General features: G+C 41.8%; 2 protein-coding genes across 2 annotated transcripts; both read right to left on the reverse strand.

The window, feature by feature from the left end:
- Positions 1 to 3,413: 3,413 nt before the first annotated feature.
- Positions 3,414 to 32,232, reverse strand: ptch2 (patched 2). The gene is made up of 23 exons (XM_029524677.1): positions 31,696 to 32,232; positions 29,852 to 30,044; positions 20,853 to 21,042; positions 20,695 to 20,764; positions 20,503 to 20,594; positions 18,415 to 18,523; positions 18,233 to 18,319; positions 17,992 to 18,113; positions 16,886 to 17,033; positions 15,768 to 15,899; positions 15,522 to 15,677; positions 15,315 to 15,407; positions 15,057 to 15,182; positions 13,804 to 14,191; positions 13,174 to 13,698; positions 12,465 to 12,607; positions 12,147 to 12,327; positions 11,771 to 12,051; positions 10,189 to 10,326; positions 9,650 to 9,792; positions 6,051 to 6,456; positions 5,376 to 5,949; positions 3,414 to 5,201 (listed from the first exon to the last, which is right to left on the reverse strand). Exons 1-23 carry the CDS (start codon positions 31,840 to 31,842, stop codon positions 5,167 to 5,169), a joined length of 4,479 nt encoding a protein of 1,492 aa, XP_029380537.1. The 5' UTR covers positions 31,843 to 32,232; the 3' UTR covers positions 3,414 to 5,166.
- Positions 32,233 to 40,810: 8,578 nt separating this feature from the next.
- On the reverse strand, positions 40,811 to 69,801 carry eif2b3 (eukaryotic translation initiation factor 2B, subunit 3 gamma). Its single transcript, XM_029524688.1, has 12 exons — positions 69,480 to 69,801; positions 66,807 to 66,972; positions 64,910 to 65,070; positions 57,780 to 57,939; positions 57,459 to 57,570; positions 51,694 to 51,783; positions 49,187 to 49,323; positions 48,731 to 48,921; positions 48,333 to 48,395; positions 48,006 to 48,154; positions 44,507 to 44,610; positions 40,811 to 41,025 (listed from the first exon to the last, which is right to left on the reverse strand). Exons 2-12 carry the CDS (start codon positions 66,952 to 66,954, stop codon positions 40,973 to 40,975), a joined length of 1,368 nt encoding a protein of 455 aa, XP_029380548.1. The 5' UTR covers positions 66,955 to 66,972; positions 69,480 to 69,801; the 3' UTR covers positions 40,811 to 40,972.
- Positions 69,802 to 72,089: the final 2,288 nt, after the last annotated feature.

Here is a 72,089-nt window from a genome sequence, read left to right on the forward strand (position 1 = left end):
TTTTGTTCTTTAATTTTGTTTTCTTTTCCTCCAGTGCTCTCACCTTCATGCACAGGTCAGGAATTGGCACTAGGAGGTGTGTTATCTGGACTATCAGCTGCTATCTGAGCCCACACACTGCACTCACACACACTTTCTTACCATTGCCTTATACTCTGCCTGTTGTGTATAATCCGTAGACTGTGACATTATCCCTCTTTCCATATTGTCCCATATATCCCTTTATTGATTCCTTCATAAATGCAGTCAATAAAATTTAAAACAGTAGAGTTAATTTTCTGTATAAAAAAAATCAACTAGCAAACCATGTTGCTAATTAGAAATAAATTATAAAGTAAATTTGCTTTGCAGTTGATGAAAGAAGGTATCATATTTTCATAAACATTCAAAACAATTTATTCATTCACGGCATTTTCGCAGCGACATGAAAACAGGTATAGTTGTAGTAGTTCAGTCTGTGTATTGCTTCTCTCTGACATCAGTTTACTGCTCATTAACAGCAAAAAAGTGATTCCACAGAGTCCTGCAATAATGCAAACTAAACCATTTCACACATAGTCAACTAACTGTGAGAAGGCAGATGGTGTATCACACACATCACACACTTTGCATCACAACATAACAGCACATGTGAGGAATCCTGTGATGACAGATAATGTTAGACAGCATCTGAACAGAGAAACAACAGCTCAGCGGCCTTCGTACAAAATTTGAAATACCACTCTATGTAATTTACAGCTTCTGCACACTTGACCTGACTCATCTGACTCGATTTTTTGTTTGACATATGGTGTGTCAGCCATTACCCCATCCATACCTGAAAATCAACCACAACAAATTTACAACCACACAAAATTATTAAGCTATCGTTATGTGCTTTTGGGAAACCCAGCAATCCCAAAATAACGTGTGTCTGTGTGTGTGTGTGTGTGTGTGTGTGTGTGTGTGTGTGGGTGGGTGGTAGGCTCAGTATATTGAAACCAGCCTGTGCTATCATATTTGAGCTTAATTTTTTCCTTTTTTTCTGGGACATTTAGAGGAAAATGAATGGGTGCTTCAGAAATTTCACATCCTCCCTCTTTAATTAGAATGCTTTTGTATTACAAAACCCATAAAATGCAAGAGGTTTTTTGTCTATAAAGATGAGGGAACAGCGGTGTGTTGATTAGGACACACTGAACACGGACTGAACGTTGCATTTTTTTTATTTAAAACATTCTCAGTTACTCATGACTGATTTCCCCTAAAAGCCTGCTAAGATAGGCTCCAGCCCTGCTATGGCCCATGACTGGGCAGCATCTGTTAATTTCCTTGTCATTAGACATACATGTGCTCCCAAGATGACATCACTAGAGGGGCAAATTGTTCTCTTTGACCTCCAACTTTAGAAAGACATCAATGTGGACAGCTCTGTATACCGACTTTGGGTATGTGTGTTAGAGAGTGTGACAGAGTGAAAAAGAGAAAGATAACATATTTAAATAAATTAGAATTAAAGTTAGGTTGTGCTGAATACATAACTATTGTGTTGTTCTGTCTCCTTATACGTGTGTGTGTGTGTGTGTGGCTTCATTTCGAGGTGGACAAGCATGACAGTAACTTCAAAAGAACGAGGTATCAGATTCAGACATGGGTTGCTTTGCTTGGGCTGAAGAACGAGGAGCTGTTGTGCGGGAAGTGAAGGAATTTACAGCATCTACCTTTCATCTACACAGGTGGGCCCGCATATGTGTGTGTGTGTGTCTGTGCACGCGTGTGTAAGGGTGTGGCTGTATGCATGTACATATTTGTTTTTTTGTGCATTTGGGATTTTAGGTTTGTGTAGGACATGCATGCATATTACGTTTGTGTGAGTATGTGTGTGTATGTGCACGTTCACTGTGTTAAACATTTAGACAGACAAGTCACAACAATGATCCAGGAAGCCAGTGATCCCAAACACTTTACAGGTGGTTCAATGCTCCAGTTCAGTGCTTCTCACTAAGTGGTCATTGTTTATGAAGTGGAGATGTTTGAAATGGTCCTGAAAATACATACCTCAAAATGTGTGCCAATATTAAGACATGTGCCAACAAAAAGCAAGTGAGTGGTATCACAATGGTATCACAATGAAATCCAAGTTTTTTTTGTCTCCATCATGTTCTGTCTGTATATACAATCAATGTCCTTTCAGCCATCCTTTGGTCTGTGAAACTAATGTTTAGTACAAGAAAACACAAAATCGGGTGATGCTATAACCACATATGTATAATATTCTACACAATAGAAAATGGACCGGGAAAATGAACAATTCAACTGTGAAAGTTATACCAATGTGAATGGCCTCATCTAATCTGCTTATTCAAATACCCAAAATGAAAACGTTTCAACTGTTGGTAACCATGAATTTGAACGTGTGTTATACGTTTTGGTAGCTTTACTCATCTTTGACAGAACTGGCCAAGAGCAAGTTGGCCGGGTGACACAAAATTCTTTTGGGATGCTCCTCTGGGGACCATGTAAGACTTTCACATTAGCAGTCACGTTTTATTCATCTGGAGAGAAGTTGTGGATGGATGGAGAAACTGATGCCACCATATTTTATGCAGACATGTTGAAACAGTTTGATTGTGAAATACCACATGAACCCTTGTTCACGATGTATAGTTTAATTTACGGCTGATGTGCAAACAATGAACCAAACGTTGCGCACTAACTTGTAGTAAGTTGCCTAGGATTCAAGTCCATGTTCTGTAACAGTTTTTCTTATTCTTTAAGTGAAACTATAGAAGAAATGGTACTTTAGTCTTTTAATAGTGCAATAGTAAAACAATGCACACTGAATATTAACATTTATTGTGTTATGATTTGTCTGATGTTTGTTGCTTAACCTGTAAAACACGTCAGTATTTTGAGCTTTCAGCTGATTCCTTGGGTTTAAAATATCAACACAGTGACACAAACCTTTTGTTTGACAACTCAATAATTCACACTGATAAGCAAGTCAGGCAATTAGAAGAGCATTTTTATCCAGCAAACAGTCGGCTTTAGCTCATCTGCAGTATATAAAAGTATACAACCTTTGTGACTGGGTAGACACACAAGCAAAGACTACAGAAACACTTTTTCATTCATTTTATTTTGTTAGTTAAATCTCTATAGCAGGTGAGGGAACGTAACAGTCACACGAGGGTTTTTTCTTGAGCATAGTTTTCAGAAGTCACAGTGTTTTAGACATGGACAAGAAAATAAAAAAAGACAATGAAGAGGGAAGGGCCAAGAGGAAACTCAAAAACAAAGTGTAACAGTGACACATTCCTACACACCTCCTTCATGGTCCTCCAATTGCCCCATTTGCTCCACAAAAAAAAAAAAAGGAAAAAAAAAGGCCTCTGCTCTAAAGTGTTGTCAACCCCTCCCTCCCATACCCCCATTCAAAAATGCAAACAAAATGAAACAACAAAACAAACTCAGCAACAAATAGATATATTTATATATAATATATATTTACTCTTTAAAAATAGAACTTCAGTCTAGATACTAACATCTGTACAAACTACAAAAATAAATTTTTAATATAAATAATTTATATGGCATGAAATTAACAATTCTTTTTGAAATAAACTTCAAACTAATGCAGGAGCTCCTCCCTCATCCCCCTTTCTGTAAGCTCCTCACCGCTGTCTGACAACACGTCCCGGCTCTCTACGGTCTGATCCAACTGTAAATGGTGCTTTGTCCTTTTTGCTTCAGTCTTCAATTGCACAGTAGCTACTTAACTCTTTCTTTCATATTTACAAAAGAAACCAAAGCTGCCACTTAAAAAAAATTACAACAAAACAAATAAGTTGGCAAATAATTTTTTTTCCCTGCAATTTAACTTGGCAGTGATGAGACCAATACTGAACAACGATAACAGAAACTTTGTAAAGCTAATAAAATGATAATCTTAAGAATGAAAAAAGAACGTGGCGTACATGAGGTTTGCGTTAACAAGAAGAACGAGACATTAGAAAGTGGAGAGGGCATTCAAAAAGACAGTCAGTTTACATAATGCAAAATTGCACAGGGTCACAACAGCATCTACGTACTCCAACCATAAAGCAGCCAACAAAGAAGAAAGGAGAAAATAATAATATCAAAATAAAATCACTCCCTTTGCATTGGATTTTTATCATTCCCTTTCAAAATAATACAAGGAGGGGAACAACAGCTTTATCACAAAGTGAACTTCCCTCACTGTAGAGCTTACAAAAACTGCAGATGAGAAAAAAAAAAATCTTATCACAGCCCCTTCAAGTAGTGTAAAACCGCAGAGGACATTGGGACACGTGGACAAAAAAGGGATCATGCAATCGAAATTCGACGTGACCCTGTCAGCGTGCTGTTAGACAGATGGTGACATCCATCTACTACTGCTTCTTGGCAAACATTCGGTGTCTGGGCGTGACAGAGTCAGTATTTAGACTAAAGCACGAAGACAATACTGAGCTCTGAACACTGCAATAACAAGAAAGGGGCAAAAACTGAAGGCACGGTGGTTACAACTGTCGAGAAAACAGTATCTGCTATGCACGTCTCTGCTTTTTACAGCGCACACTGTGACAGAGAATATCTACACTCAAAAACATACGAGAGTGTGTCAGACTTAAGCAAGAGGAGAAGGAGGTTACTGCATTTTAAGGCAAATCACTTAAAATTATTTTGAAGTGTAGCAGCAAAAAAAAAAAAAAAACAACAACAACAATAAAACAAAACAAACAAACAAAAAAAAAATAACAATACGAATAGAAATAAAACACTGACCATGTATGTTCAATAGCCTAATATCTTATTAACATCTCACTTTTATGTGGACACTTTTTACATATAGCACATTTCTTATTCTATACACTGTGGGGGAAAAAAAACAACTACCCCACAAAAAAATAATCTTTTACGTCTGAACTTTTACAGAAGAGTATACAGTACTCTTTTAAATAGCTTCCCTCTTTTTAGTATTAAAATATATACTCATAGATTTATATAATTCTTAAAACAAGTAATTTTTTCTTGTAATATGTCCTTGAAATAAATCCTCTCCTTTTTTGTGTGAGGTCTATGTACAGTTGAGAGTTCAAGACATGGTATGATGTGCTCTGAGAAGCAGCCAGAGACTTGAAGAGAGAAGGCACAATGTGTGAGAGTCTAGCAATCTTTGGCTGCTTGGATCCTCAACCCACCTGCAACACACACACATACACAGCAGAGAAAGGAATTAGACACTGATAAAACGCTGGCAAACATAATGAAGGCATGAAGAACTAGAAATCGTAAATTGTAAGATCTCAATATGCGGATTTAAAAGATTACAAGTCAGGTTGTCTAAGTCTAAGACTGCCAATCTGCTGACTCACCTTGTGTTTTGCCCATCTGATGCTCTGTCTGGAACTGTGTGGCTTCCAAGTCCTGGATCTCTAGAGCGTCTCTCTTACATGAAGAAAAGTTTGTTTTGTCAGCACAAGTCCTCTTATCAGCCTCAAAACAGTCCGACTCACTGTCCGTATCAAAACCTTCATGCATGTAGCCCTGGTATGCCACCCCTGGCAAGGTTGGATGCACAGCCACCGTCACAGAGGCTGTGGCGGTAACCATGGTAACAGGCCCCCCAGTTGAGCCTTGTTGTATTGGCAGGGTGGAGGTGCTATTGCTATAGCTTTGCCCCTTAGTCCTGTTTGGCTGAGGTCCTCTGCTGTTTTGCAGCCTGGGACCGCTTTGACAAGTCCTCCCAGGGAAGTGGGCTCTGTCGCTGGGTAAGTGTTGGCTGGACTCGGCCCGCAGCCTGTGAAGACCTTGCTGCTGCTCCCGCTTGTTTCCATCCCAGCATGTAACCTGGGAGCTGAGCGGTGACTGTGCATTGTGTGAAGAGTCATTTAACGGCTCTATCCTCCCACCAGCGCCTGCTGCATTCTCTTTGAAAGGCTTCACCACCTACAAAAAACACATGTTCACAATTTAGTTGGAGACAAACAAATGAATTCTTGAAGATCCTTCACAGAACGTCTTGGTATCTGTGTGGTCATGCAGCATACCGTGAGCTTGGGGAAGCTGGGGTTCTTGCTGGCTTCCAGCAGTATGTGAGACGCAGCAGGCGGGGCGCTTGTGTGCGATGTGATGTATGCGCTCCGGTCACAGTACTTGTAATCCTCTTCCCCTATCCCTGATGTGGTCGTCATCTCAGAGTAATACTCAGAGTCTGATGACTCCGAAAAAGCTTGCTGACGAGATGAGCGTAGGTTGTGGTGGCCTGTGTAATAGCCGTGGTGGGTCATGGGTGGGGGAAGGGGAGGCTCGGGGGAAGGTGTGGGCAGACGGCTGGCGTTGTCAACTGGTGTGACCTCAGCTGGAGGCCCCATCATGGAAAGGAGGACTGGCAGGAGAACTAGGCCATTAAGCATCCCCAACACAGTGAGGATGGCCAACACAGCAAAGAAATACCTGAAAGAGAGAAAGAAAGATGTGTTTTAACGGAAAATTTCAAAAAGTCACAATTAGCTAAGATTAAAAAAAAATCTAAGTAGTAGGACTCATCCTGTTGTCTTTTTTAACCTCACAGAAACAAGAAGTGAAGCTAAGATAAAGAATGACAAATAAGGGCACTTCCTGTCAGCTGCTAATTGTTCCCTCCGTTTAGTTGAGATCAGGCATCACAAAGTACCTCTGTGCTTACATGAGCATGTCAGCCAACCCTACTCTACCAGCCTACTGTCTGCATTGGCTGGATTGCGCAGACAAATGCATCAGAAAGTGCATAATGTGCACATACTCAGTCACACAGAGCCTCAAACCATTTAATCCTGTTTTCTTTTGAATCTTGAGTTTTGAGATTTGGTTAAGATTTAGGTGGATTCAGCAAAACTCCCAACGCTTTTAAACTAAGTGAGAAACATTTAATAGTTGACATTTTTTTGTTTGTTGTTATCTTATAATGTGACCCAAGAAACGGGGCAAGACCACAAACCACAGTGTCCTGATGTTTCGTATGGACAAGCGTGCGCACACACACACACATGCACACGCACGTTTCCAAACATGCATAGTTGGCACATGAGGAAGGGAAGTAGCTCAGGGGAAGAAGTCAGGGAAAGCCCAGTGTTTGTGTATCAAAGGCAGGGGGGTGTGGGGGGTGCAAATCTGATTCCCCGCTCAGTCCAACTAAAACATGCTTTGATGCCTCCACTGCTGCTGCTACAAGACTTTCTCTCGCTGTTTTTCACTCACACTGTGGGTATATGTGTGTGCAATGTTTTTTTTCTTCTTTTGTGTGTGTGTGTGTGTGTGTGTGCGTGCATCTCAGTGGAGCTTTGAGGAGGCCAGGGGTGGAGGCAGGCCACAAGAAAGAGCTCCCCAAGAAAATTAGAGAGGACTCCACTTAAATACTAACAGAAAGCAGAACGAGAGAGACAGTGAGATGCTAACCACCAGTCAGACTTAAAGAAGTATAAAGAAGAAGAAAAGAAGAAAAAAACGATTGTTGGAATGAGGAATAAGAAAAGCAAACAAGGACAGGGGCAATCGCTGTGGAGTCTTCAGGATGCATGCTTCTCTCCTCTGAATGGATGAATACTAAAGTTATTACCACTTTTTCACTTGACAAAGGTCACTCTTCAGCAAAAAGGGCTTGCGTGTGATTTTTCACAATCCCCCGTTTGCACCAATTTCAGCCCAATGCTCTTCCTAATATGTTGCCCCTTTTCCCTCTTTAACCACTGTCCTTGTTTTACTCCACCATCAGAGGCACAACACATGTCATCCTAACCAGCTTTGACAAAACACTTCAGGGGAGATCGTCTCAGTTTCGAGCTGTCTGCTCAAACCATGACTGTCTTTAAAACCACACACAGATACTGAATTGGCGTCCTTCATTGAATTAAAGCACCATAACATGCAGGCGGAGAAATCACCAGTAGGTCATCTTTGTTTTCATGGCAAAGCATCGGAGCCCAACTTTGAGTTCCCTTGCTTATTTGACCCAAAACTACACAGTGAAACAGAAAAAAAAAACCCAAGAGGAGAGGGAGAGAGAGTGAGAGAGAGAGAGAGAGAGAGAGAGGGACTTTGGTGGGACCTCCAACAGCGTCTCACTGTTAGGAATTCTGTTGTTTATATAAACTGTAATCTTTTCCATTCGTTGTCAGGGCCTGGGGAGTCGCGTGTGTATGTGTGTGTGAGTAACAGAGCATATGTGTTTACATGCCTGTACATATGTGTATTTTTGCTGTGTGTGTGTATGTGTGTGCATATGTGGCTCGCATGCATGTGTGTGTGCGCGTGATACATAAGTGTATGTGTGTGAGAGAAGGCTGAGCAGTGCTGAATTAGCTCTGCTGTTTATTCAATGCATTACAAGGCCAGGAGATGTTTACAACAGTATATTTATGCTACTCCCCAGCTAGCCAGCTCTGGCTTGCCCCATTCACCCGACCACAGCCACAGCTACAGACCTCCAACAGAGACATTCGACCCTTCTGTCTCTTTCTCACCCTGTTCTCTGAAAACTATCTTTCTCCCGAGCATGGGAGAAAAGAAGAAAAACAAGACGAAAACGCTCTGAGTTCATCACAACCCAACAACTTCTTAGGTCTCGGTTTTTCTCTAATCTTACATATTTACACCGTTTGTCTTTCCAATTCAACACTGTGGAGGATCCATTCATCGAATAATCATCCACCCACCCACCAGGAATTCATATCCTCGCATGGAAGCCACCCTCAGAGTTCTTCTCCTCCTCCTTCTCTCTGCCTCCTGTCTCAGTTTCTGCAGAAAAACTCTGCTTTTTATGTCATGGAGGCCTGTTGCAGTCTATGAGCTCAAGGTTGTGGTTTCGGGTTTGGGCCGAGACCACATTCGGCTGAAAAACATTGAGCTATTCGCCTTTTTTTCCACTCTGACCATGAAGCAGGGATAGCAAACGCGCACACAACTATACATATATACACAGTTTGCACTTGCATGTACATACGTGCGCTCATGCATGCACGCACCCACACACACATCCATTAACAGGGCAGTGATATCTGTTGGTGGGCTACACACCATCTGACTGGTTAAGCACTTCAAATTTAGCTCCACTTTTTATTACAGCGCCTAACATGGAGGGAGAGAATGCCAAACGGATGATAGGAATTTTTACAGATTTCCTCGTGTGTGTTTGTGTGAAAGAATCAGTGAGAACGAGTGAGTGAGAGACACCACCCAGTGGGTAGCAGAACACTTCCATGTTTACGAGCAGCTGCTACACACCCTTGATGTTTTCACCATTTGTTGTGCTCTGAGATTGGGGAGACGGATGTGTGTGTGTGCCCAGAGTGACAGAACCAGGTGCATATTTGTCACTTTGAGTGTGTGTGTGCATAAATAGGGGTATAACGTTTCCATCTGCATGCACCCCTGACCACCAACAAGGCTTCCTCCCTGTCCCTGGGTGAGACTAGACAACTGTCACACAGACACACACCAGTAGTGTAAAACCAACACTGCCTCTTCCTCAGGTGACATATGGGCTGTGGAGGGTGGAGACACCCGTGCTGGCAAAAGTTAGTACAGTCGCTCTCAAACACATGCAAAGTCAGCACAGCTTTTCAAATGCACACACAGAGAGCTGCACACACACACAAACAGACGTACTCACCTCATGATGAAGTCAAACTCTGACCCTGCCAACATGAGAACGCCCAGCAGCGTGGAGATTGCTCCGTCAACCACCGGGGCAAACATGTGCTCCAGAGCCACAGCCGAGCGCTTGTTTCTGTTGCCAATTGCTGTCAGGAAGCCCTGTGGCAGACAGGGAGGTGGGGAAGAGAAATGAGTTGGAAATCTCGCCGATCACACAAAAGTTGTGCTTGCGGCTGAGCTTGGCACGCTTCAGAATTCCTGTCTTTGGTTTTGTTGAGGATCGCTACGCTACACTACAAGACTGCCAGCATGAACCAGGAAGCCAAAGGTTCCCTTGTAAATCTTTAATCACACTTATTTTACCTTAATCACTTTCCATTTCAGGCATGAAGCCACAGGAGTGCTTTGCACTCTTAAGTGCTGCAAATATGAGCTAATGGCTGTAGCCTATTGCTTTCATAAAATGGACTACAAATCCCTGCAGCGAAAAATACACTCTCACGTAGTGACGTGCTAGTGTAAAGTAGACATTTCCATGTGTGCGATGACACTCACCAGTGCAATGTGAACAGTGAACTCCACTCCGATGCCCACAGAGGCGATCAGGATGACCACAGGGATGGCGCTCAGCTTGATGCCAATCAGACCCATGATGCCAAACAACTCCACCGTCATCATGGCCAAAATAAACACCTGAACAAAAAACATGGAAACCACTTTCAACTTCCAGTGCTTGAGAAGCAGTGGGATGATGAGGAAACAAGCAAGTAAACAGTGAAGCCCAAACAAGCCATCCTAACAAAGACGAAAGCATGTAAAAGCACATAGGCAATAAAAGTGAATGTGTCTTTCTTGTGTGACCGCGTTGAGCCCCCTTGCTGTTTCACCTCACACAATATTTGACCCTGTGCTCAGGCCTTCAACCACATGGCATCAAATTACCCACCCTGAGGCTACGCACCCCCCTCGCCTCCCTATCTTCCTCCTCTTCCTTCCCTTAGGCGGCTAAAATGATTGACAGCGTCTCAGACAACTGTGCAGGCACTCTGTCAGTCTGATCGCACAAAATGTATGTACATTTGTTTCTTTCTGCCAAGTCGCCATTTTCTCAGCATGACAGCAGCCTGCATGGCTTAATTTTATTTTGTGATGAAGTACATCAGTTTACTGATGTCTTAATAGCTGTGATCGGGTACAGCCAATAGAAATACTAACAACAAGTCTTACCAAACGAGGAGGAAAGACCATTCCTGGCCAGCAGGAGCTTTTGATCCCAGCAGCGGCCACAAGCAGGGCATGGTTAAATTGGAAATGATAAAAGCCATTTTACTGCCCCACCACATACCGGCTGGGTGAAAATGATGCTTGGAAACCATGCATGCATGTAGCTGAGCCTGTCTCTGTCTGAGGAGATCGGATTGTGGGATTGTGTTGTTGTCTCAATCAGTGCTGCTGGGGAAATACATTCCAACTGAAACTGGCACTGTTGTTGTGCTACACTTCAGCCCCCACCAATGGACAGGAATATGTGGATTTGTGTATGTGTGGGAGTCTGGGGGGCCCTTAAGGACCAGCGGTCCCACCAGCTTGTGTGTGAAATGTTTTCCAAACACTGCACACTCAGACTGTCTCTTTCTCTCTCAGTCTCTCTCTGTCTCGCTCTCTCTCTCTCTCTCACTTACTCACACACACACACACATCCCTGATGGATGGCTCGAGCAGGCCAAGGTCGCAAGTGGGCAGATCTGTCCTGTCCCCAAGTCTCTCCCTCTTCCTCTGACAAAAGCTGCGAGGGAGTTGGAGGTAGAGGCTTCAGGAGGGCAAAGCCTTTCTTGCTTCTTTGCATTTCCTTTTCTAAGGCCAGCCCAGCCTACATTAGAATGACAAAGGTCCCCGTGTGTGTGTGTGTGTGTGTGTGTGTGTTCACCGGCCCTCCACAGAGAAGAAGGGGCCCCCTAGACGGTGTTATTGAGCTGTGCTGAGAAGGGTGAGAAGAAAGTGAGAGGGTGAGAGGAGAGGGAGGAAGGGGGCGATGATGTTGTTAAGGTAAGATTAGGAGGAAAAGGTGAGACAGAAATAGCAGAAAATAGAAAAGACGAAGAAGATGAGGAGGAGGACACATTTTGAGGAAACTTACAATGATGCCGGCGGTCCAGGGGTTGAGCAGGAGAATTGCGCAGACCAGGAAGGTGCAGGCGAGCACCACGCTGATTGACAGCAGGAACCAGTGTCTGAGGCCGATGTACTGCTCCCAGAAGAGGAAGGGGTATCCGTTGGGGTAGTTGAACACACCTTTGCGACTAAACTCATCACAGATGGCTCGCACGCTCTCAATGGCCTCCACAAAATCACCAGCCTGGCGAAGGCCATTCAGGTAGAAGGGGAATTGGGCAAACTCCAGGGGCTCTGCAGCTGGGACTGCAAGAGAGGAAGAGATTTGAGGTGTGATCATGTTCAAACTACAAATCAATGTCAGGTGATTCTCATCTGGCCAAATAAAAAAAGACACTCACTGCGTAGATTCTCTCCCGTGGTGTCATACTTGTCATGAATCCACTCTCTGGGATGAGGGTAGAAGTTGGCTTGGGAGGCAGCATACCCCAGAGGATCATTACTGACCCAAACTGTCAGGTAAATGTAAAACACCTCCGGGGGGATCAGACCTTCTGCGTCCACCAGCCTACGAGATGTTAACTGGGGAAAAAAATTCAGTTTTTGTCAGAATAAATGGTAAAAATAATAACATATGTGTCGACAATGCCACACACCTTGCACAGGACATGTGGATTGTGTTTTAGTTTCCATTTTTTCTTTGCAGCTCTTGGACATACCTGGCTATAGTTAAAAGGCTCCTTCTTGGATCCGGTCTGGATGAGGAGCTTGTACGCCAGAGCTCCGTCCTCCGTGCCGTTACGATAGCTGTCAGTGGTAATCCTGCCTGCCTGCCAGTCAGCATCAAACGCTGCCTGTAGACCTGCGTGAAAAATACACAAACGAGAATGGATTATTGTGGTTGCTATTTAGAAATGTTATGACTTCTATTAACATAAAATGACATTTTCCTATTTGGACAGTGATGTTGAAAGTATGAAATATCACATTTCTTTTTCAATTTCTCTCCCTCTCTTTTTTTTTTTCCTTCAGCTGGCTCTGATTGAACTGCTATTACTTCCTCTTGACTGGGCCTCTGACATGTCCTGCCCTAAGGACAAATACACACACACACACACACACACACACACATTCAAAGATAACCTATGACCCAAACTCATCTACTTCACCACCCCTGAGCCCAGGTGGATGGGGGTAAACAGCATGATTGAACTGTGAACTTTCACTCACCCTTCGCACATTCACACCCCCGCACACACACACGCGCACCTATTTGCCATTGTTCTTAGTAAAAAGTACACCTGAAAAACCCCTTTGCAATTTCTACCAGTTTGTGATATCGTTACCAAAAACCCTCTGGGGGAAAGAGATTAAATCAGTGCATGACTCATTCAAAATGAAATAATATTACTCAGCTTGTGTTCTTACCTCGGAGCCAGTCGTGGAAGTAGTGCAGCCACATGCGAGGCAGTTTGCTGTCGCTGTCTCTGACCACGTATCTAACGGAGTTGAAAGCGTTGTGCAGCTGGATCAGCAGCCTTTGTGACCGAGCGTAATCAAATCCATCCATGGTTACCAGGTACATGTTGTAGAAGGAGAAATACTTAAACTGGGCGTCGATGAAATCGTACTCCTTGGTGTCACGTGGCACAATGTCGGTCAGGTAGAGGCCATCGTGTACCATGGTGGTCCCATACAGGCTGAGGCCCAAGAGGCCCAGGAAGAGGACCACAACAATGGCTTTGCTTTTTGGCTTCAGAAGCAGAGGGGCATATTTCTCCCTGGCAAAGGTGGACAGGTTCCAGTGCAGGAAAGGAAGTGGGACACACTTCTTTCCTGATTTAGAGTCCTCGACCTGGGCTAGGAGGTCCCGTGTGGAGCTGGAGGTAGGGGTGAAGAGCTGGGAGCCATAGGGGTCTGGTACTGAGGTGGTGGTTGGAGAAGGTGTGATGGCTAGAAGAAGAAAATGAAACAATGCTTAATGATTTGGCATCACGAATCTATTGAGTTTTTAGGTAAGAAAAAGAGTATGAAGAGTTTTACTATGACTTCCTTTACCTTGAGCCTGAGAAGTGGGGCAGAGGATGATGGAAGGTGGGCTGGTGGAGATCTGTGAGGTAGGTGGTAGAATCGTAACAATATGCTGCCCTGCTGCATCACACTGAGTGAACGCCTGTACTGTGGTGGTGATCTGGGTGCTGGTGGTGATCGTAGATCCCCCGGCATACTGGTGCGTGTGTGCTGTTGCAGTTGTAGGTGTGTGCGGCTGCTCTCCGCCATCCGACAGCTCGTGTGGAGAGAGGTGGATGACACGGTCGGAGCAGGGGCTGTACAGGCAGCAGAGGATGTCCAGACGCTTGTCCTCGCGTCGGTGGAGGTCCAAACTGAGGATGGCGGGGAAGATGAGCAGCACCATGGCGAAGTTAAACACAACCACGATGGCCGCCTGGGGAGAATGATAACACTAGGTGAGCAAAACACAGGCAACAGTATGGCTGTGAAGTTGCAGGTACTCTTATCCAGCTTGGGAGAGTCAGGTCTCCTCGGCTTCTCTGTGTCTCTGACCACAGCCCAAAAAATAAAGAAAAAGCCTTCTTATAAATCACCAGCCACTGCCAGCACTAAGCGAGCCAGGAGGGGAGAGGGAGGGAGAGACACAGTGAAAAGAAAGAAAATAGTGCCAGGAAGAAAGTCCTACGAGAAAGAATGAGGGAAAGAAGCAGGGGGGAGAATATATATGTTGTGAGTCTCAGCACAACTATCATCCTTCACCACCACCACCACCACCACCACCTCTCCACTCACTCCAGCCCCTAAAGCTGACATTCTAACTGGCTGTGGTTTCCAGCGTGTCTATGTGTATGTGTCTATTTGGGTCTGTGCTTGTGTGTTTCAGACCACCCACAGTTAGTCACAGATCAGAGCAAACCGCCTTGAAGGGGCCAGTGATATACTGATCTGCCTCTCCCTCCCTCTTCCCTCTCGATCTCTCTCTGTCTGCTTCTCTCTCCCTCTTTGCTCTGATTACTCCACATTACACACATGTACACACTCAATATACACATGTATGCACATATACAGGCACACGCAGAGACATGCACATACAAAAAATGTTGGCCCTGTAGGTACGGGCGGCAATAAAACTAGTAACAAAGACTTTCCTTGCTCTGAATAAATGTCACCTCTCTTAAGTTATCTCTTTCATTTTCAAAGGAGCCTCAGGCCTCTCGGTGTGCGATTGTGTACATGTGTTCATGTCTGTGCAAATGCCTGAGAGGGTGTGTGTGTGTGTGTGTGTGTGAAAAACATACCTGTAAAGAGAAAGCTCGCAAGGCAGGGATGGGTACAAGAGCCGCCATGAAGAATGCAATCATGTTGTTGATGGAAGTCAGAGCTACACTGGTACCAGTGCGACGCAAACAGTCTCCTGTGCGTTCCTTAAAACAAACACAGGTACAAGTCAGTCAGAGAAGAGAGGAGAGGGGAGGGGAGGGGAGGGGAGGGGAGGAGAGGGGAGGGGAGGGGAGGGGAGGGGAGGGGAGGGGAGGAGAGGGGAGTCCTAAATGTACCTTGAACGGGATGTTACTTCCAGCTTCTGTGAAGGAGTGAGCCAACAGAAACATGTCATCCACACCAATCCCTAGTGCCAGAAAGGGAAGCACCTGTGATGGGAAACAGATCAGTGGAGAATGAAGGGTTAGAATGAGCTTTTTAATTGTGACAGGCCTAAATGTGGACTCTCAAAAAATGCCAGGAAACAGTACTTTGTGTTATACCTGTGTGGTGGCAGCATTGAAGGAGAGGCCGAGCAGGGAGCAGAGACCCAGTCCTGCAGCCACTGACAGGGCCACCAACAGCACCCCAGCTAGGCCCACAGCCCCCTGTGACTTAGCACAGTCCCACCTTAGCATTGTCACACAGGCATAGGCGAGCTAAAGAGACAGAGAGATTGAGAGGATCAGTGATTCTGCCCTAATTACTTATTAACTTCCTAGTCAGATATAATCAGTTGATATGCTGACCATGAGCAGGTATCCTCCGGCCACCCTGATGACACTGACGTCAGAAAAAGACTTCATGATGTCATTGAGGGTTGTGGTGGAAAAAGCATGAATGGACTGGCTGGAGTTAGAGGGGATACTCTGATGGACGACCTGAGGGAAACAAATCGGTTGCATGTGAGCAAATCTGTAAAAGCTGAATTACATTTGTAGAGGGGGTATGGTAGAATATATATTCGGTACCGTATCACCTTTAGACTTTTAGTCCTATCTCATGAAGGTAAACACCAGTTCATTACCACTTGTGGACCATGAAGCCTCAATTACAAGCCCATATTTTAAGACCCTAAGAGAAAAAGAGGACCTCTCTGCCTTTGAAATGTGTGTGGAAGTGAGTATGAATGTGTATGTGTTTCTCATGTGCTTGTGTGTGCTTGCATGTGTGTTCGTGTTCGTGTATGACAACTGAGGAGTAATGAGCGCAGATGCCAGAGGTTGTGAGGTCAAAGGTGAAAGGGATGGGATCGGATGGCTCAGGAGGCTGCTCCCGCCGCTCGGTGCCATGAATGGACCAAAGCTTCCCAGAGTTGTTCACCTCTCCAGACCATCATCATTCATAATCCCTCCTGGATCGGTTCCTGGTCTTTAATGTTGGAGTAGTGTGTACTTTGTGGCATCTTTCAGTTTAAGTATTAGTTCGACCTTCCTTTCCCCTCATCCACAGGTCCCTCCCTCCCTCCCTCTTTACTCTCAACATGGTGGGTGTCAGCTATCACAGCAACAGCTTGTTCCTATAACTAGGGCTCTGACAGAGATGATTGACACACACACACTTACACACACATGGTCGTACTCAAACACACACATATATACACGTATACAAGAACCTACTTCCTTAATTGACCCTGCAATACGCTCTACGAGAGACCTGAAGACTGATGGAATTCAGGCACTACACAATAATTTCAAAGTTGTGTGTGTGTGTGTGAGGTTGTGTTTAGCAAAGCAAAGCCAGCCTAATTTCTCTCAACTTATTCCTTCATGATTTCTACCTCTGTCCAGCTTTTCTTTGAAGTGTAGACACTTGAATGTACATGGAAAGTGTGTGTGTCTGTGTGTGTGTGTGTGTGTGCTCGCACCTCCACAAACTTCCTCTGCCAGGACTCAAGAATAGCAGTGGCCTTTTCCTCATTCCAGTTGATGTCGTGGATCTCATAGTCATCTTTAAAGTGCTCATACAGCTGCTTAGGGCTCATCAACAGGAACATGGTTTGGAGAGCCTCCGCACTGCAGAGCGCACAAATGTAATGTCAGGATAAATCAGAGATGTCAGACTCATTCATTAAACATGGTTTATTGTGTGCCAAACTGAGTTGAAACCTCAACTGCATAATTACATCAGAACTAGCACATTAAAAATCACCACGTCTGACTCTTTAAAAGTTTGTGGTATTTCTAAACCTTTTTCTTGTTGTGAATAGCTAAAAGCAGGTGCTGCTTCTTCGAGGATTTTGTCTGCCTGCCTGTCTGTCTGCCTATGTAAACAGCCAAAAGCAGGTGTTGTTATCTAGTCTGTCTGTCTGTCTGTCTGCGGCTCTCCAGGCTACTATCCCAGATGTCCTCAGGTTTTCTTGGCACCGGCACTGTGAGCAGCAGTGCTGCTCAAAATATGAAAGAGATGATCGTATATCATATCCAGGAGTAAGTGTGGCTCTTGCAGATGGGACTGGAATCCTCTTTCACTTAAGGCTCTGTTGGGCCTGTGTGGGTCATAATCTGGGCTCTGACCCAGTGCTGTCACTCCACTTGTATGGCCTTTAAATTCTGCTGAAGTCAATAGAAAAAAAAAAAAAAACCTAAACTAAACTCTGGAGAGTGCCTGATTAAGACAAGTGTCAGCTTCAGAAAAATGGGAATTCATGTTATTTTACCCGACTTCTATTTCTTCTTCTCCTGGTCACTTACACCACAAATGTGTAGCAGGCTGTTTGCGGGGGGAGGCTTTATGTGACTGTCAATCATCTTTAATTGGCCTATCCTGAACCGGGTTCATGCAGGAAACCGATCCCTCCCAGTGCGAGGCATTCCTTGCATGAGTTTCAAGAGATTCAAGAGTCACGACGGCTCACTTTCTAACCGCTCCACCCTTTTATGTTTACATCTTCCAAAAATCACAGCACACTACGGAAAACAACCTGAAACTGCAGGCTGTACTTCGTCTTTTCATGCATTAATAAAAACCCACCTCAGCAATGTATCCTGACTGTTTTTGAGCCGCCCTCCCAGGATCAGCTCCTCCTGCCAGTGCATGAACTTCCGGCTGAAACCATGGCAACCACCCTGGAGATGCTGAGCAATGTTAGGACTCTGAATGGAGGGAGGACAGAGACAAGGATGGAAAAAAAAAAAAACAACACTTTGTTCACCTTCTCATAGCTGCGTTGTTGATATAAAATCTGAAGTTTTATGCTTTTGTTTAAACTTACCTCTCCTGTCTCCTTGTTGGGTGCACTAAGGGGGCAGTCAGGGTCTGAGTGGTCTAGACAAGACCTGTTCATGTAGGCATGGCCCACCTAAAATATTAAACAGCATTACTTAAGTACCAGTACATAGGAAAGGGTATGCATGCAGATAAGCAACCAGATAATTGTGAATAGTTGTGACCCACCTGGGCTTTGTCCAGCATCTCTTTAAATCCTTCCAGTGAAGTGAATTGACTCAGTTCCTCCATCAGCTTGACTGGATCTAGATTCATCCACTGGATATCTGGCATACCCCTGAGGAGCAAAGACACACTTATGACTTCATAACTTGCAAACAAAACTGCCAAAGAGCTCAGAAACCTTCAGCTCAGTTCAGCTCGTGCTTCCTTGTTGTGCCCTGTGACGCGGCAGAGTAGCTGTAGCTACAGGATAAAATAGCGTTTATTATCCTGTTTCACACTGCCACAATGCCTGGGGAAAAGGCAGGGAGGCTGCCTGCTCGCTTCCATTCCTCAGTGTCCTGCACTGAGTCACAAAAATTACTTCTGCCTCTCAAACATCTTGATAAGGCGGGAAGGAGCAGAAGATGTGAGGGAGAAGAGAAGAAGGGAAGATGGAGACTTGAACACTTTTCTGTGTGACTTTTACTGACAAAGACCCGATTTCTAAGCCTCATCAGAGCCGCCTCCTTTCTCCTCCCTGGATAATTTTAGCTTTTTAGGCCCAAATGACTATATACAAATATACACAATTCAAACTGATTGATATGATTGAGAGATGGAGGGATATAAAAATATCTCAGTGTCTCTCTGGGTTTGATTTTCAATGGCTTCTCTCCTATTCCCACATACCAGGGTCCCTTTTGCAAAGACACTCTCCTTTATCAGCTAGTTTTTGCTTGAGTGAACCGCCCCAAGCCCTTTTGTTTTTTCATAGATTGCTGCTCTTTGTTCTCCCAAGTTTTCTCTCTCACTCTTTCTCACTCTCTTTCCCAATCTGCCTCTCTCCCTCTTCCCCCTTCCTCTCTCTCCATCTCATTCTTTTTTCTTTTCTTTCTTTTTTTTTTATTATCATTTAAAACCAGAGCTGAAGTGAAGCGGAAGCTGACCATGGTGGACAGCGGCCTCAATGTCCACAAGTTCCTCACAGCGCAATGTGAAAACAGAGTAGAAAACAATGAATAAATAACAACAGATGCTGAGCACTTCGTGATTTATAGAAATACTTGGGAATCATTGAAGAACTCTTCTCTCTCTCTCTGTTCCCGTGTTTTCATGCAAGGCCAACTGGGAGATGGAAATGATGGGAAACTTGTATTTGTTTCTGTAAATTCTGGCTTGTCATGCAACATACTGGTGTCTCTCTCTGCAGCTCTAGACAGAAATAGAAACAAATAATCTGTTTGCAAAGAACCATCTGCTATGATCTAAACTATCTTTTATAAACTAAGGACTCAATTGAAATATCGCACATGATGACGAAAAAAAAAAAAAAACCTTGAGTGACTCAATTTCTCAAGAGAACTTCTTCCCAAATAGAGGAAAAAAACAAAAAACAAACTTGAATCTACAAATGCCCAAATACGCCCAGACTCCACTGTTAACTGTCTTGTAGCCTCTCTCTGTCTTCCTCGGGGGACTTGAGGCTTGAATACTGCCCATTTTATTTGTTGGACAACTTGGGAGCTGAGAGCCTGCGGCATTACCATGAGAATGCCGAGTGTTAGCCGTGAGCTGACAAAGCCGTCCCCCCTCCCCTCCTCCGGGGCCCCGCACTGATGGACACTCACTCGTAAACTGAAAGAATGCTTACCATTGTCTGACCCAAAAGGCTCCCCTGCCACCACCACCACCACCACCTCCACCACCACCGCCGCCGCCGCCGCCTGCCCGCCCTCTGGTCTACCATCCAGTTGCTGCTGCAGCCATCTCTTCTCTTTCCATCCCTCCCTTGCTCAAAGCATCTCCCTCTCTCACTTTCTCTCTTTGAATTTCTCTGTCAGGACACCCCCCTTCGGTCCCTCTCTGGACCCTAAAAGAACTCTATTACTGACTGCCGCTGTCAGTCACAGCACCCACTGACAGACGACTGAAAGCCCAACTGTATGTCTCCATCTACCATGTGTTAAAAGTTACAGAAGCCTCCAAAAGCACTAGTCTGCAAGGCAAGTCAGATGGGAGTAATGACAGCAAAAGGAGAGCCAAGACTTTCTATGAAATGTTTTAATATGCGAAAAGAAAAAAAAATATTGGGATAAATATTCCAAGACTTACGGTAAATAGGCGGAGCCTCCCTGTAGTTTGGCCCCTTCCCAAAAACAGTCCAATGGGGTGATTATCATACAGGGGAATAGCTTGTCAATCATCTGGGATTAGGAAAACATGACAGAAAACATGATTAAATGTCAGACATCAGCCAAAAAATTGTTTGAACAGGAACAAAAAGAATCTCCTTTAAAGACTCACCCTTTCAATCATGACATTTTCTATGATTGGGACGCCTGATTTATAGCAAATTTTGTTAAGATCCCATGATCTATGAGAAAAAAAAATACAACCATTATTTAAAATATAAACCTTAACACATTAAAATTATGCACATAACACATCCACGCTCTGCTTACTTTCCAAACAGCGACACCTGAACCTTGCTGGCAGATAGAGCAGCCTCCATATGAACCAGCAAAGCCTCCTGGGTAAGAATATTTGTTCCCTCTTCTTTGGGGGTCTGGATAAGCATTTGTGAGGTAAATACAGACTCCTCTCCCTGCTTCTCCCTGGTGTAGCGCAGCTCTGTGCTTACCCGACTGCCAGCTGGAAACAAAGAATAAAGAATGATGTGATCCTGAATTCTTGATTTATACACAGATGAATAGAAACATCAGCACAGAATTTCTTTAACATACTTACAAAGACGCACACATGCACATATTGGGATCGTATAACAAAGTGTGTTGAGTGCGCATGTATGAGCACGCACTCGTACAAGAACACGCACACATATATCGACCAACGCCCTTGGCCCTCGCCAGTGTTGGTTTTGAAGGCACTTCACACAAACCAGGGTCTGGCCAAAAGAAATGAGTAATACAGCTTCTCATTGGCTCCTTCTGTGAAACAGATGTGCCCAGTTAGTTAGGAAAACCAGCCTTCTGATGCCCCGAAAAACCCCTCTACCACTCCGCTCAGGGCAGCGGTTACTGACAAAGACATGAAAAAGGATCATCCCAGACAAAAACTTTTGCCTTCCTGCCGCTCATCTATGCGGCACTTGAAAAAGTTGGATCGCCATTAATGGCTGAGCGACAAGAGAAGAGAGGAGGCTGTGAACGTTTTCGATACAAGAAGAACAAGCAATGTAAATATGTGAACAGAGAGATCAATATGAATGTCAGAGGAGGTGGTGAAGAGAAAAAAAGAGATAGAAAGTGGATGACAAAAAAGCTATGTTATGCTGCGTGGTAGACTTCAGCCCCCTAATTACAGAGGGTTGCCCTGAAAAGAGTTTGCCAGCCGGGGGGATCTGTGCCTGTGCCAAGTGGACATGAAACATGCCGCGCTGGATCACAGAGGGCCCGTCTGCCCCTCTTGCTGTTCCACTACATGACAACCCCAGAGAGAGCGAGAGGGAGGGGGAGTTTGGAAACAAGGTTTACCTCCTCCTTAATTTTAACCCTCGTCACCCTTTTGCTCACTCTTGCCGTGCTGCACCCCATCCTGGCTTCACCTACGCTCCTCTTAATACTGTCTATACGTCCTCTGCCTTCGTCGTTTTCTCGTTCTGTATTTCCCTCTTCCCCTCGCACTCTGCACCTCCCCCAGCCTGAAGCAGGCTCCTGTAAGTGATGGGAAGAAAAGAAAAAACTAACTATTCAGCTTACGCTGTGAAAAGTTTGAGATCAGGTTAGAACTCTGAGCCTAAGAGACACACTCCAATATTTCTAGGCTTTGCTTTCAAGGCTTTAATTACCTGTGCTGGGGCTCCTGAATATCAGGTCACCTTGTTTCTTTGCTGTCATGAGTGGCGTCTTTTGAGTCTGAGTGTCAGGCTCAGTACATCCTTAAAGAAAACATGTTCTTGTTGGATATTCTTTGCACATCTGGCCCTACAAATCTTTTAAAATCTTAAAGTATTTATAAAGCTTTTATTCCAAGAGAGCCACAAGAGGAAGAAATAGAACAAGTAATTTCCTAAAGACTTTTTGAGACTCTTGTGGTTGCAAAAATTAAGCAAATGTTTTTCAAAAAGAGGACTGCTTCTTTGATTTTGTTCAACATTTATTAACCCGTTTTCACACAGCCAAGTACAAAGTTATGTGGTTGGAACACAAGAACAGTCCTCGGACATCTAGTTCCCTGGGACTTCCACTTAAGTTTCCTTGCCGGACAGATTTCCAATCAAAAAAAAAAAAAAAAAGCTACTACAAAATGGAACCCTTTCCTTTTGTGGACTTCTTTGACATCTGTTAAACCTTTTTTGACATTTTGTATGTTAACCTCTGCAGCGTGGGGTTTTGATCCCAACAGGAACTGGGTGGCTCGGAGAGACTCTGGCTCTGTAATTACAGGCCTCCTGAAGTAAATTATAGCTATTTGTGTCTCGTTCCTCCCATCTGGACCACCCAGGCAGCCAGCCCTCTCTCTTCTTTCTCGCTCTCTCTCTTTCTCGCCTTCTCTCCTCAACCCCTGGTCCGGCCCCAACCACCCAAACTTTGAGCTTTGCAGCTACGATGCTCGGTTTAGCTCTGCTCAGTTCACCGGGCCCACCAGAACGAACCGAGCGCTTTCTTTTCTATCTGTTTTTCTTCCTATTACCTTTTCCTCCCTCTTCTCTCATTTTCTACTCCATTCTCGTTGTCACGCTTTTTCAGTCCCCCTTACTCTCTCCCTACACTCAGCCTGCGCTTCACACAGCCTTAAAGAGACAGTTCCCAGAAATTTTCCCACCCTGGGAAGAAAGCGCCTTTGAGAGTGGGGTTTTAACACCCCAGTGGCTGGTAATTTTACAACATGAGCGATTCTGGAAACATGAAATATTGATCTATGTGAACAACTATCAAAAAATATCTTTTTAAAGACGAAATTATATCTTCAATTGTTTCATTGGATGATTTAAAAAAAAAAAAAAAATTCAACCGCCCTCTTTACAAATGTGTGCAAACAAGTTGACTCTGTTGAGTGACACATATGAATTCATTTACCAGCTTCACCACTAAAGGCACTTTCACAACTTTTACAACACTGGGAATGTGAAAAGCAAGTAAAAAAATACTATAACAAGCCCTGACAGGGTTTCATGGCTATGAGTGTACAGTGTGTGTGTGTGTGTGTGTTTGCGTGCACTGGTGTAAAAAGTGGACCCTGTCTCTATCAACCTCAGTCATTTCCTGCCCACCTGACCCTACGTGTGGCTTCTTACATCTGTTTTCGACGCCAATGTTAAAGCACTATATTTCCAAATGATTCTTTTCTATTTTATGCTTTTATTCTTTTCTATTCTGTCTTGCTTGGTGTGTTGCAGGCCCAGTTGCAGTTCCAGACCATGCTAGGACAGACCAGGCCACCTTCAAAGTTCAGTGTGGTAGATTAGCTGGATTAGGGGGCCTCTGAAAGGCCCCATGCTGCTATGGAGGAAGACCCAAGACGAAGAGGGCTGTAAGTGACATGTATGCAGTTACCTGCTACATGCAGTAGTGGGAATTACCTTTTCCTGACTTACACAGCATGAAAACATGAGAGGAAATGTATGACTGGTTTTTACACAGAGCCTCCATAGAGAACAGACTATTTACAATTAAAGTGAAAAGACAGATTCAAGTGAAAAAGTGACGAGCACAAAAAAGCAAAAACTTCATATATATATATATATATATATATATATATATATATAGAAGGCTATCCTATCCTTAACTGCCATGTTAGGTACATCATTTACTTTTTCTCTCAACCCTTTTTTCCACATTTCTTTTCCTTTGATAAAGAGGTCCTTTATTTCTTTTGATTTTCATTTAAGGAGGCAAATGAGAAATTCATTCTCTTGCCCTGGCACCCAGCAACACAAAACCCCTCTTGCTCCTTTTGTCACATGTGGACCCACCAGAATCAGGACTGTGTCCCGCTTTGGGTCCTCAGCCTGGCCCTGCTCTGTGGCATTCCCTAGCCAGGGCACCCCCAGCAGATGGGCCGTTCCTCCATACAATCCTTAAGTACAGCAGCTCCAGACTGAATGCAGACCCTTTTGTTATTCATCCCTTCAATTTCTTTCAGATGTTTCCCAACAAACAGCAGAATAAAATAAAGAGGGGAACGTTTTTTTCACAACAAAAGCAAATGGACCAAAACTTTCCCAGCCTGTAAAACAATGCCAGCGCTGGCTGTGGGAGGGTGAGGTGGGGGCAAGGCAGAAGCTGGCACTTTGCTATCTTACCTATAGAAATACAATTTGTTTGTGTGTGCGTGCGTGTGGGTTCGCCTTAATGTAACCACTGTATCTGTTCATCAATCTTCAAAGACGGTAGAGAGGATGAAAAAAAAAAAAACCTCAGTGGAAAACCTCAGAAAATGATAATTTTCAACCTGTTAAAATCCAGCAGTTCCCATCATGCTGAAAAAACACAACCACTCTGAGATTACACCTTAAAAACAGTATTAAAACGGGGAAAACAACATGAAAAATCAGTTTCACTTAGATTCTATTCAGATGTGCCAGTGGTGTTAGCCACCACACATAAATTTCCACCAGGGTTGGCATTTAGGCACTTTCTATTTCCATATGTATAGGCTTGCCTCTGCTAATTATGCTAATCATGGGCAGTGTTGGCCACTGTGAAAAATAGTCACATTAGACACTCCACTGACTGCTAATACTGCTTAATGTGTGGTTGAAACATACATTCATCCCTGCCTGAAAGGCAAAATTTTTCCACGTTGCTGGTCTCATTCAGACGAGAAATGAATTTATTGAGCCCAAGAACCATTTCTTTTTTCCCTCCCAAGTACCAAGAAAATGTTCAGTCTCTCCATCTCCCTCTCTCTTTACTTTTTTATACTTTCATGGTCTGAAGACAGAGGCAAATGGTGCAAACTCTAAGGTGACTGGTGTCGCTTTATTTGGCGTAGACCAAAGACAAAGGTTGCTCTTCAGCAAGGAAAGAAAGGGTGCCACACTATATTGATTGAGTTTTCATTATCCCGTTTTCGGCCGCATTACAGCCTTTCAGGATATTGCATTCAATGTTGCAAAGAGTCTGACAGTCCAGTGCCCTTTTTCTAAAGGCGTTGGCACCAATATAACAGTATAAAGGTATGTTATCACTGTAAATGTTGCTGTGTTGAAATCTACTTCACCTAGTAAACTGTTTTAACTGTACGTTTGAGCCTTCAAAATTTCAGGCAGAGAGCAGTTGGTGTATCTCGAAGCAGAATCATGTGTCTGTCATATGCACATGTATCTATGGCTGATCAATGCGTGTTTATTTGTTTGGGGGTGGTCTTGGTTGAGGGGTTTTGTGTGTGTGTGTATGTGTGTCCGTGTGTTGTGGGGGATGCTGAGAAAGAGGATGGAATAAGGGAGACTTGGATTGAAGGATGGAGGTAAGGGGGGTGAAATAAACATTTAGAAGTGACCCAGGTTGACTCTGGTCTTGTTTGTTCTCTCTACCAGTGAGGTCCTGGGCCCTCAGCGCTGGGAGTTTATTTATCTAGCTGGGGCACCACCGCGCACTATTCACCTCCAATAATGCCTCATAGAGCTCCCTTTCTCTGTCTGAACTGGGGCGCTGTGTGCGCTCTGATGAATTATAGCATTTACCTGCTGTGCTGCTCTGAGGTTTGTTTAGAGAAACTGCTCCAAACATCCAAATGCCCACGTGTGCATTAGCTCATTTGCGCAAATGCAGGGGTGTTTTCTCTCATCCACACTCTGTCTTGTTTCTGGGTATGCTCATATCTGCAAAAGATCTGATGTCAACGCTAACTGGCCTAAGCAAGCACTTCAGTCCATGTAGACTATGTACGTGTGGATCTTTACCTCCCTGCTGCTATCCTCCTTTCTCTATGGCGTCTTTATGGGACACGTGGTGTGCCTGCTATCTGGACAGGACCTGTCTCACAGCAGTCATATTTGGACAGCTTGACTCTGTGTACATGTCTGCCGTGCCTTACCCAAACTTTGCCAAAAAGGATGAGTTTAGTTAATGTAAGTGTTAACACCACCACTTTAACATGGAAGCCGTTTCTTTCCTCTGTTTCTCAGTCAAGCTTTTCAAGGGGGGTCTTTGTGTGTGTGTGTGTGGGGGACTGAGCTGAAAAGGTGACTTAAAACAATTAAACCAAAAACAGTGCATGAAAAAATATCTAGTTTTTAATGAAAATCTCAAGCCAAAGAAAACAGCTTTTCTCTGGTGAGAGACGGACTGGCATGAGAAAGTCTCACATTTAATGTTTATTCACATGAGACAGGCAAAAAACGCAAGTAAAAGAAGTGTCAGCCAGCCATAAACCTTCCAGCCTGTTCCTGCCCCATCCCCCAATGTCTCCTTTGGTCCTTCTCCTCTTCCTGCACCTCTTTTTATGATCTCTCTCTCGGACAATACAATTTGGCTCACACATTTACACCACCTTCCACATTATCAAAGGTGAGCAGAATATACGAGAAAAACAACACAATGACACAATCATTTATACTGAACTTAGGGGAATATGGGGATTTAAAAAAAGGCAATAAACACTTTTAAATTATATACTGCATATTAAAAAAGGAAATTTGGCAGTGGTTTATTGTTAATGTAGTTTCATTTTCTCACCACTGGCTGCCAGTATTTATGTCATTCAATGGAGTGGGGGCGCTGAAGGAATTGATGGGTGATGTCAGGCTCAGGTTCTCCTCGGTGACTGAGCAATAAAACAAAAATAGTCCTTAATCCCGTTGTCAGACTAAACACCCTGATACCGTGGCTTTTATTCTACGCAGGTGTGAGGGCCGAAGGCACCACTGACTGTTTAACTTTTTTGCCGCTTGTCCTACTTGCACAAGTTTCCAGACAAGTATCCTTAAACCGAACCAGTCACGATATGTCTAAGGGCTGTCATCTCACTTGTAGGAAAGTATAGTGAATGGAAATGCATCTTTTCCTCCCATTCTGCCGCTCTCTGTTTACTCCTTCGATACACAGACTGCACTGCTGTGCTCTGTTTCACAGTGTTTGGGTCCTGTAGGAGGGAGGAAGCAATTAAAAAGCCCTGGTGGCCTGACTTCACAGAGCAGGCAGACAGACAGGTAGAAATATAAACAGACACATACAAAGCACAGGCAGACACATGGGCATGGAGTCAGGAAATTCATGCGGGCAGACATACAGCCAGGCGCACTGTACACACCAAAGGTGGCACAGATGATCAGTGTGCATGTTTGTGCGTGTGTGAATACTGCGGTGGAAGCTCCAAGAATGAATATATGATGGGAAGCATATGCCCCTTAACACATTCACACATATGCGCACGCAGCTTACACCATGCTGGCGGCGTGTTAAGTCGTAAGGTGTCAGTTCACAGCTAGTTTATTGTGAACAAATTAGAATAGAGGTGAAAATGTTTTGCTTATGTTGCAGTTGGGTGAAAAAAGTTGTTTCGCAAGATTGCTGTTCAGATATGGCAGAAATGACTTGATTGTTTGAGTTAAAGGATCAAAAAAGGATTAAAAAAAAAACGTAATTACTATTACAAAAACACTTTAAGAGTCTTTTGAAATGATGTATTTCATTACCGATCATATCATTCCTCCCTCCTGTGTTCAGGCTTATGTGCAATGTTGAATGTGCGTGTTTTACTCTGTTTTTGTGTGTGTGTGTGTGTGTGTGTGTGTGTGTGAGAGAGAGAGAGAGCAGAGGGAGAACCAACCTCTCCTTGTTACTGAACCACTTTACTCTCCATTGAGGCCCTAGCAGCTTTGTCAATGGGCTATTGGTGGAAACAAGGCAGGCAGAAACTTTAGAAACATGGCCACGGCCTCTTAAAGGCACAGCATTCCTTTTCAGCCCCCCGGTTCAGTGCTCTCAATCCCACAGCAAAACAACTGGCACACAAACATCTAAACATCTCCTTTAGGAAGATGGCTCGGCCAATTAGCTCAAGAAGTAATCCTGAAACTTTACACTAACCAGAATGGGGCCAAAGAAAAAGTAGACTGTGGAAATGTAAAACCCTTGATCCTTTTTTTGCAGCAGATTCAGGCTTTTTCTTCCAACCTAAAGAAAATTATTTCACTGACAACATTTATAGAGATTTACTGTCAATTCTGTCTGATTAAGAAATGTGTATAAACTCCTGCGCTGAGCGAAGCCCGCAGTCCCCAAACGCCTCTCCTGGCACCGCCCGTGTGTGGTTCTTCTAACACCTCTGCTCAGCTCCTGAGGGAGCTGCCTATCCCTGTCCTCCAGTGACATGGTGGGCTTAAAAACCCTATAGAGTCTGTTTATATTCACCAACTGCTGTGGCGCTTTTAGAGCGTGCAAAACAGGTGGGTAAACTTCAGCTGCATTCACTTATATTTTTTCTTCTTGTGAGGAGGAGGAGGAGGAAGAGGGAGGGGGGTTTATGGAGGTGGTGCCTGTTTGCCTGCCTGCCTGCTTGCCTCTTGTTGAATGGAATCCAAGAATAGTTAGGGACCACACAGGGAGCTGAGGGGGGAGGGGTCAGAGCCCTCAAAGATGGCTAACCATTCACACAGTCCATCTGCTGCGGGGATCAGCCCCGGCACTGAAAGCCTGGGGGTTTAAAAGGAATTTGGCCAGTGTGAAAAACCAAATAAAGCTGCCTCTGCCCCTGAAAATGCGCAGATAACCTAAACCTAAAACGCACTGAGAGGGGCTTAAAGAAGGTTTGTGAATTAGCAAAGAAAAACACACACACGCACAGGCATCCTTATAAAGCAAGCAAAAGAAATTGTGCATGTGTATGACGGTGGAGCGGAGTCATATCGAGAGGTGTTTGTTAAGAAATTAAAAGATATGAACAAACAATACTGAGCCTCAAGAACACAACAGTCAGACAGAAGACAAAGACGAGAACTAGAACTAACATGGGCACTGACATTGTGGCTAAATGATATTTGGCCTTTTTTTCACTGATGTGGTAAGGGCAGCGGGAGAAATTTTCAAAAATAACCTGTGTTATACTAATTTCCATTCAGACGTACTAAAAAAAACAATTCAGCATCAGCGTCAAACTTGTTGATATTCCATTCAAAGCAGCCAGTCAGTCACTGAACACCTAGTGCCCTCCCATGGCACGGAGATGACACTAACATTACCCCCCTGCATCTCCCCAGCAGCCTCTACTGTCATTTAGACTCTACAAATTCATCAAGATGTGCAAATAAGTGAGTCTGAGCTAAGTATAGAAGGCAGTAAATCCAGCCATGAGCCTCCGACTGACCTGACTGAGGGAGGGTTTACCTGAAGGATGCAATTTGGACATCTGTCCAGAACAACACGCAACATCAGACTCGGCTGCAAACTGACAGCACTTGTGAAGGGTACGTGTTGTTGCTTCACAAAAAAAAAAAAACAACAAAACACCATCCAGGAGAAAAAACTGCGTCAAGAGAGAGATATCTTAAACTCACCTTCCACCCATAGCTGTTCGATGTCCGTTTCAATGGCAGCGACTCGGAGTCCCACAGACAGAGCCCCAAATACTAAGAGTCCAATAAAGAGGACCTTCCCACAGTGCCTCTGGATGTGGCAGCCCAGAGAGAACAAGAGCGCCTGGAACCTCGCCCGGATCCACAGAGGAGCTTTCTGACCTACCGCCTTACCCTGGATTTGAAGAAGGAGGGCGATAAAAGGACAGTATTATTATTACTGTTATCATATATATATACACATATGTATGTATACATATATATATATATATATATATATGATTGCACAGCTGTGCACAGCTGTGTACAAAGGCAGGTTTCATGGCATGTATCTTTCTGTAATCGGAAGATTTTAGTGCAGGAGGACAAATGAAAAACATTGAACAAAACATTGAATTAAATATATTTCCCAGAGGGCTTTTTTCCAGCATGTAAACTGAGATGATGATGAAACTGTGATAAGTTAGGGGCTAACTAGCTAAACACAGTCTTGACTGCCAATGTTGTCGTGTTCTGTGTGCACTGTCAGACTCCTGTCCAACAAATTCTTTTAGTCCAGACTCAGGAGAGGACCCCCCCCCCATTACAACTCACATTTGAAGTGATTTGAACCGCACAGTTACGGCAGAGAACTTGTACCAGTGTTCATTTTATTTCAGAAAGCACTTCCTTCAAGCTGTGGCTCAGAGTGTTCAGGGAAACAGCTACCAAAATAATAGTAAAAAAAAAAAGACAAACATGAGTGCACCATTTTCATTCAAATCCACGAAATTTGTCAGATTATAGTCCCAGTTTGAACGTGTGAAATTTACTGAAACAATACTAATTTGGTGCTTAAATTCAGCTTTTGTGAACATGGTCTTTATTTAATGTGTCTGTAGAGCAAACCTGTCACTGTCCTCCCTGCACTGGTAGTTAACTTTCTGTTCAAGACCTTCTGTATGAGTATTAAACTCATACTAACAGAATAAACTGTTCTCATGTGGGTTTTCAGCAGACTGAAGCAATTTCATTTCCAATATAACAACTAGAATCTCTGCTTTGAGTGCTTTGAGTCATCCAGTCGCTGTACAACAAATGTCACTGCAGCAGGAGACACAGCACTGGTGATGTGGTTTCTCTCAGCACTGCTGAAACACGTCCAAGCATCCGGGCGGTCCAAAGATGCTTTGTCAGATCAAACTCAATCAGTGAATTCCTTTACAGGGACCCACCACATTTCCAAACAGACCCGGGGCCAGTGCGCTCTGCCTGCACAAAGCCAGAAACACGCACAACACGGCTGAGGATGGTGGGAACAAATACCTCACTCTTTCAGTCACTCACTCACAGTGGCTTTAAAAAACAAAGTGAAGGGGAACTGATAAATGAGGTCTGCTCAGCTAAATATGATTTTTGCTTTGTTAAACTGTTAATCACTTCAGTCCAACAGGTCTCCATCCCACCACAGCTCTGATCACTCTGCAGGGTCTTTATCCCTGTTAACAAGTAGACTAGTCCCCCCCCCACCACCACCACCACCTCCAAGTCTACATCAAGTGATGGCAATTTCTTCTCCCTTTTCGATCAATGACAAACAGATGAAGTGATCTGCCCCTTCGAGCTCCGGTGGTCTCCCAGAACTGCTGTTCCAGCCACCCCTTCATTCCCACATGCGCCCCCTCCTCTCTACCCCCCCAAATTCACGATTAGATAACGGCTAAATCAAAAGCTGGCCCCTTCCTTCCCTCCCTCCCTGAACACTCTTCATTCAATAATTGAAAGGCAAAAAAGAGAGAGAGAAAGAGGAAAGAAAAGCCCCACACCGGGACCGGGAGCCGGATCACCTTTGAGATCTGTTTAAGTGCAAAAGCAGCGTGGCAGTAGCTGGGTCTCCGGAGTAGGTCTGGGTTGGCAGGCGGCTGGGAGCCCGTGTAACTCGGGGGTAAATCTCCAAAGACGCCGGCCCCCGGGACCCCGCGATCCGAGGCCATAGTCCAACAGAGGGGGTGAGAAGGGGGAAGCGCGGCGGCGGCGGAGCGAGGCGGCGGAGAGTCGGTGCGAGTTCACAAAAAGCGACGATAATAATCCAACATAGGAGAGGAGCGCATCCAGCACCGGCGGCGACAAGTCAGGGGAAGAACGCTTTCTAGTCTTCCTTGGAGCCAAACAAGTCTCGAAACTCCATCCCAACATTATGCGCCGAAATCTGTAGAGATCCTTCAGTCTTCATTCGTCCCGACAGTTTATGAAACGACGTCTCAGTGAGGAGTTGTAGTAGTAGTAGTAGTTGTTGTTGTAGTAGTAGGAGCCGATGTCTGAGCCGCCCGTGTCAAGTCTAACCCCGATCCTGTAGCGGTAACATTTGGAGAAGTTCGCCTCTCGGCAAATCCTGAAAAGGGAGGTTTGATGGAAAAGTGCTCCGGCTCCCATTGGCCAAGGAAGAGGCAAATTACTTTGCAAACATCGCCTATTATTAGCTGCTAAGCAACAGCTCACCAAAGTGGAGAGAGAGGGGGGACCACCCAGGCTGCTGCTGCCTGGGGTGGAGGGAGGAGGGGGGAGGGGGGAGGAGGAGGAGGAGGAGGCAGAGGAGGGGGGGGGGGGGGGGGGGGGGGACTCTTTCAATAAACTGCACAGCCGCGCACACTCACTCACTCACTCGCTCTCTGAGCAGTATTCCCAAAGGCTGGTTAGAAACAATCACACATGCCATCTATTGATACACACACGCACCCGATTTTCGCCCTCTCTCTTTCGTCAACACATTCCAACCATGGAAATAATAACAACAATAATAATACAATCATTTATCTTTCTTCTTGGTCGACAGAGTAGAGATCCTTTTTGTGGGGGGTAGGGGGGGATTACAGATCTTTTAACACGTTTCATATCACTTTGGGGCATCTCACGGTTGATGAGGCTTTGGGAGCCTCACATAACCTTTTTATTATTATTATTATTTTTTTTTGCATCTTTGCATCGTCTTTGCTGTGAGCGCAGGTTATTATAGCAGTGGTGAGGATGAGTGTGGTGTGCAAAGGTGTTTTAGCACCGACAGCTGTATCCTCAACTCTTGTGGCCAAAAGCTTCTAAAAGTAGATTGACAGATTTTCTTACACCTCGGAAAAAAAACATTTGACCCCCCCCCCCCCCCCTCCTCCCTTGTCCGTATAAAGTTACCATTAAAGGATGGTGGAAATGATTCCACAGATGCATCTTTTCAGTGTGGCCACCTTATCTCTCTGCAGACTTTCGGATGGTTTCCATGTCTTGCCATGCATGATTTCACGAGTTCAGATAGCAGTTCACCTAAGACAGAGAGAGAGAAAAAAAAGAAAGGTGGCCCCCACACCAGATTATTTTCTAATCTTTTAAGAACAAGAGTTTTGGTGGTTTGCTAATGTAAGCCCCCCTCCTCACTTCGCCCCACTCATGATGGTAAGGGGGTGAAGAACAAACGCTTTATCAGATTACACAGTCATTCCCTGCCTAAACAGCAACTCGTGCTGCTGCGTGGAACATTTGTCAGGCGGCGGGTGTCGCTTTGAGGGCCTTTGGGTGACCGTAAAACAATTTGAAGCTGAAGTAAAGCCATTTGAATACAGGTGTTGGTGCTGTAGGCCTGCTCTGTGCGTGACAGCTAACAATCAGTGCCACAAGCTGCTGAGCCGTTAGGTCTGTCATCACTGCTGGCGAGAGACGAAGAGATTTAAAGCTGTAGGGACGTAACGGCTCGGCGTGTATCAGATGGGCATCATAGGGGCAGAAAACGTCATAAAGTTAAACAACTAAAGATACTTGCATGACTAACCAATTGAGTAGCAGTAAGGAAGCAGACTTTATTCCTGCCTTAGTAGTTTAGAACAACTTGTACGTGTTATTTGTCTGGTTTAACACAACATAATCATCACTGATGATCAATGTTAAACCAGTGACTGCAGCACCAAGCACAGAGTATACATAGTGAAGTGGGTGGACTGACTAATGCAGTCATAATGACATTAATCAGGCCTTTGCTCTCCAGCTACAGCAGTTTTTGACATAACATCAGCATGGAATGAAACACTGCTAATTATCAAATCACACCAAGAACAATATTAATACTAATATAGGCGGCTACGTTCTCAAAGTGTGTGTCAGCGCATTGATTAAATCATGTAACCGTTTTATACTGACAGGTAAGTGAAATAGGTATCTATCCTCACACACAAAAAAAGCACCAGAAATTCACTTTGTGAGTTTTGTTCTGCTTTAAACATCTCCTGTGTCAGCCTGGCCTCTGACCTGAGCTGCAGGATCACACCGCTCTCAGCTTCTCATTGGCCTTCTGTCCATCACGCTCTGCAGAGGTCCACTGATACAACTACTCTCAGTTCTATCCGTACTCCTGTGTTTCTAGGGTGGCGCTGGCTGGTCCGCGCTGCTGTTTTGCCGGGGTTGGGTACAGTTCGACTGGGTCAGGTTGGGTTGAGTGGTAGAGGGAAACAAGCAGCTGGAAATTGGAGCTAATGTGGAATGTGAGGAATTGGGTTGTGTGGTAGGGGGCCCCCTTCAAGCCTAACAAACTCAGGGAGGTCCGAGGCCTGGTCTGGAGGCCTTGGATAAATAAACCATCTGAGATGACCATGCACTGTGCAGAAATCTGCCATCACACCGCCCTAGCCTCCAAACACAAATTGCCCTCCTCCCCCCATGTCCTGTGTCCCATATGATCCCGCACCCTCCATTCATCCCATGCTCTCTTTATTTTCTCCCCTGTTTCATCTCCTCCACGTCTCTATCGTGTTTGTTAGATTTCCTTTCGTGACACCTTCATCCTCACCTCTGTTTCAGCTGCTACTCTACTCCCTTTCCTCCTTTTACCTCCTACTCCCCCATCTCCATTTCATCTCTCCCCAGTGACTCCATCCATCCATCCGTTCATCCACGCATGCATGGTTTGCTGTCCGTCCAGCATTCTGTATGTGCTATAGGCAGAGCTACGGAACCGCTCTGGCACTCAGCCGTCTCATAACAGCCAAGACGCCTGGGATTCAGGCACAAAAAGTGTTTACTTATCGAAAAGAGAGGCTGTGAGACTACTCACGGCTGCATTTCTTTGTGAATCATTTGGGACGCACAGTAAAAGGCAGGTAAAAATGTAATTCAGCCATAAAAAAACATGAATGGAGGTGGCATTCAGAAAAAAACAAAACAAAAACTGTGGTTTACCTGTGGAACACCAAGGAAGAGGAGATGATCTTCCAGGGAATCAGTACTGATAGTGTGCCTGTTAATTGTCCATTAACTTTTGAAGGTAATTGTTGAGAAAGTTATTTCCAAACTAAACCATTATTGGACTGGGTGCCATTTTCTCAGACGGCTCCTTCCCGATCTGAAAATCTATAAAATAAGTGAGGTAAAATCAAACATTTACATCAGAACTGGTTCTTCTAAATCTAAAACCTCTGTCCTCATATCCTCATTTTATATGTACCTTCAGGCTTGGATCAAATACTTTTATCGATGTTATTATCATTAGCATTGCATATTGTCGAGGCTGTTTTGGATCAGGAAAAGGATTAGATCATCTGAGGAAATATTTCATGAACTTTTCTACAGCTTCCCATGAAAATGTAAACATAAATTAAATACGCAAGAAAAACTTTTGAAGCACAGGACCTGTGCCTCGAAATTTAAGATAATTACATGAATGAAGAATATCTAACCATATCTCCACAGTGCCACAAAATCAAAAATCTAGAAAGAGTATAAATAAATAGTTCATGATATGACTCTAAAATTACACTAAAAACCCCACTCCAATTATACAATCACCAAGCAGTCTGAAGAGGAGAATCTTTTTTACCCTCTCATTACTCCCCGAGTATACTTATCTGTGTGTGAGATCATTTTTCGTCAAACTTTAACACACAACAACAACAGAGGATCACCTCTCACTCTTGAAAATAAACTTTAAAAATTCCTGAATGAAAAAAAGACAAGAAAATCAAGTCACACTTTTCCATGAACTCTCATCAAAACAAAAAAGCCATCTTTTTGAAAACCAAACTGAACATTTGGCCGCAGGCTGTCACTGCCTAGAAAATTAAACTAATGAATAAATAGAATAGCAATTTATAATGATGAATATTTATGCACACTGCAGTTTAATTGAAAACAAAAAGTCTTTGTGGTTTTTTTTTGTTTCAGGCAGATTTAAAGTCATCTTAGATATTGTTTGGAAAACCCATGAGACATTTTACACTTTCCAAAGAATCCCACCACTTTCCCAGATCTCGCTTAAAGGGCAAAAAGTTGCCCACTAGAGAAACATTTTCTATATTGAACACCTCTGTCAGTCTCAGATGAGAGTCGGAGCTGCCACCCACAGTCTTGCACAAGATTAATTATGATAATGCATTTCTTTACCCCTTTGTCATCGTAATGAATGGTTGCCTTTCCAAGGGAAAAACACACAAAACACAGAGAGAGACAGAGAAACACACTTTTCTTTGAGTCTTTGTTTGTGCGGTTGTAACAGAGGTATTGTCAGACACAGCTAGCAGGTGGTAAAGCAAACTCAGACCTGTAGCTTTAAGATACGTGCTGTGTGTGTGTGTCCGTGTGCACGCCTATGCATGTATATGTAGGCAAATATAGCTGAAATAGTATAGCATTTCAACAAAGTCCGGTATGATTGTGATCTGTACAAATGATGAAACGTCTTAGAAAATCTTCCCTCTTAAGACTCAGCACACAGCTGTCCTCTCACACGCAGGAATTATATCCAGATCAGATTTTTTGATTACTGAAGAAGGAAAAAAAAAACAAAACAAAACAATGCCTGCAGGAATTATTATTTTAGTTTATTTTTTATGTTCGAATCTCTAACAGCTGAAAATTCTGTTACTGCAGCGAAGATAAACAGCAGCAGCTTTAGTGTGAAATTCAACAGAGTAAAGTGATTTAAAGTGGGGATGACGTTAGTAAAATTAGGGTGCAAGAAACCAGAAATGTACGTTTCAGAGAGAAAAAAAAAAAGGTTTATTTTGATGATATGGAATAGTCAAGCTGTTTGCAGTTATAGTCCTTGGATGATATAAACACTGTAATGAATGAGATTAGAAAGAAAAGGTCACATGTGGGTGAAAAGCTGGTCGAGCTTTTGGTTCTTCCTGGGCTTTCATTACAGAAGCGATTTAAGATGGGATCCCAATCAACCACCCAGCCAATGTTTGGTTAATTAGCTAGGGGCCTCCTTGGTGACAGACAGCAATATCTGGCTTAGTGCATGTGTGTGTAAGACATGTCACAGAGGTTGTTATCCCTTGCATGGTATCTGTGTCTCCACACACAGTCTTTGTTGGCTAAGCAACATAAGCAACTGCTCTATCTCTAAAGCTTGTAAAAAGGCTGTTTGTGTGTGTACGTATTCAGACGTTTAGGTTTGTGATGGGGTGGTGTGTGTGTGTGGGTGTGTTTGGGGTGGGTGGGGAGGTGGTGGAGGAAATTCATTTGTGGCCGGAGAACACAGGAGACAAATTGAGGAAGTGTTGTGCTAATGTGTAGGGGTCAGCAGCAAACACACACAGGTTTCTGACTGCCACTTGGGTGGCCTGCTCAGTCTCTCTCTCTGTCTCTCTCTGTCTCTCTCTTTCTTGCTCACCCACGATCAGCCCTCAAGCCATGAAGCCACCCAGCTACTCAGCCTACCCCCCCCCCCCCCCCACCACCACCACCACCACCACCAACACAGAGCGGGACTCCACCTCTCCTATCTGCACATATATATTGTACATTTGTCTCCACCATCCATCCATTGATCTAAAACTATATGCCTCTGTATTTTCTACTCCTTCCCCTCAGGGCTCAGCAGCAGAAGGATGCCAGTGACTCACAGGGAAAAGCTTGTTTAATCTAACTGGGGAAAAAAAGCAAAAGGAACCTTAGATAACTTTTTGGTTGTGCATTTCCTCCTACTAAGGTGTGTTATTAGGTCGTTTTTTTTGTTTTTTTTAAGTGTAGGTCTCACTTCATAATTTAAAGTTGAGGAAGGTCAAACACTTCGCAAAATTTTATCGAACGTTCTGGACATCATCCTCAGACTTTACTTTGGATAAGGATTCACCTTAAAAAAAAAAAAAACACACACTGGCAGTCAGACATTTGGACTTTGGGTTATCAAGAGTAACTGGAGCAGGAATTTGCTTCATGAATCTGCAGCTGAATATTTACGTCAGTTTTAAATTAAAGTCCACTTACTGCCATTGTGTTCAGGTATTGGCAGCAGTGGATCTCTGAAGAGTGGCCCATAAATCTAAACTCCTAATGGCCAGGTACCATTTGTGGATGCTTTAAATTTTATTTCTAAAACAGTGTTTTGGAAGTAGAGTGGGACATGAGACAATGTCATGGCAATAACTCCAGACATGTCATGGTATTAATTTATCTTGATAAAAAGCATAAAATGTTGACAACCATTTGAATGTTTCCCAAACAGCTGTGGATCTTTTCCCAGTCTGTGAGGAAACTCAGCTTCTCTGACAATAACCCCTTAAAGAAAATGTCTCTTGGGTGCATGATTCTCTATACGCACAAGCTCAACTACTATAGATTTCACACACACACACACACACACACACACACACAAAAACCAAGTCAATCACAATACAGAGGCACAGAAACACAATTGAAGCTGCTCTTGAAGCTCTTCAGTTCATATCCGTATTAAAACAATTATTGCGAGCGAATGTGCTGACAGCAAAGGTACCTGGAAATAATTTGTGGATGGAATTGAAAAAAAATTTAGCTTCTTTTCTCTCCAGTGTGAGATGGACTTGTTTGGGATGCATAATTAAATCAAAATGTTCCAGAAAAACAACAACAAAAAAAAAAAAAGCCAAAAAATTCCACAAGGTGGCAAAAGCGAAGATGAACAAACATCTGATCTGTAGATGTGCTGTTAAAACGTGCACATTTGTGAACAATTGCATGGACACACAAAGACGCAGGCACGCATGCATTCGCTCACAGGGGTGTGGATGGAATTGATTAGTTTATGCAACAGAGGATAAACAGCAGTCACACACAGGTGATCCTGAGGAACAAACACACATGTGCTGGATGGAAGACGGGCTCAGCCATGGTGGCGTTGTATTCAGGACACTCTGGGGTCTGTGTAAATATACAAACCTCGACCCAAACACACCCGGCTGCCAGATCTCATCATGCAGTTAAAGAGAGAGGTCAGAGTGTGCGACCACTAGAGAGGTTAACATATCCAAGACAAAGAATAAGGACAAAGAGAACCTTAACTCTGTTTTTTTTTTGTTTTTTTTTAAGCATGCAACCTAAGTGACAAATGTAGTCCTTCACCTTAAAAAAGTACTGTGACAATAAAGATGAGCAAGGGAGAGAAGACAATTCTGTGTTAAATTGAAATGCCACTGTTAATATTCCTCAGGAACTTTCTTCCCTAACTTTCTCACTCATAAAAACTCCTCTCGCTCCAAGCTCGATTCCCTCATTCAGAGCATTGTGGGAGAAAAGCACAAATTGACCGTATTCAGTATACACCATGTGAGCACAATATAAACTTAAAAACCTCCACAGATTTAGAATATAATATGGAACTAGATATAACAAAGATGGGATTTAACAATTTGCCACCCCTGCTTAGGCTTAAAGAAGCAACATGTACATGTTTCCTCTGCTGCTGAACGTAGCATCTTGCTGGGAAAGTGGTGGCGGTGATGGTCCCTAGCCAAGACCTTGAGCCATGATTGCATTCACAAGAGGTTATAATGGAGCCTCTGAGTCTTCAGCGCAGACTGGGCACTGCAGTGACCCATGAACGGAAAACACGGAGAAGGCCTGCTGGACGAGGTTTGTTTCTTCTGCTGAGGACATAGAAGCGTTGATTTCCACTGCTGGAGACGGCCGTTGCCGGGGAATGCTAAACTTGCAGCATTTCTTCTAGGCCTGTAAGTATGCACCTCTTAATTCTGTAAAAACATTGGCAATGTAGCAATACCAAAAAGTTGCTCAGGCATCTCCTTTGAAATAGCAGATTTTATGTTGGTGTGGACTTTTTCTTGTGATCAAAGAAAAATAAAACTTGAGTCACGTTTGGATAAGCAGAAGCATCAATATGCTGAATTTAAGCCCTTACTATGGCAAAACCAGTAAAAACTTTGGGGACTACTACTATTTTCCATCTAAAACACCACCTTCAGGTAAACGCTCATGTCTTTGACACCCAAGTAGTCATAAATTCTAAAACTAGATACAAAACACATCATAATATCTCACTAATAATCTAAACACACACAAACACACTATCAGGCCACAGGAGACAGACTAAATGCCTTCTACACAGCCACAACACAATATGAAAAAGGACTGTAGATTACACACACACACACACACACACACACACACACACACACACAAAGCCCCCCCGCAGAGATCGCTGTCCTGATCTTCTGCCTTCGTGACTAAAGAACTGTAATTTAAGAAATACTCTGCCAAAAGAATGCAATAAATCTTGACAGCAAAGAGATCAGAAAGGGAAAGATGAGGGGGAAAAAAAAAAAAAAAAAAAAAAAAAAAAAGAAAGAACAGAGATTCAGACGCAAGTCAGTTTCCTCTGCCGTGTTTGTGTGTGAGGGTGGGGTGACGGTGTTAACTGATACAGGGTGAAGCTGGGTGGTCCAGGGCCTACACAATTTCTGTGTACAAATAAACTTAACTCCCACGCTATTGTGGTCACCCCGCCCACTGCTTCTTCTCTACATCTTTGGTCTTCTAAGCTGTACAGTGTGCACGTATAAACAGCCACGCTCATTCAAACAAGTAGAAGCCCGTGCTCCGCCCCTGCAACAGGTCCTGCTATTAGGAAATGACAATGATCTGACAGTAACTAGTGTGGTAAAGCACCAATAACACAAAACACGCCCCACACACGGATTAATGGATTTAAGGAGATCTGTCTTTATTGTGAACACAATGTACAAAACATTGTAAAGGTGGAAGAGAGTGTGTGGAGCCGCGGAAGCGGCATTTAGCCTTCTGATTGGTCAGTCAGCCAATTAATTAGTAGTCCTCCAGGATTTCTCTGCCACTCCTTCCCCACAGCAGCTAGATTTCCATCAGCTGGTCCGTCCCCACGATGACCTCGTTGGTCCTCTCAGCTGAAGAGAAGACAGAAATGTAAAAACTGATTAGGAAGGAAAGAGTCTACCAAAGGCTGAAATCACTGTTAGATGAAAAGTCAACACTGATAATCTTTGTTGTCTGAACTGACAGAAAGATTGAACGGTTCTCTAAGAAAAAAAGAGCATAGTCATCAAATGACTGTCAGAAAACGCTGCATCAGCACATTGAGGACAAAAGTTTATCAAACTTTACCTTGGTTCAGCAAGTCATTTTTTAACCATTTCCTTTTGCTATACATGGCTCATAGGCTTTGTTACACACCCTGTTCCTGTTTGGAATAATACATACTGTTCAAAATCAGTAGACAGGACTAACTAAAAACATCTTAAAGCCACGCCTGAGATGACGGGTGCGGTCTTGAACTTGCTCGTTATCAGAATCAGATCGGAAAACTTAACTGTCCTTGACAACAGGAATTGTGTCTTGGACGTGGCTCTATAAATACATAAATGGCGGAAAAACATTTACATTGTGTAAATAAAGTAAAATAAATAAATACAATCTGCTGGTCACTGGCTGCATGGTTGACTCAGGTAACACAGGAAACAAAAAAACTCAAAAAAACTCAAAGTCTGAGCTTACCCAAATAACAATGCAACTGGTTTCTGAAGAGAGCTGCTTTTGCAACTTATTCTGAAGATACCATTTTAATTGTGCAAATAAACTAAGCAATGAGCCCACAGATGCTGTGAAGAGGAAAACTAAAAGATCTCAAAAACAGATGTAGGCAATGAGAAAATGATTACATAAAAAACAAAACAAAACAAAACAAAACAAAAAAAAAAAACCCTCTCCGTCTACAGTATATTTTTGACTTGGTGTATCATGGTAGGCAGAAGAGAACCAGCAACCAAACATCACCGCAGACTTCAGCGATGAGAATATAAACCCAAAAGAAAAATAATTATCTGGCATTTCTGGCAATAAATAATGCCTAGATGATTCCATTTTGATGCCATGCTTAGATCATTGGAAAACAGAGGTTGGTTCGCAGCTGGGGGAAAAAAAAAAAAAAAAAAAGTATTTGCATGTGTGCAGTTTGTTATTAATGGACTACAACATCCATATCTCCTGTATGGTTCATTCATTTATTTGAGATCCCTCCCAGAATCTTCAGTGTGGCGAGACTAAGGTCACGCTGACCCCCATCTGAACCTCACTAAAAGCAATAGATGATGCTTGAAACGAAGTCTGCTGGCAGTTTTTCACTATCTTCCTCAACCTTAACCCAGTTCAGCATGAGGAGACAAGACGCTGTTCCTCCCCACATCCCTCCCTCCCTGTGCATCAGTGCTGATCCAAAGCAAACGGTGGAGAGTAATGTTCCCTCCATACAGACAGGTTTTAGTGTGAAGGAATCTGTTGCTGAGTTCGAGAATATACTCCGCTGTGTGTGTGGAGGGGAGGACAAATGGACCATGGGGCAGCAGGAGAGGGAGTGTTTGAAGAGAAAGGGTGGAAAAGTCACTCAATTCAGGCCTTTTGATTCGTTGCTGACTAATAAAGTCTTTATGTAAATGAAAACAATATGAATTTACATAAACAAATATAACCAGGGTTAGGGTTAACATAGTGAAAATGGCAGGTTGATGATGTAACATGTAACCAGGATGCACAGCTGACACATAGGTAGGTGTCGTCTTAACATTAACACCTGATAGACTTGCATGTGTGTACTTTGGCTGTGTGTGTCTGTGTGAGTGTGAAACTAACTCTCAGGGTGGTCCTTAGCTGCTAACAGCTTCAGCAGTGGAGTGGGTGTGTAATATCTTTAGCAGCCTGTGGTCAGCCAGTGAGATTGGTGGTGACAGAAATGCTGTGCTTTTTCTTTAGAGTACAATGTAAAGAAAAAGACAGAGCAGGTTTATATTTATTACAGTCTGCGACAGAGAATAATATGATAACATCTAAAAAAACAAACCCCAAACAGACAGACTGCAGCAGACTCCCTTTTGAAAACAAAGCTAATGGTCTATATTCACCTCACAGAACCTCTGTATGATTGGCATTGTTTATGAGAGATGACAAATAATGGATTACATTGTGTGCTTATATTCAGCAGAGACATGCTTCGAAAGTTGATTTTGGTGTAAGTTAAAAATGAAAGCGGTCTTGTGTTTCGGGTTCGTTTTCATATATATTACTTTAAAGGGTGTTGTGTTTTAGTGTCTAATGCTCCTTGTTTTTCTGTTTTTATGGCGCTAAGTGTTTTTTTAGTGCATTGTGTATTTATAGCATTATATCTTCCTTTTATGTCTGTATGTTCTGACCATTCAAGTTCCCATCTGGGACAATAAAAGGAATATGGTCTGCCGATAAGGTTTTCCCAATATAAGAATAAAAATAATAAACTGCCGTATGTAAGGTAATAGTCAAAGAAGGGAAAAAATGCTATAAAACAACTATGTATGTGTGTCTGACATGTTTATCAAAGACAAACAACACAAGGGACACATCAAGAGATGGAGAGATTTACACTCTGCCAGAGAAACAGGCTGAAATTATTCTTGAATTTAGGTGTGTACATAAAACAGTTCTGTAACTATGGCAGCAGGTTTACAGCGTTCAATAACATGACGGTGCTGTGCAGGCTTTGAAAATGTTTTGTTGCAGGATCACTCGCTGGATGCTCCAGAAAGAAACTGTTTCACATGTTTTTAGGCAGCTTTAGCTCAAATTCACAATGTTGTTACTTAGAGCACCCTGTTGTTCACTCAATTAGGCTGCTCAGTCTAGTAGTTGAGCTTACTCTTTTTCTCTATATGTGCATGAGTGTGTGTGTGCGTGTGTGTGTGTCTGTGTGCACACTGGACGTGGCTGGAGGCTGCTGCTGTTGAATTCCGGGTGGTCCTGTTTCTGGCCGTGCTCTCTAACCTCTCCATCAATGTGGCACACAGACACACACGCGCACACACACAGACACACACGCATGCATGCATGCAAACACACACAAACACGGAGACAGCTAGCTTTGGGGACAAGAGGATTAAGGAAATAAAAAAATCTCTGACAAATCTCTCTATCACACAGACTTCAGAATTAAGAAACTTTCCCTGCTGGCTCCATTGCTTTGCACTCAGGGATACCACACACACTCATTAACGCCTTATCTGACTCGGCTAAAGAAAAGCCCTGAGGATGGACAACAAACCTCAACATCATAAATTGTCATAGATGGCATTTAGTTGCAAAGCTGTGGAATAAGGTAGTGTGACATAGTAAGCCGTTATATTTTTCTGTGTATTTAAGCTGATGTCTCGTTCAGCAGCCCCACTTAGTATCACTCAAATTACATTTTGCTGATTTAAGTTGTTGATTTAAAATAGCTATCTTCATGAATGTGTAAAATCTTAAAATATTTCTTGGCACAAATAGAATGGGAAGAAATTGAAAACCTTACAGCTTAAAGTAAATGAACATTTTTCATTTTATTTTATGTGGATGTTTTGGTCTCACCCTCTGGTTCAATCCGCTGCCCGTTTCCCACCAGGCAGTATTTGAGGTCTGCACCACGGCCGATAACAGCATTACTGCAGATCACGCTCCCTTGGATATTACACCTGAAAAACAGCACACAGATCATATCATGAATCATATTCTTCTCATTTTGTCTGTCGACGTGTTAGGATGTCATGTGGAGTCTCAAGATTAATATGAGTGCTCACAAAATGATATGAGAGAAAATACTTATATATTTATGTTATGTGCTTATGATATTTTTTGTATATATTTTTTTGTTGACTTTTCTCAATGTTTTTTTCGTCTTCTTCTAGTGAATACTAGTTCTGAAAATTATTCAAATGAAATGCTTTGGAAAAAATATATATACACTAATCAGCATTTCAGTATGTCCACATAATGAGTGATAAGAAGTCATAAGAAAATATTACTTCATTTGAAAGAATCACAAGCCAAAAACAGATGAAAACTACCACTCTAACATTTTATGATGCACAACCAACCAAAATGAGTAAAGAAATAACTGCATAACTTTGTGGCTGTAACAAATAAAACACACCAAACCATTCAACAATTTGCCTTTAAGGGATGTACACACATTAAATTAATTCATTACTCGATTAGATTAGTTTAGATTAATAGCCTACATTATGCTAATTTGTGTTTCCAAGTGATAGACTATTAACTGCTGAGTAATTTAAGGTTTTTCTGGGTTAGGCCTTGTAGTGCTGATATGTTTTCTGTTTGCTCTTCAGAGTATACTGGAAACTCAAACATGGTTCACACTCTCTTAGTTTTCTTCCTTTAAACGCGGCACATACACACAACTGGGAACATTCTTACTGGGAGCTGCCCAGTACAACCACAGCCTTCCACTGTTGGCTGCTAGCTTTCACTGCTTGCACTCGGTTAGTGCCATGCAGGATTTCAAACTCACAGTAGAGACATTCAGTCTGTTTCACCATCAAGCATCCACCCACCTGCTCCAAAGACGTAACATATCCAGTCAACAGTTATTCCATTAGCCTATATATGTATATCAACAACAACAGCACGCTCAGCTGTGCGGCTATGTGCAGTTGTGTGTGTGTTAAAACACTGTTGGCCCCCGTACTACAGTCCCACCTGAGCTGGAAATGCCAACCCACCATGCATGCTCACATTCAGCCAAACCATCACCATAAAATTCTTGGAGAGGACACACAGACAGTCTTGTGTGTCCTGTGTCGACAAATCGTGGAGGGTGTGTATGCGTAGGTGTGTGAGGGTTAGAGAATGTGTGTGATTGTGTGTGTGTGTTTCAGTGGCTTGGGGAACCTGGTAGAGAACATATGTTGATCTTGCCCAGGCAGTGACGCACACACGCTTGGCCCTCTACGCACCACACACACAAGACAGGTTTGTATTGGCCCATTCTATTCAGGTGGTTAAGCCTGAGGGAGAGGTAGAAAGCTGTGTGTGTGTGTCAGTGACTACCCAGGAGGTGGTGGTGGTAGATGGTGATGGGAGATTACAAGATTCAGAGTTTTGTAACATTAGAAAGAGAAAAGGAGAGAGAGAGAGAGAGAGAGAGAGAGAAACAGCAAGAGAAAGAGGGAGCAAGTGAGAGAAACAGAGAGAAAGAGAGAGAGAGAGAGAGAGACCACCAAAGAAGCTTCTGAGCTGAAACACCACTAATTACTAACACCAGGGCTCCTCCTTGCCATGACCCCCCCAAAGATCCTCCTTCTCTCTAGCGTGCACACATGCATGCACGTGGACGCACACACACACACACAGACACACAAACCCACGTCAACCCCCACGTTCTGTGCCAACCCCCCTGTAAAGTTGACCCTTACTATCCCCCTTCCCAAACACGCAGCGCTTTGTCAACAAGCTCTGGTCAGCTGCAAACAAAGAAGCTAGAAATGCGAGGGGTTTCTGCGACATGGCTGGGGTCTTCTAATCCCCTCATACTGGCTCTTTCTTTCCTTCTTTCTCCTTCCTTCTTATGTCCTCAAAGAAAGAAAAGAAAGAATTGCAATTTCTTTATCGCGTGCTAGCTTGCTTTCCCCTTGCTTCTTTCTTCCCTTCTCCCGTCTCTCTCGTTCTTTCATGCCTTTGTGCGTGCACCTACATGGGCATGATGAGGGTCCCCATGCTGGCTGGCTGGGGTCCCTGAAAGGCTTAAGAAGAGATGGAGAGAGACAGAAAGAGGGAGAGTGCGAGAGAGGAGAATGATGGCGTTGAGGCCTTGATGGAAAGAAAAGGGAGGGAGGAGTAAGAAATTGAGATAAAAGAAGAAGAGCCTGTGAATAAGTGCATTAAAGTCTCTTTCCGTCGAGCCAGAGTTTCTGGCTGAGAAACTGAGCAGATCAATCTACATGTTAATTCTATAGTAGTTACTGGCACTTTCTCCTCTTTTGTTGCAATGCTGTAGTACTTGCTACAGTAAGATGTCCAGTAATGCTACTAATCATGATGCATCCCGAATCAGAATGGCTTTTTTTTAACACTCTCCTAGGTGAAATCATTATGGACCAGTTACAGCATACGCCATGCCCTGCAGTGACCTTCTGAGTTTCCTTCTAAAGCTGGAACTGTTAATACTACCTGGTTCGCTAAGGTGACGTTTCAGCTAAAAAAAAAAAAAAAGCAATGACCTAAATTTTCTAGTGTTGAGGTTGAAGGAGTAAAGAAGAAAATTCATACAATTTTAAGTACATCCTTTGCTGCTAGTTTCTGTTTTCTGTTGTAAATGGTCTCAAGCAGCAGTATTAAATGGAAAAAAGGCAAGGAAATTGCTTCATTTGTGAACAAGTGACCGCATAATGCCTGGCGAACCCTTAAACCTTGCTGCCCTGCTTGTGAGTCTGTCATTACAAACTCATGAGTACACAGGACTTTATTTTTCTTGTACAGTTTAAAGTTTCCAAAGGCACCAAATATGTCAGACTGAATTTTGGGTAAATATGTACGAAGGGTTCTGGATCCCTTCTTAGGTTTGAATGTGTCTCTGCAAATATTGCACATCTTGAATAAGAGTTGGAATCACCTGATTAAGAATGCATGTGACACTGTCAACATGATTTTTCAAACCTTATAAAATGTATAAGAAATAAAGAATTTGAATGTTAAATAGTCCATCCTTTCCATGTCTGGAAAACAGACCCTTCAAACCCACATTTATTCCATATCTATTGGGATCCTGGGTATACTCAAGTAAATTGGCAGCCAAATACAATATAGGGATGCTGTGCGTTTCACTTCACAAGCTCTGTGTTTGTTTGGAACTTGTCTCTGGCTGGTTGCACATCAATAGCTGTGCAACTCAATAGTTGTGGGGTCAACACAGCTATCGCTGTTTGACCCCACAGAGCTCAGGACACAAAACCTGTTACACCTATCAACAGACATCCACACGCACAAGCATCTGCCAGAGACACACATAGGCGCAAACATGCTATGTGCTATGCTATGTGTGTGTTTGTAGTGTATATGTCTGTGCTCTCACCCTTCTTCGATGGTAACCCCATGCATGATGATCGTGTTGGTGACTTTGACTTTCTCTTTCACAATGGTGGAGTTTCCGATCGTGGACCTTTTTATGGATGTTTTATCTGCTACCTGACACTGAGCTCCAATGATACTATCTGATCCCATCTGAGGGCAGAACAAGCACACATACTCACAAACAGAAGCATGACTCAGACAGAGATATGCATACAGGCTTGTAGAATAATTACTACATATACATGTAATCCAGAGGAAAGAGATCAAAGCAGGGGAACTGAAAAGATAAATACACCAGCCAGTGATATTTCAAGTGCATTATTCTTACTTGGCATCTCTCAGAAATGGCAGCAGATGGGTGGACTGCTGGCTCCTCAAACAGCTTTGGCGCCTAGCAGGGGGAAGATGAACAGGTGGGGGACATGAGATTAAATAAGTGAAGGCTGAAAGATTGATAAAATCCTTTTGGCAATGGATCTCATGCAAAAAAAGGTAGAAAACAAGTTTTTCAATAAGTATGAAATTTAATGTTCAGAGCAGAATTCTCAGCAGCTTGGTCAAAAATGATTTAGGCTGCGGGAGAGATGACTCACTGAAGTCACAGCATATAAAATAAGTGCAGGTACTTGGATGATCTCCAGATATATGCATATTATGGACAGACTATACACATGAAAATGATTATTTAGCAAAGACCTTGATGGAGCAAGCTAATGTCTGACTCACCATTCGGTTAGCCTCAATGTAAGCAGCTAGAGTGTTGACACGGTAGCACAAACCCTGGTCCATAATGTGAACATAGCAGCGCATCTTTCCTCCATGGTAAGCCTCGCTCATGTCGCCATGATGGTCGTTCCAACAGGAGCGCTCCTGAGCCAGCTGGAGAAGAGGCTCATCGCGTGATGTGATGAGGAGCTCTGGGAAGTAAAGAGAGACAGGAGATGTAGGCACAGCATTAAAAATCATGACGCAAAGATGGTGTTTTGGGTGACCTTGGCGTGGGCAGAGTGGTCCTTTTATGTCGATTCTGTGTTTACTTCTAGCCAAAAGTGAAACATAGATGATGTTCTCCATGTTGCTGGCATTTGAATCAAATCTACCGCCTTTTTAAATATGCCAACAGTGCCACTTTGCTTCTGATGTCAGCGTGTGAAGGAGCGATTTGACCACGCAAAAACTGACCGTGGTTCATAGAGCCGTCATTCTTTTTCTGGTTCTGATCATCTACATCATCCTTGTTTTTCTGGCTGTTGGTTGTTTTGGAAAACTGCTTCCGCACCAAATATGGTACCAACTCACCCCGGATTGACGAGATGGACCTGCAATAAAAGGAAACGTAACAATGTGAGATAACCTAAGACATGCCACATATGTTCAGCGTCCTAAGTGAAGCACTCACAGAGAGTTGAAAGAGTTTAATATGCTTTCTATGGGCAATGTCCTCCAGCTAATCATCACCAGGTGGAGAAAGTGTGAATAAAATACCAAATGATTGAGCAAGAAAATAAATTCTTAAAAAAATAAACTCAAAGTGAGCTCCTCTCAGCAGTCATTGGGTGTTGTCCATCTGAAACACAGATGATTTATGCATATATTGCAACCTCGCGCTGATTTGAATCCAAACAGTTGCTGCATTCAGCCTCTCCTTAACTGGTAATGCCCTTGGCGAGTGCCTGACTACCATCAAAAGTGCATTTTTTATTTTTTCCATGAGGAAACCAACAAGGCTGCAAAGAAGGATTAAGATTTATCCATTTTATTTTTCTCATCTCTGCAATTCAAGATTCACTTACAAAAAGTTGAGTGACTCTTGAATCACACGAGTGCTGCATCCACATGGAAGGGCTGTATTGATAATTTGGTCATGAATTTGATTAAGGCTAAAGATGTGTTGACAGCTCAACCAGGCAACAGCATATTATTGCTGAAAATAGGAAGTTACAATGAATATTAGACAAAAGCAGAGGCTAAACCATGCTTTGAAGTCTATGTAAACTTGGAGGTAATTTCCCCATATATAATTCTTCTTTCCATGTTTTTGCGCTGTGCTGTGCTCAGTGCTCTTCTACACCACCCACACTCACTCCGCTTGTCCTCTCTTACTTTCTTTTAAGGGGAGATTAGAATTTCCATCTGAATGACAGCAGAAAAACAACAGTTACTCTGTCCATTTTGTCTCCTTGAGCATGAGACAGAGAGAGGGTGGAGGAGAAAGGATGAGAGACAGAAAGGGGCTGTGAAAGGAAATCCAAGAAAAGAGTTGAAGAAAGAAATTAGTCATCTAACAAGGAGATGATATATGCTAGAAAAAAGAAGGTGCACTGGTGATGTAATGAAGATTTATATCTACATCTCTATGGCGATTCAAGTCTACCCCTGGCTTCAACCAAAAAGAAGACCTGGAGAGATGGAGTAGAGTCAAGGGATCTGTGTTTGTGATGTTGACCTGAGTTTTATTTACATGCAAGATAACATGATGAAGATACATTTAATCCGCATCTCAATGGGACCCTTTCTAAAATATTTCAGCTGCAAGGACTCACCCACCCCCCCTTCCCCGTTTGGACAATTTTAGCACTGAGCTGTTCCGAAGCTTGCAACTTTGTCTGGAGTGCATCTGGATTCAGTCCTGATGTTATCACACACACTTGATATTTCTATTGGTCTTTTCATTTGCCCAACTACATCTGCAATTCAAGTGTACACAGTTTGCCAAAATAGAGAAAAGGAAAGGCAGTAATTATGGTGAGAAAAGCAGAGATTTTAAAATGTTTTAACTGTCAACTTAATGAGTGTTTTCTTTCTTTCGCTTAAAAACTAGCTTTCAGTGTGTCTCTCTGGTCAGGGGTTGAATGGATATGACTGATGTCCTGTGATGTCAGCAAAAGCTCGGATTTCTTTCAGATTATTTTCTTTCTCACAATTATGATGCTTCAAAATACTGGTTTGTGTTGTGTAATGCAACTGAACAGCTGTTTTTATGCAAATGTGAAATCTGATTTTGAAAATATTAAGGTGTTTCTCACAAGATTGATCTTTATGGCTATGAGAGCTTTGATATCCTAACATTTTCTACTTGGCTCTGCTTGTAAAACAGGTTAACTATTCCGTTTTTCACAGATGTCAATACAAAACCAATAACTGAAAACAGTGAAAAAAGACGATGAACCTTTGTGCCCTGAATTGTGACTCAGAATGATGTCTCATTACACTGACCCGTCTTACCAATATGTCATTATTAATATGAATGTGATATCCATGTGATATCAGCATGTGTTAAATCTTTGGTGCTTCCAGCTTTTTTTAGGAATATGGGGTCTGGGCAGCTACTGAAGGCTCCCTGTGACATTGCTTTGCTTCAGAGGCTAAAGGCCTTACAGCCTGCTTCAGTGGCACATAGTAAAACAAATTAACACCTTGCTAGAGTACCCTGCTAACAGGACCTTTCAAAGCCTTAGCACCATGTTTAACACTTACTACAGATTAAGCAGGGAATGTGAGTTCAAGTTAACATGACTATGTGGGCGTGTGCACTTGAAATTGAGTTAATACTGCTCACATTAGATATGAGCTGGTTATTTGTCAAATTATCACAAAAAGAAAAAAAAGGGCTAAAATTTAAAGTGGACTGGTTAATTGTGTATGTAAATGTTCATTCATTAATTAACTGAAATAAGTAAAGTACTCACTTGTTTTCTGTTAGAAAGTCCACCACTGCTTTTTTAAGACAATAAAGATGAGCGTCCACTAAGCCTGTTTTGATGTGCATCCTGGGATGTCTGCAAAAAAACAAAAAAAAAAAAACAGAAGGAAATTAACCATCCTTTTTCCAGATTTATCTGGTATTTACGAAAAAACTAAATTGAATGCAGTTATATGACATATAAAACAGTGATGACTGAAAAGATGCATGAGAATATTTCATCAGAATATATATTTGTTGAGTGCCACTGCATCGCTGCCATGACAAACCACTTAACCCGGGCTGCTTTCTGCTTTGATTCTTTTCATCACCTGCTGTTTTTATGTTTCATGTTTGCTTCTCATTTACTGAACCCTTTATTTTTCCTCCCCTTTGCACACAGGACAGGAACATTTGATGGAAAGCAGATACAGCTGTAGGCTTACATAAAAGTTAGAAGGGTGACATCTGTCTATTGTCCTCTGTCAGCTACCATAACTGTTGCCCCACAGATCTGGTGCCATGAGACAGGTTTATATTTACTGGAGGGCCACATGAATGCAGACACACATGCACCCACCCAAGCATTCACTCATTCTACTCACACACGGACACACGGTTGAGTTTGAACATGTGACATTTACGAAGCGAGAGCCAAAGAAAACCATTTCATCCTTCAGGCTTCAATAAACAAATCCACCCTCACCCCTTCATCCTCTCCCTGGCTTCCTATCCTCCTCTTCCTCTGCCCTTTCAATCATTACATAATAAAAACTCCAGGGTGCATTGTTACTAAAAGGACCATAGTGGTGCTTTTACATGTCGTAGCCCATTAAATACAAATCACATATATATCCTATTACCACGAACCCTTTTTCAAAGAATGCTATAACAATTTATGTTTTTAAAGTTGTAAAATCGAATAGATTCAAAAAGCCTGCAACTTATTACCACACAACAATAAACTAATGTTGACAAAAAATTAAAAGCAGACATGGGGGTCACTGTTCAAAGTGCTGCTCAAATCTCAACAATGACGTTGATTCATTATTTAACATGACATAGTGCGGATTCATCAGAACCATTTTGTGCATTTGTTCTTTCTCTACGCTATTTTTATTTTCACACGTGTACGTTCACGTCATTAAGCTACAGAAGAATTTATCAACCTCATATGGTAAGTATTGGTTTCTTTTTTGGTTCACCAGAGTCATTAACAAAGGTTATCAGGCTGGTAAACACTATCAGAAAAATTATATACAATAACAATATCCAACATATGAAACACAGTTACATTACTGAAAAAGCATTTCTTGAAAATATTGGGTATATTTCAATTATTTTTAAGATTTTCTATATTCAAGCCTGAAAAACTAAAGCTGTATAGCACAAACGCTAAATAAAGCTCAAATTTGACATGAGAAAGGCATCATATTTTACTTACTGGGATCTGTTGTGAGCAAGTGTAGAGAATGTAGCAATAACTACATATAAAATAAAACATCTGCAGGATGTACATTTTAATTGACATGAGATTTAATGAATAAATGATGATACGCAGTGTAGCAAAATCTTGTTTGTTTTTTAACAAAGCACTTTTTCTCTTAGTGCACTTCAAAATATTTTTTTTTCATGTAGTTTTTTTTTTCTAAACAATTGTCTAGCTTACACATTTCCCATTTCCATCTAACCTCTCCTCACTGCGCCGCAGAGCAACAGGAGCATCTTAGGAGGATTGCTGGGTCGCACATATTTTACAACCAGATGCTGAAAGCCATAAATCAAACTGCGTGTGTGCTCATCTGTGTTAAGGTATTTTACTCGAAAGCATAAAAACATATGTGCCTGCACACACAGACACGCTCTGTAGGTGTTTGTTAAATGTATTTATTCATACAACATTTCCCAGGTGCCTGTGAATGCATGACTGTGTATCACGGTGTTAAAGTGGAATTTATGGGAACACCCAGCATGTGACATCACTGTTTGGCATCTGCAAATGGGTAGGAGAGTGAACTGGGAATAACTGGGTTGTCTGAGTGTGTGTGTGTGTGTGTGTGTGTGTGTGTGTGCGTGTATGCATGTGAGGATAGTAAGAGCAAGTGTTGAACAGGTGCCCCTGAAAAGTGTGTGTGTGTTTGGGGGGGGCGAGGGGGGTGTAGTCCCTTGTTGACATGCGTATGGCCAATAAGGATGTGACTTTGCTGTACATTGAAAAAATTGCTGCATGAAGCAGACGAATTCAAGAGATCTGAAAAAACAAACACACCTCAAACTGAATTAACTTATTAATCTTATGATTAATAAAACGCATAAAAAAAAAACGTCTTAACAATCTGAAATCCAAACATTCAGATAAGAAAACTAATAATGCCGATCATTTTTTTTTAAAGCAGGAAAATATTCTTACTCACTGTTTGGAACCAAAGCCCTTTTCAGTGTTCCAAGGGTTGCTAGCCCTTCTGATTCAAAACATTGAGCCGTGGCCACATGCAATTTTATTGGTTTACAATTTTTGTAAAGTAAGACTCCAACAAACAACTTGCATTTCCCAAATAGGGATAAACAACTTGCTTTTCCTAACAGCAGCATCATCATGTGATTTCTGGTTGCTGCGAGTGCCATAGAGGCTGGTGTTGAGGGGAGCAGGAATTTACTGCCTCTGCAGGCAAGGATGACTCAACCCTTGGATTAATGACTGACTACTAAAGCACCACTAATGTCCTCAGTGGGAGAGAGGAGTCGCATCTCCCTCACACAAACACACACAGCCTAATGTCTTATTTAGTTACAGCTAATACCCCACAATGGACGGGACTCAGACAGGAGACTGTTGATACTATCATTAGTCAGCTTTCCACTACAGAGCCAAGAGGACTGAATAGCTTACAACCTATTTAGGCCATTCAACTATTGCTTCCAAAATAAAATGTGAGATTCCCTTAATGCCACTCTAGTTTTAACAGATGCTTTCTTAATTGAGTTGGCTCACATAAAACCTGCTTCTTATGGCTGGAGTGCACATAGCCTTGGTGCAAGTTGTGCAGTCTATACAATTTCAAACAATACTCATCAACACTAAAAGTAAAAAAAATAGATCAGAGTTACCTAGATATAAAAGTTCATTTCCAATTGCATCTTGGTTGTGCAAGCAATCTGAGACACAGATGTATCTGAATCAAGAGCTGCATGTTTGAGTATAATATAATATATGAGAAGCTGTGGACAAGTTGTGATAAATGTGATAAATGACTATTAATAGCTGACCCAAATGGCTGCCTAATCATTGTAAATGTTGATAACAGGCTGGGGGGAAAAAAAGAAAAAGAAACAAAAAATAAAAACCAGACTGCCACGGATGCCAGTACACAAATTTTAGCTTTCAGGCCAAATTATTCATGAGTGATGTTAAAAAAAAAAGTATACCATTAAGTAAACATCTTGCTGGCTTCATGAATCCTGCAAACATATGAAATATACAAACTGAAGGGAAAAAAACAACAGGTATATGATAAAGTAAAGAATGAATATTGATTAGTAACTACTTCTTTATATATACACATACATGACTGCATAATCATATTCTATGTAGTAAAACCTTTTGAAATATGTTATTCAAACGAAGCAACGAATGCAAACAAAGCTATTTAATTTCTGGAGCAAGTATGCATTTGTGTTAATTAAGTTTCAGTTCCACTGCTTTGTGCCATCATTGCTAACAGATGAAAACAATTCCTTCTTCCAACATCTTAAAGGTCATTGCAGTTAAGATATGCGTCTCAAAAACATGATCTAAGCATCCTCTGCTGCCCAGCCGAGCTGGCTCAAGGCAAAGTTTATTTATTTGTACAGCTCATTATCATACACAGAAGTCATTAAATGTGCTTACCGGAAATAAAAGAAGCATAAAAAAAAGGATAATGAAAACACAGATTATAAAACTGGCCATACATAATAACTGTGCAAGTTTCAATGACTAAATGAAGGCAGTCTTTTTTAGCTTCTTTTTAAAGCAAGTTACTGTCTGGGCGGATTTGGTGTCCATTGGAAGCTGGCTCCAGCTGTGTACAGCATAGTTACACCCTGTTTCATTAAAATTTTGGACACTAATGACTGAAAAGCACCTATTAAAGACTTTCGGGACTTGTAAAATTTCCGGACTTGTACAAAGTAAGTAAACCTTTGAAATATAAAAATACTAATCTTTTATCATATTAGTAAAAACAAAAAGAAAAGGCAGCAAAGTAGGGAGGATACAACCATGTAAGATTGTGACTTTATGGTGACCTCAGTGGTTTTTAAACACATTTTTACTCTTTATCATAACAGTTCTGATTTTGACTCAGCTTTTGAAAGCTGCTGCAGTGAACCAGTTCTCTCAGCCTTCTAACAAGTGGAGGTTTAATGTATGAAGGGAAACTCTGCTGGAGTCCTTTCACACCATTTAAGCAATTTCCAGTTTCAGACAATCTCACATGTGCAAAATGTTTTGAGCTAACACACCTCAACCATATGGAAAGTGTAGAGAAGGAGAGGGGAGAAAATTACATAGGGTATAATCTAAAAAAAGCACAGAGTAAAAAACTGGAGAGGAATGTCTTGAATTAAATGAATGAGGAAAGATTTTTCAAAGCTTAAAAAAAATATAAAAGGAAAATTTCTCGCTTTTAACTGAAATATAATTCAATAATATTTTCATGAATCAGTGGTGGATTGACGGTGGTGTAATTATCCAAATGCTGATGTGAAATTAAATAAAAAAAATTTAATTAAAAAAACACTGTGACCCAAAAATATCTTTGGAGATGCATCATTATTTGTGGAAAAGACAAAGCTATGCTCAATCCGCGTCTCGAGACACTGATTTGAAAAAGGCACATTTACACTACTGATCACAAAAGTGTGTGTCTGAGAGTGAGAGAGAGAGAAAGAGAGTAACAAAGTTTGACTGGATGGTACTGATGTGCAAAACAGTCAGTTCTCATAAAAATGTACCTCCTGGTAGGCTACAAAAATCTAGAAATCTGGGATTGTCTGCGTGTGTACAAATGATCAGAGGTGGGTTAAAGGTTGTACGTCTTTCAATGTTACGTATAAATGTTTAGCTGAGGGCTGAGTGTGTTTCCATAACACTGTGACAATGTTGTGAGTGTTTTCTCTCCATCAACGTCCAACTCAAAGTTGTGTTATGCATTTCTCTGTGTATTCATATAAGTGTTTCTGTGTGTATGAAAAAGACAGTATATTTGTGTGTGCGCGCGAGCCCCAAGAGTTCCCTGTGCAGGGAAGCATGCAAGCAGCTGCTCTGGCCCCCCTCTTATTGGCCACAATTTACAGTGGCTTTGGCTCCATGAAGTATTTACGAGCTCCCAAAACACCCGCTCTCACAAATACATGCATTCTAGGACGCAGAAACGAAAAACTACCTAAAGGACTCTTCCTGTAACAAAAATCCCACACACCCACCACAGACAACACAGCCTTGAAAAACCCTGACTCTGATATAGAAAACTCTGCATCTGCTCCACCGGGGCTAAGAATCCACAGATGTACAGAACAGAGTCATCATACAGTCAACAGAGTCAAACCCCACTCAAATCTGTACAGGCAACCGTAGAACATGCTGCAGATTTAGCAACTCACCAAATTCACTTTAAGATCTTAAAGCTAATAAAATGTGCTGAGGACGGTTGTCATTTCAACTGAGGGAATTGTTTTGCGTAAAAAAAAAAATAAATCTGAATTTATTGTCCCTTTGTTCAGCTGACTTACTTCCTCATGATGGACTTCCTAATCGATAGACCGTCTTCCATATCTGCCTCATTGGCCATGAACAGGAGCCTTTTGCCTGACTGATCCACACCAACAAAGTCTCTCTGCTCAGCTGGGAAAAAAAACACAATACATCTTGTTAGCAAATGTAATAATCAGTAAGTTTAACAGTCTTCTATAATAACTATACCTTTTTTACATGTGTGGTGTTACATGGTGTACAGATATAACACTTTAGCAAGTTATAACTTCTGCACTCCAGTCACCTCAGTCTGATGACATAACATAAGGTTAATCTCCTTTGATGAAAGACTTTTTTACCTGTCTTTTTTTTGCCCTTCTGACCCGGGACTGTCTCTGTGAACTCATGTGCTTTGCTCATTAACATGGCCAGTGTTGCATTATGGGCTCTGAACAGATCGACCACCTCGTGAAGTGCCACATCTGTTATCAGGTCACAACTCACCACCAGGATGTCCGTCTGAGAGGAGAGGTTGATAAGAAAGAGCAGGTCAAACTAAATTGCAATTAAAAATCAAGTAATTAATTTCATTATGCGCTGAATGTGTAAGATATGTGAAAATGACAGTAACATACTGGATATGGTGTGGTTGAAAATAACTAACCCTAATGACTGCTTCACAACTAGACAGAATGGAAGCTTCCAAAGAAAGCTTTCTGGCTAACATCTATTTTGGAACAAAATCTTACCACCTGTTGTATTTTAAGAACTTTTCCATTGTCACTGGTACAGGCACACACAAAAGAGCCCACAAAGAGAGAAATGCATGAGATACAGTTTGAAGGACAAGTCATCTAGGCAAGCAGACTATACATAAATACATGTGGCGACAATGCTCTCCATAAACACCTGAAGACATGAGAGCTTGGACTGTGTTATTTTCAATATTCACAGCAGAAATTGGCCCATTGAATCAGAGAAAGAAAATGAAAGAACTGTTCTTGGTAAACAGTGAGTTCTTCCAAGTTTAGCACTGCTTGTATGTAGGCCAAACCCACAAACCCACACACACACACTGCATGGTCTGTATTAAAGCTGCTTCAACTTTCATGATAGTAAATAATATTCCTTCATTGTTTCAACTGTATCTCCTCAGCTAATGTTGCTCTGTTGTAAAATGATGTGCTTCATTAGAAAAGGTATTGAAGGTGAGCCTCCTTACCATTCAGCTGAATAAATATTGCTCTACAAGAAAGTATTCATGTCACGGCAGTTGATTAAAACTAAAAACCCAAGATGAAAAGTTGCAACATTACAAAAGACTTTGATATTTGGTTACTGGTAAGAGGGATGAGATTAGATCAGTGCACAATACTCTGTCGGTACAGATGAAGGAATTATCACAAAGTTCAGAATAGTACCAGTGGCTGGTCTTTCAGCTGCATTAACAGAACTGTCTGTCTGTGGTCAATATGCTGATGACACTAATTATGTGATTATTATAAATGTTTTTTTGTTTTAGGTTTGTTGTTTATTTTGCTCTGTATATATAATTTTCCATGCATTCTTTGAGTGACACTGTCAGTGCTTGCCCGATGACATGCCTGACATGTTTAGTTTTGAATGCGTATGTGTGATCATATATCAAGCCCATAACAAAATTAGAAACGCCTTTTACCTTGTCATCCAAATATTCTTGTGCTCAGGCCTGGTTTACATTACTATCATTAACTTGGCAGAAACTGACAAACTATCACACAAATAACTTTTCATTTTACAATTTTAGCCAAAACAACAAACTGTGCTGCCTGGCTTGAGCACTTTGGTAAGAACTAGGCCAAAAGCAGCACTGCTCCAACATCACAGTGAGACAAAGAAAACAAAGAATTTGGTGCCATAGATTAAAATAATGAGCAACTGAAACTGCTCAAAAGAAATCCAATATTTGTTGAAGATGTACAGAGAAAGAGCATCTCATCCATCGCCTTACACTATTTTGAGTATTACACTAAAGTGCGAACCAATCAAAATTTTAAAGTGCATAAATAAAGCTTGCAAATTCCTATATATATCAACAATTTCAGCACAAACTCTACACCAGCCATTTGGATTCCGCTGATGTTATGTGTGAATGTGTTTACATGTGCATGCGCCCCCAGTTGTCTGTCTGTGTGCTGTCCAGCGATGAAACCTGTCAGCATGAGGACTAATCCCACCATTAGCACCAGGCTGTCTCAGTGATAGAGACATATTTACCCTGTCTGTGAGAAGGAGAGAAGAAAGAACAAGTGCAAGAGCAGAGGGGTTGTATTTAAGGGAGAAAGACAGGATGAGTGAAGAATCTACAATTACTGTCAACAGAGCAAAAAGAAATGGAAAGACATATAGGAAACATAAAAACTAAAAGACAGATGGCAGGATGCAGGACAGACTGAAGACAAAGGCAATGCAAGAGCCCAACTTCTCCTTGAACATAATACTGAAACTTTCCAAAACATTTCAAACTACATGTGGGTCACTGTAAATACATGGAATAGGAATATGCTTTGAATATTAAAGAAGAGCAAGCTGAACTATAAAAGGATGAACACAGACAGATACAGGAGTCAACTGGAGCAAAGCACATCTTTTATCTGTCTTCTACAACTGCAGTTCGCACCACAAAAGTATGGAGAAAATATTGGCAACACACTTCCAAACTGTATCAATATTTGCTAATGATGGGACCTGAGGTTGAATGGGGAACAGTGGAGTAGAAATCTGTGTGTCAGAGGGTGGTATCTTTGTGGTCAAAGGTCATGCAGTTAACCTAGGGGTAACTCCTGAGCATAACCTGGTCTGGACTTGGCGACAGGAAGCTGCCACTGCAAAGCTGGAGGTGTCTGCTAGAGATCTGCTGACACTGAGACCTTTCAACTTTCAACAGCCAAGTTTGCACACATGTTCTGGTACAGAGCACACAAGTATACTTGCACGCACGCACGCACACACGCACACACACACCCGCCTGCACAATCCCCACACACAGGCACAGACTAAGGCGACAGCAGAGTGGAGTCAGCTGGGGAGACAGAGACACTTTGGCCTTTCAACAGCTAGGATCTCTGGACAGGTCAGGACCACACACACTGACTCCCCCCCCCCCCGCCCGGTGGTAACTGACTTCATTCCAAAAGTATGTCTTACACAACCTCAAACAACTTTAAGGATACCTTTATTGCGTCGAGGGTTATTTTTTCGTGTTTTCCTGATGAAGACTTTTTGACCATCTTTAAATCTAATTTAAATAACTAGTATTTATTTAGAACAACTACTAATAGTATTGCTACTGAGTTGACTGTAAATCTATGCTGAAGTCTGCAGTTTAATGTAGAACTCAGCCAAGCTTGCAGTTTTTCTGCCCATATTTTTCTTTCAATATATGATAATAGTCTGCCACTTATCACTTCTAACTTATACAGGTCATTCGGAGAAAATTCAGACCCCATCAGCTTGCCAGTGGTAAATTCAATTGGATAGCATTTGAGATGGCACACGCATAGCAGATCAGAGCAAAAACCAAGCGATGACGTTGAATGTGCCTGCAGAGGAAAGATACTGGACTGTGTTGAAGCATAGATGTGGGGAGGGTTACAAAAATAATCTGCATTGAAAATTCCTCAGTGTACAGTGAGCTTGTGAAACAACAAATTTGTGAGCTTACTGCCTGACCAAACTAAGCAAGAGAAGGTAGAGAAGGGCCTTGCTAAGAGAGGTGACTTAAAGAAGAACCTGATGGGTACTCTGGCTGAGCTGCAGAGGTGCTGAGTGGAAAGAGAAACTAACAGGAGGACAACTTTCACTGCAGCTCTCCACTGAGCTCGGTATCAAATATGACATCGTTTAAGAGGCTCTACAGAGAAGAATGGCAGGAGATCCCCAAATCCAGCTGTACAAAGTTTGTCATGTCACACCCAAGAGAACTGGAGAATGTAATCTCTGTCAACAGTGCTTCAGTAAAGGCTGTGAATTCTCATGTCAACGTCACAACTTTCCCAGATAATTTATAAAATGCATGATCCCCCCCCCCCCACTGTGAAGTGTAGACCAATGTGGTAAAGCATGAACTTAAATAATTTCAAAATCAAATCCTTTTCTGGTTGCACTGCAACAACATATCCTGTTGTAAATGATCTTCTCAATACAAAATATTTTAAAAGCTGAAATCAACATGTTCATGAGAGCAAGCTGCCACTAAACTGCTTGTAGACATTAAGTACAAGAGTGAAAGTGTTCTATGTGTACTCATGATACTCAACAAAGATTACCAATCTCAATATGATTTTCTTGATTGATCAATTGGATTTATAGAATATCTGAAAATAGCAAAACTTTTAGTTTTTCAGGATAAAATGTTCAAGCTAAAAGGTAAAACACTACAGATTATTGCTTTACTCAGGTATGGCATAGGGAGGCAAAAATGGTGGAAGCTTGAACCCTCTGAGGAGCTCGAACCATCAAAGATTGCAATTTTGTAGCTACATGTCCTACCTTGAAGTTCAACATGTAAGAAGTGACTTGGCTTTACAATCAGCTTCAAACTTGAATAGTCTGGAATAGTTTGTTCTTCTCATAGAAAAAGTCGATTGACAAAAATGTGCCATGTCACCACAAGCAAAATGCTTTCAGGGCCAGTTTCAACATGGATGTTGCCCAAGCCTTGTCCTTTCTGGTGTGTGTTATTGAAATAAGGTAACAAGGTGGTTAAAAGGGGGAAAGAAAGACAAAAAATTAAGTCTCATCTAAGTGTGTTGGCTCTGTCCCTCTCATGAAAATCCTCATCGGCATCTCTCACTCTTCTCTTTATGTTCACCTTTTGTTATTTGGCTTACAAGCTGGCTGACGTATGTAGACCAAAGGTGAACCTTTAAATGTATATCTACCTCTTTTATCCTGCTTACACTCTTTCTGCCAGGTGATTATATCTGAATCATAATACAAACGTCAAAGGGGCTTTAACCACACAAAGCAAAATGAGCACGTAAAGTACTCCTTTCACTAGTAGAGCTTATTGTGAAAGACCTAACCAATAATCAGGCATATCTGTCCACTTTTGTGCAACATCAACGTTTGAGGAGTGAACAAAATAAAGTATGCCTGTTGTAATCTCTCCTTTCAGTAATCAGGAGGAATGACCTACTCGGCTCACCTTGAGTCTGCACTGATTCCTGTTAGCATTTTGTTTGATAGGATACACCAAATCCCCTGATGGGAGGGTGTTTTTGTGTAGAGATGAGTGATTTTGTCCATGTGTGTGTCTCTATACTGTACTCATGCAGAGGTTTGACAGTTTGGATGATCTCTGTGCTGGGATTTGGCAGGCCATGGCTATGGTTCCTCACTCATCACCCTACAGTGTGCGAGCGTATGTAACTCAATGCCTCTAATCTAGATGGCTGCTCAAAGGATTAGGAACTTGACTATTCTCAATGGGAGCATGCTTGAGCTAGTCCTGCTTAAGTGTGTGTGTATGGTGATACTGTGCATCTATTAAAGAACTCTTGAGTGAAAATAATAAGAATCTGTACAGACCCATTCAAATGTCAGGGGAAAAAAACATTAAACCCACTTGCCACAACAAATTTGGCATTTGGAGTCTCTGATAAATCTATTTTCAAAAGCAAAGCTGACTGATTTTGCTGTGAAGAATGTAATGAGCTGTAGTGGCAGGACCCTTATGTCTTCAAATGCACGTTTGATGTGGTACTCTAAATAGGTATAAAAGGTATCTGGTAGCACATTTCAGTAATGTCTGAACAGAGACCAGTGGAAGTAAGAAAAGCCAGGATTTTTGATGTCATTTTTCAGTGTTGGTTCACAATATTGTTGAAAATCAATATTTCAGCAACGATTGATTCTCTCCTTGTTTTTGTCTTGTGAGTTAGTTTGCTATACTATTAACTGGCATAAGACATTTTGATAATTGAAAATCCACCATGGCGTTTACAGAGAACCCTTGATTAATAACATTATTTCATTATTTGACTTACCTGCCAGTTATGTTTCATACGGAAATATAATGATTCCTAACACTACATGGGAAGACATTAGGCACTACAGAACATTAAAATGCTCCTGAATGCATGAATAATGACTAAATTGGATTTAAAAGACCCCCAAGCTGATTCACTAGATGACACATCCAAAAGCTTACATTCATTTCGGATCGGGCATGTCTTGAGTCCTCCCTTAGAATTACCATCACAGTTGTGTGTGCTGGTGATTCCTGTGCTATTTGTTTCTTCAGTAAGGTGTAGTTTACATTCATGATTTTTCACTTCAAATTACATCACACGTGCGATGATTCTGAAGTAAATCAACATCCTCCCAACCACCAAGGACACAGTAATTAGACAGACTAAAATACAGCTTTCAGAAACACTAAGCCAACTATGTGACAGTCATTGATAGCCAAATGATAAACAAGAGCAATTGCTTCAGAAATACATCAACAGTTCAGCCCTACAAATACAGGTTTTTCTGGTCACAGGGGGCCAGTCAAAACCTTGGCATATACAAAGGGACAACAGACCATAACATACCCAAATTCAAATGTTGCACAGATGTGCATGACCACAGGATGAGAATAAATGGTGCACCGGGTAAATGGGCAGCACAGGGAGTTTGAGTCTTAACCATGACTTCATCTGTTTAGAGAAAATCAGATGAAGGAAAGGATTTGGGAGGGGTGAGTCAAGAAATTGGGGTTGCGGGTCATGGATACCATGCCAGCATATATAAATGTATGTGCCTATGCATGTTTATGTCCCTTTAAAAAGGTAAAATGAAACTTTGGACACCTGATATGGATCAGTAGTCACCAAGCAGTACACACGACACCCACCTCAAGCTATCCCAAAATCTTGAGCATTTTTTTCCCTATACCGCTTTCTGCAAAATACTGACTAACATCACAGTGATAAAGGGTATCAGTCAGCATACCATATACTGTTTGGCCCTCATCTTCCAGTGGCTGCAGTTTTCTTTTCAAACTCCCAACCCATTAAGGCCATAATAAGTCATAACTTATTCAACAGTGCTGAAAATTTCAGTCCTTTGAAAAGCTGGTCTTTTTTTTTTTTTTTTTAAATCAATTCCCAAAAGTAACTTTCTGTTGGTGCTATGATTCACAACATGCAACAGTGTTCAGAGTGATAAAGTGATTGCATTCACTTAAGTATTGTGTTATAGAGCTGTTTTCTTTCAGAGTTGATTAAATTTCATATACATTAGAATTTCTTTATGAAGAGTTAGGTTAAAGTAATGTTAGTTGGGCAAGCATTGTGGAATGTACAAAATATCCCTTTTAAATTGTATTTACAGCAAAGTAACTACACCTGAACTTGATGGTTCTGCTAAAAACTATAATACATTAGGAGCAACAGTAAATCTCAAAATATGTTCACTTAGTTTGAATTCAATTTGAATAGAACAAAGAAAACTCCCACACCTTGATCTTCGGCTGGATGTGTCTGAGTGCATCTGCTGTGCCCATGTCTCCATCTTCTTGGATACAGACGACATCCAGTTTCATTTTCACAGGTTCCAGCTTCATTTTAGGGTCTGTGCTCATCATCTTATGGACCTCTTTTGTGGTGATCACAATCACCTCTAAAAACATAGATCATAATAATAAATATTGATGAGACATCACACGCGCGTGTGTGTGTGTATGTATATATATATATATTTTTTTTTTTTAAATTTTATATATATATTTTTTTTTTTTTATATTTTTTATATTAGATTTTTTTTTTTTTTTTTTTTTTTATTATTACCTTTTTTTAATGGAAAGTCAAATGATTAACCAAACCCCCCTTCTGCCTCATTATTCACTGACTTCTTTTAGATTGTTGGATGTATCTGAATCTCGACCCTTGCTTCTATAAAACTGATAATATTGTCTGCAAAGTAAAGCTTTCAAAGTAGAGATGGTAAAAGCTTAAAAAAAATAATAACAAAAAACAAAAACAAAACCCAGACTGATTAGATGTCTGCATTATTTGACTTTGATACATCTGAAACTTTAAATTAGGACCACTGCTCTACTTTTTGATAAAGTTTACAAAAACATTAGTACGCATAAAAACACTGCTGAGTCCATCTGGTTTAATTATCCTTGTCTGCATAATATGTTTTCTACCAGGCATTTATTCACTCTAGCTGTGTCAGCCTATTAAAACCAAATTGCAGGGCTTTGGCTAGCTGGCTGCACACTGTAAACTACTGACCACACAGGATGATTATGTATAGAAAGCTAGTTTTATTTAGGCTAGTGTGGACCTACAAGATTTTATAATGAACAGCCCTGTTTATAGGCAAGAACAGCATAGTACAGCAGTTCCCTTTATAAGCCCAGAGTTGCTGGATGCACTGCAAGAGGCAAAAATCTGAACTGTAAATCTAGACAGGGAACGCACTCCTGACAATGGCTGATGATGTGCTGACAAGCTAGTGAACGTACACCCGTACACCCCTTCACCCCCCCCCCCCAAAAAAAAAACAAAAACAAAAACATGAAACAGTACAATAGTGAATCTAATAGGTTTAAGAGATTTTACATTGTGAAAAAAAACTTAAACGTAGCTTGAGGCAATCATACACACTATGCAGTCACCATGGATGTAAAAAAAACTTTGAGTTGATGTTTCTAAAATTATATTAAAAGGTGTAATGTTGTTTTTATTTTACTTCAGTTATTTTAATTTCTGTTTGTTGAAAACCTGTTCATAAACTTAACTGACAGTAATCCTCATCAATTTAAGTCCAACCCAACTGGTTTAGTATAACATAGGAAGCATCCCAACAACCGTTTGCGTTTCAAACATACACAGAGATGGTGAGACTTAACTGTGATTGCTTTGTAAAAACAGAGATTCTCAACAGTATGGTTTACCAAGTTGGGTGTGATACAAAATATTCACTGACAGCCTTTACGTCTGGGTAGGAGATGACCATTTAAAGCTCTTCTTTCCATAGTAAGTGGAAAACTATGCTTGTATATTCTTTGTTCCAAGACTCCCATGAGTTATCACATAAACTTAAACATGGCATCCTGGCTGCATCTTTGCTTCTTTACATTTTATTTGGAAACTAACAAAGCCAATGTAACACTTTCCATTCCGGCCAGAACGACCCACTTACATATACGTCATTCTGTGCCAACTCAGAGCTATAGATTTCTGAACTCTGAAAGAATTAAAAGTACCACATATTTGGTGGTAGAAGTCATCATGGGGAGACTAGTGGTAACAGGGCCTATCGATGTAGTTGCTGAAGTAATAGAAATGGTAGTATGATTTAAAAAAAACAAACAAACAAAAAAAACCAAAACATCCAACTCTCACCTTCAAAGCCAACCCTCTCCAGTAGGTTAAGTGGATACCACATAAGGGGTTTGTTGCCAACAGGCAGCATAGGTTTCGGGGTGTTGTATGTCAGGTCAGTCATACGTGAACCCCCACCAGCCGCCATCAGCACAGCCTGGAGCTCCATGGTATCAGATAGGGATGGCTAAAAAAGTGGGACAAACAGGAAGTAATAGTCAGAAATATGGACATGAGCTTGTTTAAAGACATTATCTGTATGCATTACGCATACAGTAGTGTTCCAAATAATAGCAGTCCAATGTGACTATCCAGATTAATCTCTGTTATTAGTATATTTTTTATTACTACATGGCAAACAAGTTACCAGTAGGTGCAGTAGATTCTCAGAAAACCAACAAGACCCAGCATTCGTGATATGAACGTTCTTAAGAGTGTTCAGTTGGGCAATTTGTTGACAGGGGCGTGTGAAAAAAAATTGCAGTGTGGCAATCAATCAGTGAGGTCATCAATTTTGTGAAAAAACAGGTGTGAATCAGGTGGCCCTGATTTAGGGATGAAGCCAGCCCTTGTTGAACATGCATTTCTCTATAAAGCCTGAGGAAAATGGGTCGTTCAAGACATTGTTCAGAAGAACAGTGTACTTTGATTAAAAAGTTCAAAATAGTTCAAAGTATTATAGGCTGCTCAGTTAAAATGATCTCCAAATCCTTAAAATGGAGAGCAAAACCAGAGACACGTGGCAGAAAACAGAAGACAACCATCAAAATGGATCACAGAATAACCAGAGTGGCAAAGGCTCAGCCAATGATCAGCTCCAGGATGATCAAAGACAGTCTGGTGTTACCTGTAAGTACTGTGACAGTTGAAGATGTCTGCGTGAAGCTAATCTATTTACAAGAATCCCCTGCAAAGATCCTCTATTTTTTTTTTTTTTTTTTTTTAAAGGCCCTAGAGAAACAGAGGAACATTTTGTGGACTGATGAGAGTAAAAACTCATCATTCAAGCCACAGTACACAGTGAAGACATTGAAGAATAGTGGTGCAAGCATCATGGCATGGGCATGTTTCACCTACTATGGTGTTGGGCCTATTTATCTCATACCAGGGATCATGGATCAGTTTGGATATGTCAAAATACTTGAAGAGGTCATGCTGCCTTATGCTGAAGAAGACATGCCCTTGAAATGGGTGTTTCAACAAGACAATGACCCCAAACACACTAGTAAAACAAGCAAAACCTTGGCTCCAAACCAACATAATTAATGTTATGGAGTGGCCAGCCTAATCCCTGAAAGGTGCCACAAGTTGGTTGACTCCATGCTACACAGATATGAAGCAGTTATAAAAACTGTGGTCATACAACTAAATATTAGTTTAGTGATTCACAGGATTGCTAAATCCTAGAAACAAAAACGTTTGTACAAAATAGTTTTGATTTTGTAAAGTCAATGGCAGACATTGCAATTTTTTTCACACACCCCATTCAACTAATTGCCCACTTGCACAGCTTTAAGAACTTGCATATCATGAATGCTGGGTCTTGTTGGTTTTCTGAGAATCTACTGCACCTACTGGTAAATTGTTTGCCACGTAACAATAAAAAATATACTAAAAACCTGGATTAATCTGGTTAGAAACTTTGAACTGCTATTATTTTTAACACTACTGTATGAGTTTGTGAATATATGTCATTTTTGTGGAGTGGTCCAGAGACATTTGTTGTGGAAGTACAAACACATTCACAGAGGTAGACAACACTAGTAATTACTTGAACAACCCCCTACTAATGACTGATAAAATGTGATTTAAATGTGTGTGTATTTTACTGCCCCGTGATTAAAATCAAACCAGAATAAGAAATACTTTTTTAATCTCTGGATGTAAATTCTGCTGTTTGTTCAATAGCTTTAAAGTTTTCTTGAAAAACAAAATAAAAAAAAAAGGGTAAATGAAAAGAACCAATTTCACACACACATACACACACATACACACACAACCCTCTGAAAGGCAACAGATTTCTTTGAGTATCTTGGGACACCGAAAGCTGACTTCAGTTTCAGATAACTTTTGACTGCAGATGTTGTCCCCCTTTACTGCCATTGGCAGGACACAAAATAGACAAGGATGGGACAGTGAATGAATAAGGAGAATACAAAAACAGCATTAAACAATTAAAGTGTTTCAATGTTCACATCAGCATACTACTATTTCTATGCAATATCCTACCATTCTTTTTACCTATCAGTCCTTTTGTCCTTACACATATTGACAGACAAACTTACTCTTTCTCTCTTTCCCCTAAATTCAGCACCCACATTTCCTTCCAGTCGTCTGTTCTAAAATAAATACACTCAAATCGCAGATGCACCTCAAGTGGCCGATCTCTATACTTAATTTCAATCATGCAGCATGTGACAGCACATTTCAACACATCGGCCACACTTCGTACTGCACGCTGTTCTCTCTGACAGGTCACACTCGCATGACTAACATTTAAGCCCGAGCACATAAGAAATTTCTCTCGTGGTTAAATACAGCAATGTCAGCGGAGCAGTCAGTGATAAGATGTGATAAGACAAGCTGAGCACCGGCATATGGCGGAGGCACGTTGCTAACAGCACCGCCAGCATACGCCCCGGCTGATCGATCACGTCGACCCAGACAGTGGGACAAAAGGCGGTGTCAGTGTACCTGCCAGAGCCCTCTTGGTCACCGTCGATCGGCTGCCTCTGCAGATGACAGCGGTGTTGGCTCACATGTAACTTAGTTGCTAGCTGTTGTTAGCACTTGGCTAACGACTAAAGCGGAGCCGCGAGCCTCGCCGCTGCGTCAAACGACGGCGCCGAAACAGCCCGACACGTCTTCAGGAAAGCAAACAGCCGCCGAGAATTAACGGCGGTGAGGGGAGTTTAAATTAAATCATAATTTAAGAAAAGCGTGCGTACAAGAAGCTAGCAGCTAGCATCGTATGATGACACCTGTGTGCGTCCAGTGAAATACGTCCGTGTGGAAAATGACTTCCGCCCCAAATCGTTCCTACAAAGGAGACGGAAGGACACTGAACCGGCCATGGAAGAATCACAGGTGAGACGAATAATGAATATACCATTATGTGGTCTTTATGTAATAGTAATAATATAGGACAAATGCATCCACAAACACAATATTACGAAAGAGAGATATAAGCACTTAGACAACTTAGAGAACTTAGACGCGTAGAGTGAAGAGTAAGCTAGTTTCAAAAACTGGAAAAAAAAAAAATCAACTAAATGGCAATTAAATTCTTCTCCCACTCTTTGTTTTTTTTTTTTTTTTTTTTTAATTTTATCGGTTGAACTCAGTTTAAAGTGAACGTTAAAGTTGTTTAATCTCTTTCCTGGTGAGCCAATTATATAATTGATTTTGAGCTCTGAGTTTTACGTTGAACGAGTCATGAATGTTGTGATATTCAGATATTTAATTTAAACCTACGATAGAACAATCAAATGTTGATGAAATATAATTCAGAACTGAGATTGCAGCTGAACCAGCCATTTCTAATCCAATAACCATGGCAACAAAAGTTTGATTATCACCATTACCATACACTAGCTCTCATATGGAAGAGTAATTTAAATGTTTTCATTAAGAGTATAAAGAGAAAGCACTGAAGTTACTGGTTAAAGTGCTTTAATATTAAAAAAAAAAAAAAAAAAATAGCAGGCAAGTCAGGTTTGTAAATATAAATCACAATAGCCACAGGAATCAGTACCATAATTGATATAATAGAATTTGGATCATTTGGAGTTTCTGAAGTTTTTAGTTATTGCTGGTGTTAATGATGACAAAAACCTTTTAGCATAGCAACCTGAAATACATGTGTGTTTTCCTTTTAACCATGGTAGATGTTATTCCAAAGGTTCACACACACGAAAACTGGTGTGAACAGATTAGCAGCCAGAAGCCACCCAGCTACTCCTCCAGACTTCAAGCTTGAAAACTCCCAATTCATAGAGCTGAGACGTAACAGCAAATTGAGCTTGGGGAATGTGGCTTTGGTTTTGTTTGCTCTGGCCAGGAGATGAGCTTGACTGATCGTTGCTGCTTGCTCGAAACTAAAAGAGCGAGAAAAAGGAGGGAAGGAGTAGAGAGGAAAAAAGGGAGAAAAGACAAACAAGTTGGTCTGTCTGTCTGTCTGTTGTTGTCTGTATTTTAGAATAATGAAATAAAATGATATTGGAAGGAGGAAGCCTGGGTGGTTGAAATGTTGAAGGAGGAAGAGAGAGGAAGGGTTAGAAAATATACTGGAGACAGATTAATGGACAAAGGGTCTTAGGTAATGGAGAGAAACGTACAGAGGTGAGAAAGAAAAGTACAAGGAAATGACTGGTAAGGAAAAAAAAACATGCATGTATGAAAGAGACGTGCACAGAAGTGGATATTCTTACATCCAGGCAGAGAAAGTGAGTGGTGACTACTTTGACTAAGAAACAGTGAACAAGCTTCCTGCTCACATTTCCTTCACCTTTTAGTAATCCTCATGTGTAAGCTGCTGCTGTTTTAGCCACACATTCAGATACACGTACTCAGCTTCAGTTTTTTTCAGGAGTAAAACATCAGGTAACCTCATGGTTACAATCTTTTCATGTTTCAGTTTATTCTTTCATTATGGAATAAATCTCGCAAAGCAAGCTAATTGAAATGGAAAGATTACAAAACACCATAAGGCCCTTTATGTTTTCTATCTGTCCTCCCCACCACCCTGGTTTATAAGGTGTTGTCAGTATGATGGTGGCATCCCTTTCTCTTCATAAAAAGGGGGATCTGGCAAAAAAGCGCAGCTGCAATAAAAGTCAACTTAAACCACTGACACTCACAGAGATTACTGCTCTGTTGATTTACCACAGAGAACTGATGTGTGCAAGACATTCCACATAACTGCACTGCGACACAGTTTACTGGTGTCACCAAAAGCACATGAGAAGATGCAAACCTGTCTGTGAGTTACAACTAAGTGTGACTATGGACTATTTTCTTTTTCACTAGAGAGCGGAGGCCTTGTTAGCACATACTGTCAGAGGCAGACATGCAATGTCATGACATCATCTTTTTCTTCATGTGGCACATTGATCATCAGAAGCAGAGAGTGAGTTGAGTGTGTGCGTGACAGACAGGGACAGATTTTTATCAAGCTTCTCTTTCTCCCATTTCTGTGGGATATTGGGAGAACAGAAAAAAAGAACTGAGAATGACTGTGAGAGACTTCACAGGCAATTGAAAGTCCACTGAGCCCTTGTATTTTGCATGTCATCAAAGTCAGGC

Source organism: Echeneis naucrates, chromosome 17 (genome assembly GCF_900963305.1).
Source record: "Echeneis naucrates chromosome 17, fEcheNa1.1, whole genome shotgun sequence".
NCBI classification, from domain to species: domain Eukaryota; kingdom Metazoa; phylum Chordata; class Actinopteri; order Carangiformes; family Echeneidae; genus Echeneis; species Echeneis naucrates.

Coding starts and splice junctions, on each gene's coding strand:
- ptch2 (XM_029524677.1), bottom strand. CDS start 31,842: ATGGCCTCGGATCGCGGGGTCCCGGGGGCCGGCGTCTTTGGAGATTTA. Junction 20,765..20,852: donor CAGGTGTCGCTGTTTGGAAA/GTAAGCAGAGCG, acceptor TTTTTCTCATAG/ATCATGGGATCTTAACAAAA. Junction 9,793..10,188: donor TCACTGTTCACATTGCACTG/GTGAGTGTCATC, acceptor TGTCTGCCACAG/GGCTTCCTGACAGCAATTGG.
- eif2b3 (XM_029524688.1), bottom strand. CDS start 66,954: ATGGAGCTCCAGGCTGTGCTGATGGCGGCTGGTGGGGGTTCACGTATG. Junction 57,571..57,779: donor GAAGGGCAAAAAAAAGACAG/GTAAAAAAGTCT, acceptor TTTTTTTCCCAG/CTGAGCAGAGAGACTTTGTT. Junction 48,922..49,186: donor TGACGGCTCTATGAACCACG/GTCAGTTTTTGC, acceptor TTTACTTCCCAG/AGCTCCTCATCACATCACGC.